Here is a 72089-nt window from a genome sequence, read left to right on the forward strand (position 1 = left end):
GTTTGATTAATATTTCAATAGAATATCGGAAACTAGGCAAATTATTTTTGTACTTCACATGGTAGAAGTATTTTGAAAGTAGCTAATAAAGTTTTAGAGACCACCTACTATTATGGATATAAAACTGTACTCTCAATTACCGGGACTAAAATGGGAAGTTATTGAGTATGGGAATAAACAGACTGATAAACAAATTAGATCTGAATGTAGACTGTGCATATATGAATAATTGGCATATCATAAAACTTATGTTCAAAGCTGTGGAAATATAATTAGCTATTCAATAAATTGTTTTAATTCAATTTGATATTCATGTGGAGAATATAATAAAATATTCATCTTACACTAATTATAATACATTTCAAATCTATGTTCAGTCTAAAGATGATATCCAAAATGATGATTGAGCTAGAATTAAGTATAGCAGCAGACATTTTATAAGCAGGTCAGATATTAAAGCTGAAACACCTCTGTCTGGCAAAAGATACTTTTACTGAAAGGACAAACATTGGAAAAAATACAAAATCATGACATCACATTCTTCACCTAGAAATTTAACATTAGCTTAAAAGATTGCTAATCATGTTGGTGAGGATGTATGGAAGAAATATAATATTAGACATTTAGTAAAAAAACCCTGTATATTAATATTTTTAAGAGACTTAGGAGAGAAAATCACAGAAATGTATCCTTCCTTAAAAGTGTAGGTACTTGATTAACCAGCTATCATTTAACTATACTAAAGAAGAATTAGACTTTTAACCTGGACCAACCTCTATGCAGTGATGATTGTCCCAGACATGCATAGGTTCTAGATATTTCATAGAAAAAGATGTCAGGCATATTTCTTCCTAGCCTTAAAATTGAAGCATATGATCCTTTATTTGGCAAATAGCTTAAAATATCTACTCAAGAGGTAATTTTACCAGAGAATAAACCCTCAAATTTACTTACAGCTTATACTAAAGCATGCTTGTTTTGGTTTGAATGTGTCCCCTCAAAATTTGCATGCTACCAGTATTATAATATTAAGGGGTAAGGCCTTGAAGAGGTGATTAGGATGTGAAGTCTCCTTGCTCATGAATGAAATTGAGGACTTTATAAAAGTTGCTTCACCCAATAATTGACTGGCTTGCCCTTCCTCTCTCTACCATATGAGAACACATCATTCCCTGAGATTTGTCATAACCCAAGGAGAAAGCTCTTACCAGACAACTGAGCCTGCCAGCACCTGGTTCTTGGATTTCCAACTTCCAGAAATGTAAGATAGTATGTTTCTATGCTTTATAAATTAACTAGTTGCAGGTATGTGATGCTCCATTCTTTGTTCCCATCCTTCCTGAGGATAAAAATCCAGTGAATCTCCTTATCAGTTCAGTCTACTGTGACTGATTTTTACCATAGGACTACTAAGACATGAAACCAAGCAATGCAGGAAATATTGGTGACTGGTGGGAATTCTCTGGATCAGGTCTTTTTTAGATATGTGTGAAAGAACTGATTGAATCAGCTTAATTCATTTTTTTAATTTAGAAATGAATCAATTAGATTGAAGAAAGTCATATTAACATCTATAAATTTTTAGAGCATGATATCCCCAGAGTACAAAAGAAAGCATAAATTATTTTTTTCTCTTTTCCTACTACCATATGAGTTGATTTCTCAAAGTGATTATTGAAGAAACCCAATATGAAATAAAAGGTATCCTGCGAATTTTGGAGAAGAAATTCCACAATGAGGTTTTCTCACCCGATGTGAAGTAGTCATTGAACTTTCACAACATTCAGAAAGACCTACATTATGAATTACTAAATCGATAAGAAATATTTCAAAAATAAAGAGTCTCATTATCAGCTCCACTTAGAGCTGGATTCAGGATTTTAACACTTCATATTTTTATAGTATCAGCTGTGGTTTCATTTCTTGTTTTCTTCTGAACAAAAGCATTTATGCCAGTACTCCCGTGCTATCAGCAACTGATGGACTAAATGGACGCAGTCACTCTGTCCATACCAGTGGGAGATAAGGTAGAGAACTGATTCTATTTATTGGCAAAAACAAAGTTGTTTTCGCATTAATGGTAGGTGTTTCCAAAAAATACCCTTTGCTTTTAACCTGCTCACCAATGGCTGGTTTGTTAATTTATCACTAGCCAAGGATAAAGAGAGACCTGGTAGAAATCTTATAAAGATAAAAACCTAATTCAATCTAATTCATATTTTTATTTAAGGAGCCAACATAGTTAATTGTGAAACTATGATTAAATAAAGGGAAATTATTGTTGATTTTATTGTATTAAAAACTGTAGACATATTTCAAAAGACTGTAGTTTGTTAACTTCTATATGGTAACATCACCACCTGAGCTTTGCCCAGATAATTAGTATCTTATTTATTGCAGATTATAAAATAGCCCAGAAGAGTCTTTCCTAAAAAAGCTAACAATAACTGTTCCCAAATGACTCGCTCACCAGTGAAGTGAATATATACAACATGTGAAAACATCCTTATGTTGTCATTTAAGATGTGCAGTTTTCAAAGGTCCATGTGAAATTATAAGATATTAGTTGTGAACCCAAATAATAAAAAAACGTTTTGAAAAATATCTCCCAGAGAAAAAGCTTAATTAAGGTGTATAATGCACATAAACATATATTACATGCCCTTTGAACATTAAATTGCTGCTGTTACTTTTTTAAAGTTGGTTAAATTGATACTATAGTGTATTTTATACATTATGATATATAAAACTGCTAAAGTAAATTTATTGATAAAATTAGAAATATCTTTCTGTTGTATTCAAAAATTATCGCATTTTATTGTGAGGGATAGATAAGCACAGAGTACTACAGAGAGCAGGAAAAAATTTAAAAACTCAAAATATTTTATTAGAAAAAATGGTTCTCATCTTTCATTTATATTGTTAATTGATGAAGATGAGTAAACAGAAATGTACAAATGAAAATTCTATTTTTTGTGTGTGAAATAAAACGTAAGTACATATATCAATAGGCATTATTGAGTTTAAAATGATTAAGAGAACATTTTAAAACAAAAAATAACATTTCCTGGAAGAAATAACAGTATAACACAAATTAGGCATTCACTTTTCTGGGAATAAAAAACTCTTTAATAACTTTTCTTATGATGGGCATATAAATCTTTAGGATAGCTCATTGGTTTAGAATTATTCATGAAAAAAAGTGTTCGGAGTAGCAGAGGGTTATCTCTTGGCTTCTTCTCACCTATAAACTATGACTCAGACTCTGGTATACTGAAAATATCCTTCTTGCTTAGGTAGCCCAGGATTAATGAATGGAAGTTCCACTGGGGCACAAAGGCCCACACCTGTAATCCCATGATGGGGGAGGCTGAGGCAGGAGGATCATAAGTTCAGAGCCAGCCTCAGTAATATCACAAGTCCTTAAGCAACTCAGCGGGATACTGTCTCTAAAAATATGTAAAAATGCGTTGGGGATGGGGCTCAGTGATTGAGCACCCCTGGCTTCAATCCACAGTACAAAAAAAATAAAATTCCAACATTAGACAAAAGAGATTTAAAAATCAATTTAGTCACTTATTGTTCTTGTGACTTTGGACACATAATGGGCTGTTTTGGGGTCTACATTTTTTTTAGCTGCAACGTGAATGATGGCGACAATAATATCTTTCTAAACATAAGTTTCAATTTTGTTTTCATTTTATTTAAAAAATAAACTAGAATAATTACATGAAATTACCTGGACTATGTTAGGTATCAGCACAGATTTTCTCAGCTTATTTAACAGAATAAATAATTTTTTTCCCAAAATAGCATTTGACCTCCCTGTTGTCTCCTATAGGAGTTTATGACTTAATGTCTATTTTGTCTGATGTAAGTAGCTCTCTTTTGGTAACCACTTGAATGGAATAAACATTCCTTCCTTTTCCTTTCAGCTTATGTGTGTCCTTAAATCTAAGGCGAGTCTTTTGTACACAGAATATGGTTAGGTTTTGTTCTTTTAATCCATTCAGCCTCTCTGTTCTTTGATATTAATAAATTTTTGTTTAAAATAATTATCAATAGGTTGTTTTCCCCTCAAATATTCTGTCATTTGATTACTGTAACTTTCCTCAATAAAACACACAAAATACACAGTTCTTAAGAATTATATTGGTTCATTCATTCATTAGCTTAAAAGTTATTGAGTGCTTGCTATGTGTGAATCACTATGCTAACCATTTTACAACAGAGAAAATCAGACATGGCCTTTGATTTCATGAAGATATTCAATTCAAGGAAAATAGACAAGAGCATAAATAAATATGATTTCAAATATTAAGATATTATTTTAAATCACATTATTTTAGATCAGAATACAGGATTCATTTTTCAGAAACAAAACTTCTGTGATATGACAAATTAAGTTTATATACAAAAGATAAGAAATGCTATTCAAGGGCATCTAAGTTGGTTCCATCGTTTATCTATTGTGAATTAAGCTGCTAAAAACATTGATGTGGCTGTGTCACTGCAGTATGCTGATTTAAAGTCCTTTGGATTATAAACTGAGGAATGGGAGAGCTGATTCAAATGGTGGTTCCATTCCAAGTTTTCTGAGGAATCTCCGTAATGCTTTCCAGAGTGGTTGCACCAATTTGCAGTCCTACCACCAATGTATGAGTGTAGCCTTTTCCCTACATCCTTGTCAGTACTTATTATTGCTTGTATTCTTGATACTTGCCATTCTGACTGGAGTGAGATAAAATCTTAGACTATTTTTGATTTGTATTTTTCTAATTGCTGGAGATTTTGAACATTTTTTCATGATTGTTGATCAGTTGTATTTTTTCTTCTATGAAGTGTCTGCTTAGTTCCTTAGCCCATTTATTGATTGAGTTATTTGTCTTTTTGGTGTTAAGGCTTTGAATTCTTTATATATCCTGGATATTAGTGCCTGAGGTGCCCGTGATAAAGATGACCTTCAACAGATGAATAGAAAAAGAAAAAATATATATATATGCAATGGAATATTACTCATCCTTAAAGAAGAATGAAGTTATGGCATTTGCAGTTAATTGGATGGAGCTAGGGAATATCATGCTAAGCAAAGTTAGCCAAAACCATAAAACCAAAAGCTGATTGTTTCCTCTGATAAGCAGATGCTGATCCATAATGGGAGGGGAGGTGAGGAAGAACAAAAGAACTTTGGATTGGGCAGAGGGGAGTGAAGGAAGGAGAGGGGTTTGGAGGTGGGAAGGACAGTGGAATGAGATGGATGTCATTAACCTATATCACCCTATCTACACATATGATTATACAACCAGCGTGACTCTGCTCCATGTACACTAGAGGAATAAAAGTTGTGTTCCATTTGTGTACAATGTGTCAAAATTCATTCTTCTGTCATGTACAACTAATTAGAACAAATAAGGAAAAATATATATATAAATATATATAAAATATTAAATTAAAAATGCAAAATAAAAGTTTTTTTCAAGGTACATTTAAAAAATATAAAATGAAATGATATGCAAATAGATAAAGGAAATTAGTTGGTGAGCAATAAGGGCAAATACCTTAACTTGAGATAAGATATTCATTCTAAGATATTTCAGAAAATCATTGCTTTGGAATATAATATTAGAAGAATATGATATAATAGGATTTTTTGTAAGGGTAGATCTTTACTATGCAGGGATTTGTATGCTATTCAAAGTTTGTATTTATTCTAAGTATAATAGGAAAAAAATAAAAACTTTAAACTGGTGTGTTTAATGTAATTTTCTTCATTAAGTCATTCCTTTATTACTATATGTCAACTGGTTTAAGAATGAAAAAATGGCAATGGAGTTACCTAGGTATCTAGGCATAATGGTGGCAGCTTAGGCTGGGTAGTGGCATTGAACCAGGAACAAGCAGATGAATTACAGATATCATTGGAAGGTAGAAAAGACAGGACTTGATAAATTTATTATAGGATCTGAGAGAAAGGAAGGAATCAAGACTGTCTTCTAGTAATCAATTATCCATTAGCTGTAATTTTGCAGAATAATGTTAACTTTCAATAGGATTAAATATACACACAGCCTTTTAAATATATTTAAAAATATAATATGGCATATCCACATAATTGCCAAATTACTGCTAGTAGTAATGCATGTCTTCTTTGAACTTGTATGGTATTGCCTGAGAAATCTAAAGAGAATAATAGTCTTTCTTTTACAAGTTTCTTATAAGATGAATGAAAGATATTCTTTTTACTCCCCACGAACCAAGTATTTCCATGTGTATTAAGAAAAAAATTAGTCTAGATTGGTTTTGGACTCTTTTTTTATTTTATTTTTTTTCCCTTTGTAAAAATGATGTCAGTTTCTGATCCTTGAAACCTTGTAGAATTTTGTACTAGTGCTAAGGAAACTGTGGTATCTGTTAAAAAGATTTGGTGGGTGCTTCAGATTAGGAGTGTTTTCCAGAGCAATTAAGGCATTTAACGTATTTCACTAGTTTTATAAACACAGTGTGCTCCTAAACACTTGAAAACTGTAAAGTTTAAAAAAAAAAAAAAGAATCAGGCAACATTTTAGAAAAGTGCATGCATCCACTTACAATCCCCTTGTCACTTGAATAGCACTCAATGTACTCAAAATTATAGCTATTAGAGAAGAAATTGTAAGTAAAATATAGGGAAGTGTATAAACTATGTTTATCACCAGCATAGCGCTAAGCACTACCTATGTCAGTATGATACCATAAGCAAAAGTCACACAAACAATGACACCTGTGTCTCATTTAGTACTTTTTTCACTTTTTGTGTCATGACTATGAATTTAATCTTTTTAATAAATGCATTACTTTAGCCTATGAGTACCTACTAAAGCATCTTTTAGTCCATATGATCAGAATTTTGTTGAATGAGCCCAATACCGCTTCTTGTTCTGGTGATACAAGATTGGTCAGATTGTACTGGTTGATATTTTTCTGAGCTCTCTTTTTGTAAAGTAGTAGTTTATACAGCTAGAAATTGCATTCTAATCTTCATTTTACCATCATCCGAGTTTCACAGAATTGGATAAATTCTCCTTTAACTTAGATAGGGAACCTTCCCTCTTTATCTAATATTTTCTTAATGCTGGTAAGAAAAATAAGGATAATATGGGTAAAAACAACATGTAAATATTAAAAGTTCTCAAACTCTTTTATGCAATATTTTTAATTCTCTTTCCCCTCAGTATTTCAGCAAAACTGTCAGAAAAGAATACAATCTTGTTGTTGATCTTCAATTTCATTATTTTTTATAAAAATATGTTTTATTTACTTATTGATTACACCCTAATAACTCTTAAGATTGGAAGGAAATCTATTAAAATTATAATAGCATGTTAAAAACATTATCCAAAACTTGGAGAAAGAGACAAAAGAAGGTTGCATGTGCTTTTTTTAAAGGATTGTTTTTTAAAAATTTATTCTAATTTTTTTCTTTTTAAATTTTTTAAAAAATTTTTTATCAATTTTTTAAAATTTTTATTAATTATACATTAGCTGAAATTTTGCGGAATAATGTTAACTTTTAATAGGATTAAATATACACACAGCCTTTTACATATATTTAAAAATATAATATGGCATATCCACATTTTTGTAGCAGGTGGATATTATCAGGAAAATGGCCTAAAGACAGGTTGCAGCGTAAAGAATAAATTGACCCTCATGTTATATAAATTGGAAAATTGGTTCTGCAATTCCAAGGAATTTACTGAAATTTGAGCAGTTAGTTTTTTTTTTTAAAGAGAGAGTGAGAGAGGAGAGAGAGAGAGAGTTTTTTTAATATTTATTTATTTTTTTTTAGTTCTCGGGGACACAACATCTTTGTTGGTATGTGGTGCTGAGGGTCGAACACGGGCCGCACACATGCCAGGCGAGCGTGCTACCGCTTGAGCCACATCCCCAGCCCTGAGCAGTTAGTTTTTAATAATAACCACACATAAAAATGTACATAATGCTAGGAAGCTAGCAAACTAGGGAATAATTCAATCTGTTTCTTCTACTGATCCTTGGATACCTTTTTTGTTTAGTTCTTTTAAATCAGGGTTCATACCAAACTAAGGACTTTTCTAGTTAGCAAATCCTATAAATAGAAAGATCCTCCATATTTTGCTTTGCAATGTATTCTCTGCAAGTAACCAGGTCTGGCATAAAAATAAACACTTTTTGCTAACTGATAGGTCCTAATCTGTAAATATAGATTTTTAAATTTTCTAGTACATTACTATAACCTGTGCAAAATATAGCATAGACAGTTGAAGTATCACTTTTACAATCCATTGCTATTTTCAGAATACTTTGCCTCATTGAAATCATACTGGTACATCATAGAACATACAGGTTTAGCAGAAATTCTTAGGCACTAGGAAACACTAGTTGTGAGAAGTTGTACATGCAGCTTAAGCTGTAAGCCTCAGATTTATTTATTTTTTTATTATTAAAGTGACGATAATTTTACTTCTATCATTATTCAAGTTAGGGATTAAATAAAGAAATTTGTCGTGAAAAATCAAAGTGCTTGGTACATTTGCCATTTGAATAAAATTGTCAAGGGCTTCTGAATCAGATTTTGCTGATAAGAAACTCTTTATGACTAATATGGTTAAAATAAAACTAAGCCTTATCTTCAATGTCCTCTAAAAACAATATTAGATCTTGTTTCCATAGGAATATTTGTGAGATTAAATTTTAATATCAACTCAAGAAATAATAGTGTTCATTTTTTGGAGGATCTGTTCTTGCTAGTTCTTAACAGTTCAATCTATATCACATAGGGAAGAAAATTAAAAATTCAATCTATGCTCTTATTCTGCCCTTACACTGCCAAACCTCAATCTTAAAACAATATTTTCCTTCACTATTGGGTATCATATGTATTCCTCTGACAAATTCAGTTATTATCTTATATTTGAAATTATCTTGGATTTTGCCCTTTGAAAATCTTATTACCTTGCAAACTACTTTGTCTTTATAATTTGCATCTTAACTCACAGTCTCATTCAACATCTCCCAGTGAATTGCTACATACCCAGAATCAGTGTCTTAGTCTGTAGTCTTGTCACCTCTTATTCTACTTTCAGACTGCTGACAGAGTGATCTTTCAAAAATGCAAATGTGATCATGTTGTCCACTGGCTTACAACATTCTGTGACTGCCCATGGCCTACAGAATGAAGGTCAAATCTTTTAGAACTCATTTCATGTCCTGAACTGTCACTCAAGTTGTGACTACATGAGAATTCAGCCTCTGTGTATAAAATTGATTAGTTACTGAATCTTCAAAATGTGGAGACTTTCCATCTCAATTCTACAGACTTCTTGATTTTCTAATTACATATTATTGCCTGTTCCTTTTAGCTTCATCAGTAACAGTTCTACAAATTTAAAATATATAGTCTTGATAACTTTCTTGGTATAATTCTTATGAATGTCCTAGAAATAAATAAAATAGCAGCATACTCCTTTAGGTGTTTAATGACAGTAATTTTCACAGGATAATGATAATATATTTAACTTTAATTTTCAATAAAATATCTCTCAACTGAGAAGCTATCTTAGAAAAAATATATGCATGTATAAATATATACTTATGCATATATAAACATGTGTGTGCTATTTCCTTAATCAAAGCCTGCATAATTTTTTTATTTGAAGTTAAATTTTCTTTCTTGAAGGAAAATATTTTTAAACTCTCATGTGCTTATATTACTATTCAAGTCCACATACATATATGTTGGGGACTAGGGAAGGATACTTACATCTCTCTTTGTATAAATGGTACTTGTACATCAGTCATCTTGTTTGTGGCCCTGTACTGAAGATTAAACTGGTATGATTTTTGCAGTAGGGACTAGCATATAAGAAATCCCTGTTAGAACTTCTTATTCAGACAGAATATTCTCCTTTTGTCCACAAGTTATATTATAACATTTTATTATTATTCTTGCTCTGGAAACTCACTGAGAATCTACAGATAACATATCTCTGCATTTAATCAGCAAGTACAAATAATATATAACCCATATGCCACCTCGTTTTTCTTGCAGTATTCTTATTTTGTGCTCCTAAAAGAATATGCTGTTTATGCCCTTGACTATCTCTTTAGCCTAGAACAGGTCCTGAAAAATAACAAATGCTCAATAAGTATATTTGAATGAATGAATGAATGAAGTTTCCTAAGCTCTGAATAAGATATACTTTGCCTACTGCTCATGTGCCTTTGAGAAATAACATGAGCCAGTAATCTTAGTTTCCCCATGAGATATTATTTTGCCTCTGATGATACAGTGTTCAACATTTAGTTAACTGTCTTACAAAGTTCTCTGGGATTCCTGAAAAAGTGCAAATTGTCAGTTACATTATTAAGCAACAGTACTTATATGGGAAATGAAAAAAATTCCCTGATTTATGAATTGCTTCTGGATTGCAAGAGGGAATCTACTTAGGCTTTCCCTAAGAATAGTGACATTGCAAGAACTCTGTTTGTGTGTATGAAGTTCTTTTGTAATGAACTCATTAGAAGCATTGAAATTTTGAGTCAGGGTAAATTTTAGACCCTGTGTCCTTGAACCTGAGCTATCAACTCAGGTTCATCAACTGCTTCAAGAAACTCTGACAAAGAAGAATGCCTAATGTGGGTCTGATTCAGATTGATGTTTCTGACCATTACTTTTCTGGATGTAATACCTATAATGGCTATGTATGCTAGGAAAATGTCCTCATGGAAATTGCAAATGCAAATATTTCATTGAAAACAAATTTCAAATTAATTTTGAAATAGTTACTATTTAAAATTTTAAAAATCAAATAGAAGGCTTAAAAATTTAAATGCTTTGCTAGAAATCATAAAATACATTTGAAGAAGCATTACAAATTATGTATTAAGTCTATCAATTTTTTTTTTTTTTGGTGGGTGCAGTACCGGCAATAGAACTCAGAGCCACATCCCACAGCCCCATCCTTTTTTTGTATATTTTTAGAGCCAGGGTCTCATTGAGTTGCTCGGGGCCTCGATAAGTTGCTGAGTCTGGCTTTGAACTCTCCATCCTCCTGTTTCAGGCTCCCAAGCCACTGAGAATATAGGTGTGTGCCACCATGTCTGGCTATTAAATATTTTGATGAAGCAGATATGAATATATTTTAATGTAAGTACCTACACATCCAGTTAGAAACAACCTAATTAACTTATTAAAGAGAGATACTGTTGTAGTATAATATTTGCTACTGTTTAATTAGTTAATTATCTAATTTAAATTTTCCTTTATTATAGAACTTGGGTGAAAATTAGTGTTTAATCCATTTTATAAGATTACTCTTAAATCAATGATATATTATACAAATCAATGGTATATTGTACATAAAGTGAGTTGTAAGTTTTATATCATTAAATAAAAATTGAAATGTAATCTTAAATTGCTAACAATGTTCAAATAAAAAAAAACTCTGGAAAGTATTTCTGCACTTCAATTAAATAGTGTGTTTACTTCACATGACATAGTCAATAAAAGAAAAATCATACTTGCATTTGTATAAGAAGTAAATAACTTTAATATATTTAATAACTGTCTTGAAAATGTTGGATTATTTTTGTTTAATTATTGACACATACTAATTGCACAAATTAATAGGTTTCACTTGGACATTTACTTAGATGAATATATCATGCCTTGATAATATCCACTTTCCTTCTGCCGTCTATGGTTGGTCCTCCTCTTTCTCTCCTCTCCCTGTAGTTCCCATTTTCTTCTCTAATAGTCATTCTTCTACTTTCATTTCTTTCTTCCCTTATATGGGAGAAAACATGTAATATCTGTCTTTTGTATCTGGCTTATTTTGTTTAACTTTGATGTCTTTCAGTTCTATCAATAATGGCAGAATTTCAATCTTCTTTACAGCCAGACAATACTCCACTATGTATATAAACCTAATTTTCTTCATCCACTGATCTGCTGATTCTCACCAAGGATGATTCCATATTTTAGGTATCGTGAATAGTGGTTCAATAGGCATGGGCTGCAATTATATCTTTTCATGATAATTTTTGTCTTTCACACATAGAAGAAGTATGCTTGGATCATATGGTAGTTCAATTTTTAGATTTTGGAGAAATGTATAATGTTTTCCATGATGGCTGTACTTGTATTTCTACATATAGTGTATAAGTTTTACTTTTTATCACATCCTTGACAGCATTTATTATTTTTGTTTTCTTATTTATTGCCAATTTGAATAGGGTAAAATTAAATCTTAGTGTAGTTTTGATTTGCATTTCCCTGATGGCTAAAGATATCAAGCATGTCTTTTATATATTTATTGGGCATTTTTACTTCTTCTTTTGAAAAGAATCTACTCAGATCATTTGTCCATTTTTATTGAATATTTTGTTCCTTTGGATTTTATTACTTGACTTATTCATATATTCTGTATATTAGTCCTCTGTCAGATAAATATCTGGCAAAATTTTTTTCCCATTCTGTAGGTTGTTTCTTCATTCTGTTGATTGTTTCCTTTTCTGTGCAGAAGCTTTGTAATTTAATGTACTCTCATTTGTCAATTTTTTCTTTTGTTCCTGTTCATGAAATCATTGCCTGTACTATTATATTGGAGTGTTTCATTTGTTTTCTTCTAGTAGTTATAGTGCTTCAGCTCTTTTATTAATTGATGATCTATTTTGAGTTGATTTTTTTAAAAGGTGAGAGACAGGGGTTTATTTTCAGTCTTCTAGAGGTACTTCCCTTATTCCAAGCACCATTTGTTGGGGAAACAGTTTTCTCCAATGTATGTTTTTGGCACCTTTGTCAAGAATCAGTTGTAGATGTATGGGTTTGTTTCCGGGGCCTCTATTTTGTTCCAATGGACTATGTGTCTGTACTTGATGACAACACTCTGCTGTTTTTATTACTATGACTATGTAGACTATTTTGAAATCAGGTATTGTGATAGCTACTGCATTACTCTTTTTGTTTAGGATTGCTTTAGCTATTTGGGTCTTTTGTGCTTTCATATGATTTTTAGGATTGTTTTCTAGTTTTGTGAAGAATGACATTGGTATTTTGGTGGGAATTTTATTGAATATGTTCACTTTGGATGAACAGCCATTTTACAATATTAACTCTCCTAATACAAAAAAAACTGTGAGATATAGAAGGGGTTTTCATTTTCTAGTATCATCTTCCATTATTTTCTTCAATGTTTTGTAATTTTCCTTATAAACATTTTTTAACTTATTTAGGTTTAACCTTTGATTTTTTTTGTTTGTTTGTTTTGTTTTGGTGCTATTGTAAGTGAAACTGCTTTCTTGATAACCGTGTCCATGAACTCATTATTGGTGTATAAAGAGGTACTAGATTTTTATGTTTTATCCTGCTACTTGGCTGAATTTGTTTATCAGTTCTAAGAGTTCATAGGTAGAGTCATAGACTTTTCTAAGAATTACATCATCACCAACAGGTACAATTTGACTTCCTCCTTACCTACTTCTGTCTCTTTTGTTTCTCTTGCCTCATTACTATTGCTAAGCTTGCTAGTAATATGTTGAATAAATGTGGTGAAAGTAAAAAAACATTGTCTTCTTCCTGATAGTAGAAAACAAAGTTTTTTTCAGTTTTTTTCCCATTAAATATGATGTTAGCTATGGGTTTTTCATATAAAACACATATTACATTGAGGTATGATCATTCTATACCATATTCATTCAAGACTTTATTATGAAGTAATAGTGAATTTTATAAAAGATTTTCTACAACTACTGAGATGATCATAAATAGGATTTTTATTCTTAATCATATTTATGTGTGGTTTTTCATTTATTGATTTGCATATATTAATCCATCCTTGCATCCTTGGAATGAAACCAAATAGATAATGGTATATGTTCTTTTTTATTTATTGTTGGATTGATCCACAAGAATTTGCTGAGGGTTTTTGCTTCTATGTTCAGTGCAGGTATTAATCTATAGTTTTCTTTTTATTGTTGTCTCATCAAGAAATGTATGTATCACTTCCATTTGGAAAGCAACATTCTAAATAAGTTTCAATATAAACACATTCTAATAAATAATATTTAAGATTTATAACTTTGTAATTAAAAATACATGAAGTTTTATTTAACTTATCACTGATAATTTATTTATGCATAAATATAAAATTTAAGGAAGGCAATAAATTATTCCATCTTTCTATCATGATCCATAAGAAAAATATAGCTAGTAAATAATATTTGATTGAAGAAGGTACATACTGAAAATAAAGGGAAAAATATAAGGGAAAGAAAATAAAAGACTATGTATAACTTTTAAACAAATAGAAAAAAGGTAATAAAATCTATAATTACAAAACAAGGCAGTAACAACAATGTTAAAATTATGAGGAGAGAGAAGGGTGAATAGGGAAAGGTTGATTAATGCGTATTATAACTTGTGTTCTAGTGTGCTATTGTAAGTGTGTTTATTGTACATAAAATAATCTGCTGTATATTTCAAAAAATTAGAAAAAAATCTGATAATTTTTACCACAAAGAAATTAAAAAACAATGTTTGAGGAGATAGATACATTAACCTGATTTATGTACTACACAATGTATACACATTGAAACATCATGGGTACCTAATAAATATATATAGTTTATATATTTTCACTTTTCAGCTAAAAATTTTAAACATTAAAAATTTATGTGAAGCAACACTCAAAAATCCTAACTATAAGTTGATAGATGTAAAGCAAATACATTCCTACATGTGCTTGGTCTAAATTTTACAATCAAAAGACAATTTCTTTTTTACATTTTATTGAAGAATATTTACACTGTATATGGTTACAATAGCTCATATTAATATCTTTTTTTAAGAGAGAGAGAGAGATAGAGAGAGAGAGAGAGAGAGAGAGAGAGAATTTTTTTTTAATATTTATTTTTTAGTTCTCGGCGGACACAACATCTTTGTTTGTATGTGGTGCTGAGGATCAAACCCGGGCTGCACGCATGCCAAGTGAGCGTGCTACCACTTGAGCTACATCCCCAGACCAATTAATATCTTAATAATAAGAATATGGGTTATGGGGCAAGGTGGCACATAACTATAATCCCAGTAACTCAGGAGGCTGAGGCAGGAGGATCACAAATTCTGTGGCTAGTCTCAGCAACTTACTGAGGCCCTAAGAAAATTACTGAGACCCTATTCCCAAATTAAAAATATACTGGGGATATAGCAAAGTGTCTTTGTGTTCAATCTCCTGTATCAAAAACAGTAATTCAGGAAGTCTAACAGTAATGAAATTAATTATAAATAAATATCACATACATGCATTTAAAAATATGAATTATCATAGTTTAAAAGTCACCTCAAACTGATATATTGTTCAATACTTTTAATAATATGTTCTCTAAAATAAATCCTGAGAAATAGATGAATTTACCATCATAGCACTGGTTAAACATCTCTTAATAATTTCTAGAACATAGAAAAAATTTCAGATATATTTCAGAAATATCACTAATAGACTAGCAGGATATCATTACTGTGTTATAGAATTATATTAAAAGTCACATTTTCAAGCATACAAAGAATGCTAAAAATAAAACAAAATAAAATGAAAAGACCTTTTTATATCCCTTTTAACATGAGTACATATTTTGGGATACTAGAGATTTCAAAATACAAATTTTGGGATATTAGAGATTTAAAAATAATGAATTATGTGAATTATTAAACAAAGAAAACTAGAAAATATTTTAATCAAATATTGAGAAAAACACAATAAATCAGTGGTTTCAACATATATGCAAATTCATTTATATATACAGGTATATAATATGATCACATATACAATTACATATATATATCATATATAGTTTTTATATATCAATCATAACTCAATAATGTGGTTTTACTTCAAGTTAAATATCAAAAGCAGTTGAAGATGTTTTTCAAGGAAAGGTAGCAGAATACAACAGTCACTAATATGGCAGTATGTAAAAATGTGATGTGTAACCGATGTGATTCTGCAATCTGTATTTGGGGTAAAAATGGGAGTTCATAACCCACTTGATTCTAATGTATGAAATATGATATGTCAAGAGATTTGTAATGTTGTGAACAACCAATAAAAAAAATAAAAACAAAAAACAAAAAAAAGAAATTTGTAGCCATAGTTGCATTACTACAAAAGGAAATGAAAAATCTAAAAATTAGTGAGATGAACTATTAAATGGGAAAAAAATTAACAAAACAGAAATATAATAATTCCCCAAATTTAAATACACTATATAAACATAAAAGCAGAAAACAAGGAAATATACAACATGCAAGAACATTTCCAAAGCTAAAGATAATTCTTTAGAATGTCAAAAATTTTCAAAAAGAGAATAAATCTATATTTAGTGAGACAAATCAAGAAAGTAATCTATGTCAACTATATAAATGAGAATATAAATGTGCCTGTGCACCAAAGCGAAAAGGTGCCAGATGTGTTGGTACATGCCTATAATGACAGTGGCTTTAGAGGCTGAGGCAGGAGGCTTGCATATTCAAGGCCAGCCTCAGCAACTAAGCAAGGCCCTAAGCAGCTTAGGAAGACCCTGTCTCAAAATATAAAGGGCTGGGAGTTTTGCTCAGTGATAGAGCACCAATGGATTCAACCTCTAGTATGAGAGAGAGAGAGAGAGAGAGAGAGAGAGAGAGAAAGTCATAAAATGAATCATATCAAAAATTTTATGGTTTAGACATAACAAAGTCATCAAAATATCAAAATATGTAATTTAATTATAAATAATTTCAAGAATTGGAAAAATAACCAACATTAAATTCTAACACTTAAGGAAATTATTTCACTTTTATAAAAGATTTTTGCAAAAAAATAAATAGTTCCCAATTTATTATATGATGCTAGAATTATGTTGACATTACAAAGTGAGAACATCATGAGAAGTTAAAGTTATAAATCAGTCCCATTCATTAGCGTAGGTATAATAAAATAATATAATGCTCAAATCAAAACTTATACCCCAAAATATTATATAATGAGAAAGCTGTGTTAATTCTAATAATCTAAATGTAGTGTAACATCAATAGATAATTGCTGTCTTTTAGCTCTACTATCACTAATAAAGATTTGATGTCAACCTGACTTTTACTTTTGTTGTTTTCTTACTGTGTGTGTTCCCAAGTAAAGTTCATAATAGATAATGCAGAAATGTTCAGAGATAAAATGGTCAGACTATGACCTAAACAGTGGATGAAACCATTTGATAGATTAAAATTTGAATAGAAAGTACTGGGTGATAACTGTAGGCAGGTAGAGCATATCTGGAGGAAGTTGGTCACTGGAGGGATTATATATCTTTTTAGCCCTTGAGGATTATATATCTTCTCCCTAGTTCCTTGCATTCTCTCTGTGTTTCCTGAATGCCATAAATTGAGAAGCTGTCTTCCACCATGTTCTCTGCCATGATGTTCTGCCTCACCTCAGGCCCAGAGCAATGGAGTTGGCTGACCATAAACTGAGACCTCTGAAACCATGGGCCTAAAATTAACTCTTATTCATCTAAATTTTTCTTGACAATTATTTTTATACTAGTAACATAAAGCTTATATATTTATTACATTTTTCTTCCCTGAAAATACTTGATTTGTTTCTTTTTATTTTCTTTGTCCTCATAGTCATCCCAATGCGTCTATGTCATTTACTTACTTTTACTTCACTTGTTCAACTGTCAGCCTACATTGTTGACTCCTGGATGCACATCTTTCCTCCAATGTGCTCTCCTGTATGAAACCCTCCTGTGACTTTCACACCATCTGGAGTAGTGTGCTTGGCCCATAAGACCTTTCAAACACTTTTCTAGGCTACTACTTAGGCCCATTTCCTACCATACTCCCTTGGATGATTCAGCTCCAGCACAACCCCTCATCACTACTCCCATCCTAGAGCTCTACTCTTGTTTTACTCCAACCCTTCCTCTTCTACCATCACCTTCGTCAGTGCCTATTTTTCTCATCATTCTCATGTCTATGCCATATTTTCCTCCAAGTTTTTATAAGTATCTAACATTACAGGACTATTATGTTTATATTTTAGTTTTCTATCTTTGATATAAGTTCCAGTACGGCAGATGATATTTTGTTGTTTATTTTTGTTTTCTCTTTTTTTCCTTTTAAAATGTGTGGTATTGGCCAGGTTAGAGATACACTCCTATAATTCCAGTGACTTGGGAGGTTGAGGCAGGAGGATCACAAGTTCAAAGTCAGTCTCAACATCTTACCAAGATCCTAAGCAAATCTGTGACACCCTGTCTCAAAAAAAAAAAAATTAAAAAAAATGGCTTCAGATGTAGCTCAGTGGCCCAGCACTCCTGAGTTCAATTATCTGTTCTAAAAAGACAATAAAATAAAATAAAATCCATGGTGGCAGAAATCATTGTTCAGCATTAAATGATATATATTTAATTTCTACTCCTTGCCAACTTCTGTGGTTTGTGATAATTGGAGAAACTTTCTTCAATTATTTGGGAATAATTTTCCCCTCCAATTGCTCTCTACTCTCTGTTTGAAATTATAATAGGGAATTTTAGTCAGCTTTCCATTACTATAAAAAATATCTAATGTAATCAACTTATGAAGAAAACAAAATTTTCTCAAATTTTCAGAAGTTCTGGTCCATTTTTGGATAGGCATGTTGCTTTTAGGTCTCTCTTGATGGGGAGGCACATCATGTTAGTTACATATGGAGAGCAAAACTATTTCCCTTATTGATGCAACTAAAAGAGAGAGAAAGAGACTGGGGTTTCACAATTTCCTTTGAGCACATGCCCCAAATGACTGAAAATCCCCAACATACTCCACTTTTTTTTAAGAGAGAGAGAGAGAGAGAGAGAGAGAGAGAGAGAGAGAGAGAATTTTAATATTTATTTTTTAGTTTTCGGCAGACACAACATCTTTGTATGTGGTGCTGAGGATCGAACCCCGGGCCACATGCATGCCAGGCGAGCCCACTACCGCTTGAGCCACATGCCCAGCCCACACTCCACTATTTAAAGGGTTCTCCACTTCCAAAATTTCCACCCTGGGCCCCAAACGTTTAACACATGGATCTTAGGGGACAGCCTAGATTCAAACTGCAGCACAGAAGGATGGCTTTTAAACCTGATCAACTCAAAATTAAGTTACCCTTTTTCATTTTCTATTCTGTGGCTTATCTGCTCATTTACTCTATTTTGTAATTCAGTGTTCAAATGTTAATCTCCACAATCTTCATTTAATTTTCTTTGACTTTATTTAAAGAGTAATAACTAAACAGAAAATCTTATAATAAAAATCAAGTCTTTCAATTCAAGACCAGTTTTATTTCCATATGTTTTAGTCAGCTTTTTCACTCCCAAGACTAAATGATCTGACCAGAACAATCTTAGAGGAGGGAAGGTTTATTTAGGAGATCAAGGTTTATTTAGGAGATCACGGTTTAAGAGGTCTCAGTCCATAATTAGCTGGCTCCATTCCTGGGAGACTCAAGGTGAGACAGGATATCGTACCAGAAGAGTGTGGCATAGGGAAGTAGCTCACATGATGATCCAAAAGCAGAGCGAGAGAGACTCCATTCTCCAGATAAGAAATATATACATCATAGCCTCACCACCAATGAACCACTTCCTCCAGCCACATCCCACCCATCTATAGTTACCACCTGGTTAGTCCCATAAGGTTATCAATTCACTGATTAGGTTAAGGGTCTCCTAACTCAATCATTTTTTCTCCAAACATCCTGCATTGTCTCACACATGAGATTTTGGGGGATACCTTACATCCAAAACATAACACCATAATTTTACAGATTTTTAATATTTACTGGGACAGATAAGTTATAGGAAAATTTTCCTTATATTATCACATTTCTTTTTCACTCAAAAGGAAAGCCAGTAATCAGTAGAGAGGTTGGTCTGTGTGTATAAGAAGAGATTTCAACAGTGACCCCTGCAATTATTCCTAAGAGAGCTAAATAGTTGAGTTCTAATGTACCCTTTACAAAAGGATTCCAAGACCGCCTTCATGAAGAGTTCCTGAAAGTAGGTGTGACACGATCTTCATTTTTTCCCCCAATTTCTTAGTTTATTATAATTTGGAGGTATTTAAGGACAGAAGTAAGGAAAACTTTCTAAATTACTCAAAACACTTGATTGTTGACATGTCCCAGACACATTTTCTGTGAAATCAATTCTTTTTTATTGGGATTCAACCCAGGGGTGCTCTATCTTTGAGGAAAATTCCTAGCTTTGGTTTTTCTTTTTTTAAATTTTGAAACAGGGTCTCACTAAGTGCTAAGTTGACCTCAAACTTGTGTTCCTCCTGCCTCAGTCTCTCAAGTATCTGCCCATGTACTACTGCACCCAACTCTGTAGATCAATTTTTATTGTCATTGAAAGTTGCATTATAAAATAATTTAAAAACCTATTAGTAGTTTGTGAATTCTTTCAGAAATAAGTCAAATAGATCAGCATGTACATTTACTTTTACCTATTTTTACCTTTGTGTCTGCAAGAAGCTAAAATTTTCTGCATAATTAAATACATTTTTCTTTTAGTCAGCTTCTTCACTGCTGTGACTAAAAGACTTGACAAGAACAATCTTAGAAATGGAAAAGTATTTGGGACTGACAGTGTCAGAGATTATAGTCCATAAACAGCCTGATCCATTCCTCGGGGCTTGATGTGAGGCAGAACATCATGGTGGAAGAGTGTGGAGGAGGGAAGAAGTTCAAGATGTCACATCAGGAGGCAGAGAACAGACTAAGCTCAGCTCGCCAAATATACACCCCAAAGGCACACTGCCAACAACCCACCTCCTCCAGCCACAACCAACCAGACTATAGTTACCACTCAATTAATCCCTTTCAGGAATTCAGTGATTTGGTTAAGACTCTCCTAACCCAATCATTTCATCTCTAAATCTTCTTGCATTGTCTCACACAAGAGCTTTTGGGGAACACCTCACATTCAAACCATAACAGTTTTCTGCATTGCAGTATGTTCCTTCAAAATTACACAAACTGATTCTAAGTACTCCATTCAATAATATTTTTCCAATTTTCTCCTACCTCTTGGACACTTAGAAATGTCAAATACCAGGAGAAAAATAACCACTAGAAAATATAATTGCAGAATAAAATAGACATTATTATTAGTGTATGTGTATATATATGACTGTATGACCAATATGATTCTACAACCTGTACACTCAGAAAAATGAGAAATTATACCCCATCTGATTCAAATGTATGATATGTCAAGATCATTGTACTGTCATGTGTAACTAATTAAAACATATAAAAAATAAAACAAAATAAAATCCAGCACAAAGAAAATATAATTTAGCACCTATGTGAATAAAAGTATATTAATTTTATTGAGTTATCCAATAACTATTTTTATGTATTTACTAACTGTTCAAGAAATTAGGTATTCAACTGCTAAGAAGAGCAGGTTCCTGTTCTAAAGAAATTGGTTACATAAAAGATGTGGCATGAAAGCAACTAATTACAATAAAACTTGATAAGTGTTCCTGAGGGTAGACACAGACTTGGGTAACCACCACATTAGAGCTACCCATCTAGTCTTAAAGAAATAATTAACAATGTCCATAAAGTAAAAAAGCAAAGACAAGCCAGGCCAGGTAATCTTAGCGACTAGGGAGGCTGACGCAGGAGGATCAAGAGTTCAAATCCAGCCTCCACAACAAGGCACTTAGCATCCCAGAGAGAGCCTGTCTGTAAATAAAATACAAAAAAGGGCTGAGGATGTGGCCTAGTGGTAAAGATAAAAATTGAAATAGAGAAGATTTTTTCCAAGCAAAAATAAATTTCAAGTGGAAGAGATTGTTATACACAAATGAAGGTTTATGAGAGAGGCTGTTTTATTTGTGTAACTACAAGTTGGTAAATGACCTAAGAAGTAGAACAGAAATTTAATGACAGATAAAGTTGAAGATACATGAACAGGCAACAAAAAATGAAGAATATCTTCATCATCTAATGATTCAAATCTCAAAAGCAATGCAAAGTCTTTAAGGATTTTCAGCTTTGGGGATCACACAATCCAAATTGAGACATTCCAAATCAATCCAGCTTGAGACAAAAAGAGACCAGATAAGAGGGTCTTGGCACAATTAAGGACACATGTGAATATGGACTAAAATAATTCGATCAAAATGACTGAAGAAACCACAGACAGATTTAAGCAGTTTAAATAAACAGAATGATGAAGACTTCACAAATAATCAACACTAAAGTTCAAGAATTTGGATAAAATTTTTTAGTATACTGCATCAGCTAGAGTCAGGTATAGATGACAGCAAAGCCTGAAACAGGTGTTAGAATTACTGTGCGGCGCATCAAAGAGGCAAGGTGGTACTTTTTTTTGACTAAGATGAGAACATGACAAAAAAGAACAAGTACAAAAGTGCAAAATATAGTTAATCACCCGAATGTCAGTCCTAAAGAAAGGCTACCATTCAGATGCCTGACATGACAGGAAGAGAGCCTTGTTTGTCAGAGTCTTATTGTTCCCATGAGACACTCTCAGGCAGTTACCAAAACCTATTGCAGTGGTTGGCCTTGAATTCTCCCTAATGGATGCCATTCAGTTACCATTCTCTGATCGTTCTGACAGAAAATTGAAGTCTGAAGAGACCTTGTTTGTTTGTCCTTTAATATCCAGGGGGAGCAGCACGCTTCATGTTCCATCTGTGAATCATCCTTATTTTAATCAGTATCTCTTACATAAGCTAAAAGAGAAATTGATTGAAGCTGTTACTTGCTGGCAAAGGGAAATTTTTTTTTATTTGCAAAAACCTCAGGAGAAAAATATGCCTTCTCTATGGGCACAAGCAGAGCAGTTACCTTCCACATATCTACATATTGTCTTATTGCTTGGAATAGTTCACTTGGAAAAGTGATGCAATTCAAATGTTACTTGGGGAAATTTGAAGTTATCCCTGCTCTGATTATAAAATGGCATAAATACCTCTCTCTGTGTCAGTGACGTGATGTCTTCTTTGCTACCTGATAAGCAAGAAGGTACTAAATCTCTATTTGTAATTGTTTAGTCTCTTTAGCCACACATGGATAATTTAGCATTCTGGAATCATGGGTAAGGTGAATTTTCATATTGGACAATAGATCTACCTTGACTTTTTATAACCAACTGAGCAAAGAATCAACCAGATGACACTTTTATAATAAATATTTTGTAATAAAAATGAAAACAAATGCCTTTTAGTTTTTGAATTTGAAATTAGGATATTGATCCACAATGTGACAAATCACTAGCCAGTTCTCTGTTATTAAAACCCAGAAGGAGAAGCACAGCACTGGAATAATGCAATAGCAAAGTAAGCAATGGAGTAAACCTTGTAAATTGCATGCAGGCTGCTGTCCACAAAAATCTGTTATGTAGAAGGAAAACACTACCTCTTCTATTTGCAGCAATTCAGCCTTAAGTGACCCAAACCAAAATTTGAGAAATCATGAAATGCGTTTCTAAGAGAACAAGGAAAGAATATCGCTACACAGGTCTCAAATGATTTGGGAATAGGGAGTTGAGAAGTGTTTGATTTTTCATGAGGCAGTTCACAATTTAAAAAACTCAATTTTTTTCTTTTTCATTTAGATTTTACTTGTTCAGGTTTCTATTATAATACTTGTCTACTGTTTAATTCTGAAGAATGACAATACCTATGGTCTCACTGTACCTAGAAAGCCTGTTAATAATTTTCTTTAAGAAATTAAAATTATTTCCAATACTGTCTGAAACAGCAGTGTTGTATAATATACAAGGAATGAGCTCTATATGTAATCATCTTATTATGAGTATGCCAGTTATTATCATAAATACACTGAGAAAGAAATAGGAAAGGAAGTAGAAATAATAAGTTCATTAAAGTTGTAATATACAAGAAAAGTATATAAAACAATTTTAATGAATTTCAATCACATTTCTTTTCTTTTGCAATATTAGTATCATAGTAGTGTCTACTATTTTTAAACAATCTCCTCCTTGGGAATATTTAGAGCAAGAATCTAAATGAAAAATCTAGATGAAGAATCTAGATGAAGAACCTGGTCTCTTGTCTAAGTTCTACAATGATTATAAAGTATATTTCTGTCATTTAGTTCCGTATCTACTTTCCTCATCTCATAAAGAAAAAGTTTCAATCAAATAAATACATAAATGTCTTCTAGCTCTTTATTTTCTATCCTCCAAAATATTCTTTGTTGCTTGCAGCAAATCAGCTTTCAGGGGCCATAGCAAGTTTTCAGAAATATAAAGCATGTTCCTAAATAGCAAAGGAAGAATATTATTGTACAGGACACAGTTTTTACTGGGAATAGAGGAATTTTTAAAAACTCCATTTTTGTGCTATGAGACTGTTTCAATGTAACATACCTAAATTGACATATAGAAAGTACCAAATAAGTGGTCAATGTGAGCTTGCAGCATTTGAAGGTACCTGAAGGATGAAATTCAAAAGGCTTAGTCTTTTCTGATAACTTCTGTATTCGTCTTAGGAGTTTGATTACTAGTTTAGTTCATTTGATGCATTTGTCTTCATGCCAGAAATGCATGCAATGCATTCATAACTTTTATCAGTAAAGAAAAGTAAACTATTTCAATTTCTTTTTTAATAATTGGAAAAAGCCAGGTGTTCTCTATTTTAAAAAATACATTTTTTAATCTTTAATTATTTTTATGTGATACTGAGGATCGAACCCAGTGGCTCACATGTATGAGGCGAGTGCTCTGCAACTGAGCCAAAACCCTACCCCTATTTCAATTTCTTATTACAACAATCAATATAAATTTATAATTTATAGAATAAAAAAGAATAAACTGGAACATAATAAGCTCAATCAAGTGATAACAAGATCCTCACTAGCCAACATATTCTAGGTATCAGCATCCATTGCAGTAGGCTTTTTCTGCTAGGCCTAAAAGATGGAGTCTTGCCCTGAATATATAATCCTGGAGCCCCAAAATTGAGGGGAACATCTCTAAAAATATTCTCAGTATATCATACAAGAAAGCTTTTTATTTTCTAGAATACTTTCACATAAATCTCAATTGCTGCTACTTATAAACTCCATCCTTTTCCTCCTCACTTTAACAAATGCTCTGCATGGGCTCCTGATCCCGTTGCTCTACTTGAATGAGTTAAATAGAATTAAAGATCCTCTGTGTTTCTCCTTTCCTTTGAGGGTCATAGCCTGCACTTTCTGATGTTTAATATCTAAAAAAAATTTATCTCATACATTTTGTGTAGTTTTTAAAATATTTACTGTGAAAGGATAAATCAGTGTCAGTTAATGTATGTTTGCCAGAGGTGAACACTGTGTTATAATATTTAACTATCTTTAAAGTTCAAATAAGACATTTATAATATTTTGATTTTCCATTGGATATATTTCTTTTTATTGTCATTTTCGAAGTGACTTTTATTATCCAGCTCTTCAGGATAAATTTTTATTTGTAGCAAGGCATTTTAGCATAATGTATTTGAGGACAATCATTATCACTAGATCATATTAACTTCCTCTGGATTTCTGAGGGACAAGACAGATGGCCTTAAATCAACTGAATTGCCATGTCTTTGAGTTGTGTCCTCTCATTCTAAAAGAAAATAATGAAAAACCACATAAGTTATTAATTCTTTTTTTTTTCAGAAGATATATGCTGACTACTATAATAACTGAATAGACTAATGTGAATAAGACAGAACTGGACTGTATTATCAATGAGCTAACATTCTAGTGAAAACAAAAGAAAGAAAATTCAAAAATGAGTTAACAAAATCACTGTATTTGGTTTGTTTGTTTTTTGTTTCTGTTTTTGTTTCTGATTTTGAGATGTAGTTTTGCTACAATTCACGCTGTCTTGAAATTCTGATCCTTATGTCTCAACCTCCCAAGTAGCTGGGATAAAAGTTAAGTGCCTCCACACATAGCCGAGGTCACCTTAAACTCATGAAACATGATTAAAACACATGAAAATTAAGAAGGATAATAAATGAGAATACTGGGGTCAATTGGTTCTGCTTCAGAGAGTGTCACCCAGAAGGCCTCATTTGACAAAGTGATATTTGAGCTGATGACTGAAAGATGAGAAGATCCCAGACATGAGAATATCAGACAAATGTGACTGCAAGTTAAAGACAGAGCAAGGAAAAAAAATCTGAGAAACAGCAAAAGCCATGAAGTTAGTCATTTCTGTAAGATCAAAGGAAAATACATCAATAAAATTATTTTGAAACATTCTGAATATTGGACTAATATAAAAATAATTATCACCCATTTTAGTTTTCTTTCCACATAATTAGTGAAAACAATATTAGCCCCAAATGCTAGACTTCAAGGTTTTTATAAAGTAATAAAAATGATAAACATTTATAGTTTTAGTTGTTGATACCTTTAAGGCTTCCCACTAATTTCTATGCCATATATAGAAAAAAAAGAATAAGCCATCTCTGGCTTAAATAAGGTCACATTATATTGCACTACTGGCAACATGTGAAACCACTCCAATCACAACATCTAGTGTTTTCAATTATTTTATTGATGATTATTTTAATATGATTGTAACTTTCTCCAAAATATTTTAAAACATTGAAGTCAGGGATAGAATTCTCTCTTTTCCCTCTGTGGAGATCATAAGCATTAATGGAGAACCTTAACAACATCAACAACTTAAACTATAAATGTACTATTTAATATTTTCTCATCATGAAGTTGGGGTCAGTGTTATATTTTTACAATGTTCAATCCTTATATTTATATCCTACTCCTGTATTTTTCCCTATTTCCTGTCAACTCATTTTTTGCTTATTATAAACTTAAATACTTTATTAAACTATTTGGGATTTCTACATAGAATTACAATTCATTTTACCCCTCTTTAAGGCCATATTCATTTCACATTCTTTTTCAAAATTTCAATTCAATGACTAAATAAATAAATAAATAATCAATTTTTCAAATTGAAGCATCTTGGAAAATCTATTCCAATTCTGTACAGATGTGGTTGTCCAGAGTTAGAATTTTTGAATCACAATTTTTTATTCACCTTTTAAAGTAGTAAACCATATAATGCCTAACATAATATATGGTTTTATTTAATGTTAATATGATAGTAGGGAGTATTGTCATCCAAAAATTTTATCTCCAGCTAAGCATTAAAAAAAACCTAAAGAGGATGCACTAAACCCTTAAAAATGTAGTTTTCCTAGGAACATTATCCATTTACCTTAGCAGTCTTGTGAAATTTTAACTTTAGTGAATTTCTTTTATATTTTTCGTATTTGTTCCTGCATTTCTTCTGTGAGATGTTAAACCTTAGGTTAGTATTTCGATAACACAATCAATAAATAACAAGTTTATACATCATTAGGAACTTTTTGACTTAAATCTCAAAATGTTATAGATCTGTACAAAGATTATTCTCATGTGTGAACATGTATACCCAGATTTTAAACAACTCTCAATAATTTGTCATAGTCTCCCAAATTACTTATGAACTTGTAAAATTTGATGATACATGTTTAAAACCCAAACATTTGAAAACTAGATCAGAATTCACTGCTCCATGTTGAAATTTAAAATATCTTCAGGCAGGGCTGTGGCCTCATGGTTGTTAGTGTGTTAAATAAGAGACAGGGTTGTGTGTGCTCCAAGAATTGCCTCATTGCTTGGGTAAATGTACCAGTTTGTGGTCTTGATCTCTGCAGTACTAATTGGTTTCTTAGTCAATTCATATACTATAAAAAAATCATAGATTTGAGTGATTTTTTACCATAAAAAAATCATTTCTTAGAATTGTGGAGGTTGAGAAGTCCAAAACAGAGGTATACAGATCCATGTCTTTCAGCTATTCTACTACCACTATATATACATAAAGAATAGTATTGGGCATACCAGGAAAAGAACAGTGATCAAAGTAGACTGGATTATTGCTTTTATAAACTGTTATGGAGATAAAAGAAAGACAGATATGCAGACAAACTCAATAAACTTATCAAATATGCTGATTAGAGAATTAAAGGCATTATGTGACAACATTGGAGGGAGCATTACTCAGAAAAGTGATATGAGGTTGGACAGAAGTACCTTCAAAAGAAGATCTAAAATTGTTGCAAAAATGCAGTGTGTGTGTGTATATGTGTGTGTATATATATATATATATATATATCTATACACACATATATATATATATAATACGTAATATACGTAATATGTAATATATATAATGAGGCATATACAATATATACTAGTATCTATATTCATAGAGTACACACACACACACACACATGCACACAAAAGAATATTATTCAGTTTTAAAAAAGAAGGAAATACTGTCCTTTGTGATAACATGGATGAATCTGGAAGATGTTAAGTAAGTCATACACAGAAATACTGAATGATTTTGCTTTATGTGTGAGTGAGAAACCTAAAGTAGAAGCAGAGAACAGAATGGTAGATACTAGGGTCTGGACTAGTGTAAAGGCGGGGATGTTGGTCAAAGGATACAAAATTTCAGTTAAGTAATAGAGCAGGATCAAGGGACTTATATTTATTATAATGGCTATTGTTAATAACTCTGCATTGTATTCTTCTTTTTTAAACTTATTTTTGGTTCTCGGGACTAAACTCAGGGATGCTTTACCACTGAGTTACATCCCCAGCACTCTTTATTTTTTTATTGTATTTTGAGATATGGTCTCACTAAATTTCACAGAGCCTATCTAAATTTTGTGAGGCTGGACTCAAACTTGTGATCCTCTTGCCTCAGCCTGCTGAGCCGCTGGGACTATAGGTGTGTACCATCATGTGTGGCTGTATTGTATTCTTCTAATTAAAAAAGAAAAAAAAAAGATCTGGGAAGGGAAAAGCTACAGGAAGAAATAAGAAAGCATTTTTGTTTCAAACAGAATACTGTTATATAAAAAATCTTAAGTAAAATCTAGTTTAGGTGGCATGTAATGCTTCTCAACAGCTGTGGACTTTCTAGTGATGTAAAAGTAAAATTTGCTTTGCAAAAGAGGTGCTGTCTCTAGAACAATGTAATTAATTTTCTAAGGAGTATTCAAAGACGGACAAGGCATAACTAAATGCTCATTCCCACTAAATCCAGTTAATAACTTTTAAAAGTATATGAGACCTATATTAATAGTATAAACACGTATGAGACCTTCAATAGTTTAGAATTTAATGTTATTAGGACACAATGAAGTTGTAACCAAAAATCCGTTATTCAAAACCCCAAATCTAGTCCTTTCTAAATAAAGATGGAATATTGATCTATTTTCCTATGGGACCAATGAATGGCTTAAATATAACCATATGTATAGTTAAATCCAGGGTATTATTGTATTTATTCTTTTCTTTTTTACTTTTTTAACTTTTCTGGCTCAATAGTTCATTTCAAATTGTAACATCTGCAAAGTGCATGTTTGTTTTGATGCTTCTCATGTGAGTATACCATGATAGCAATAAGATTAATAGTGAATATGTATTCTGCTTATCATAAAGCCATATTAAGTTGACAGCTGAGAAAAGGTGAATTAATTCATAACCATCAAATCAGGACAATGTTTCTTGTTGCAAAGCAATGGATATTTTATAGTAAGAAAGGTAATAAGAAAGTCAAAGAATATGAATTAGGTTAATTTATTTTAAAAATTTCAGGAAATGCAAATACAGAGTAAGTTTGCTGAAAATAGCTAAGATCCTTTAAACTTAGCCAAAGACTGGAAAGAATTGAGTTCAAATGTCTTAATCCCAGTTAAACCTCAAATTTATTGAGTGAACTCTAACACCCCATCACTATATGCAACATGAAGATAATAATTCTACAATACTTTCTGAAGTTGATTGCTCTGTAAAATAATTTTCCTACAAATATAAAGTAATAACATATTAAAACTGTTTACTTTAATAACCCATTATGGAATATTTAAATTCAAATAACTACTGAAGTATTGTACTTCTCAAAGTCACACAAGAAACAATGAAATGCTAACTAGTTAAGATATGACACAATTATTTTTTCTTACTTTAAATTCATTTTCTTATTTTATTTGTTTTTAAATTTTACTTATTTTTTATAACTTGTACAATTACATAGACATAGATTTTTGTCATATGATTTATCTTTACTTTTGTTCTGTAAGCACAATAAATTTTTCTTTCAATGTCAATTTATACATTTAATTCTTGAAGACATTTTAGTATAAAAATTTCATACATATGTATATAAAGGTAGACATAGAAATACAATGAATCTCAGTGTATCCTTCACTCAAAATCAAAAATTTCTGAAGTTGTTATTTATATAATTCATTTTTTCTTATTTCAAAGGATTATATAGTAAATTTAAGCCATGATATTATTTATTTATAGTTCAATATTTATGTTTTAATAGATATCCTAAAATACATCTTTAAGTACTCAATACATATACTCAAAAAATAATCATAATACCATTATCACAAATGAAATATGAATATGTGTCCAAGATAATCAGACTTCTAGTCAGTGTAGAAAGATACTTTCAGTGCTAATTAAATTTAAAAAGTAGCAAAATATTGTCCAACGGAGAGAAAATAGTTGTCTAAATAACTATCTTTAAGCTTACACACATGGAAGCAAGGGCATCTCTACCATAAATACTACTTAAATGAAATGTATTGCAGCTATATGATGGTTCCAGAGATAAACTCATGTGTCTCATAAAATGTCAAATATTATTTTGGTACCATAATTCTCTTTCTCTTCCCCACTTAATTTATGATGGGAATTTATGTAGATAATAATGTTTTTATAACAAATGAATAAGTTGGACCCTTTAAGGATACATTCATTGCTTAAGCATTTTTAAATAACATACTTCCCAATATTTGGTATCCACTTAGTAAAGTCTAGTCAAGTGATTCTCACATGAAAACAAAGTTACCAATATTTTGTCATTTCTCAAGACTAGAAGCTAAACATTAGTAGATATTTAGAGACTAAACATTAGTCTACTGATATATTCATATAGGGAATAATGATTCTGAAGTGATAAATGCAGTCAAGTGCCTTCTAGGATTGGTACAAATACAAAATTTTCACCTATTTGTCTACAAATTCTCTTTGAGCATGTCATCTCACAGGAGTCACTACAAATTTTTTTATCAATATTCCTTCGCAGATGCTGACTTCACAGATGCAATGTCATCACCCATTCCAACCTTCTCCTAGAGTACATTTCTACACTTCAGAGGCTAGATGCTAGAATGCTCATGATTCAGTTTATAGATATGCTTGAAGTTTTAACTTTCCAAAGTAACTGCAGGATATTTAAAAAACAGAAATATAATATTTGCAAGGTGGAAGCTGGCCTAACATCTGCTACTACAACTATTTCCTCTGGCAAGCGATTGACAGCATTTGTCTCCCTTTTCCCTTCCTTGATCCTGCTGAGCAACTGTATCAAAGGTCTTGGTGCCCATTCCCTGGCTTTAAGGGCATCAAGAGGCACAGTGCAGAATGTTAATTTTGCTGCTGCATATAGGGGCAGAAAAGTCATAACTCTGGACTAGCACAATAATTTAACCATTTCAGCACAAGGCTTCCTGCTAGTGGCAGGAGAAACGTATGGCTATGGTGATAACTTCTTAATTCTATATAGCCTTCTGGTCATTTTAGAGGCAGCCACAATCTTAGTAGCACAGAGTTTCAGTGAAACTTGGGTCATCTTTTCAGAAGATCAGTTTATAGTGTGGTTCTTCAGTCCTCCCCACTGTGCTTTACAAACTGTAAAGCCCTTAAAATAAATCACACTTTGCTTAAAATAATGGGAGTGGATTTTCTATTAATATATTTAACTGATACTTCTCTCATCATCACACTAACTCCTGAAAAACAGCATTCTACTGTTTCTGTGAAATTTGACAAGTTTTGATAGGCTAAGTGGAATCATGCAGTATTAATGTTTCTGTGAATAGCTCATTTAATGTAGCATAAAGTCAAGTTCATGCTTATGAACGTGTTTGTTGTGTATGGCAGAACTTCCTTCTTTTTAAAATATGAATAGTATTCTGTTGTGTATACATATTACATTTTCTTTATCTATTCATCTACTAAGGGACATTTAACTGGAGTTCACATCTTGGCAATTGTGAATAATCTTACAAATACTATAAGCTTTTTTTCATAGAATTTTCTTAGTAAAAAGCAAATCCTTGAGCCAGGCGTGGTGATGCATGCCTGTAATCCCAGTGGCTTGGGAGGCTTGAGGCAGGAGAATCACGAGTTCAAAGCCAGCCTCAACTCAGTGATACACTGTCTCGAAACAAATTACAAAAAGGGCTGAGGATGTGGGTCAGTGGTTGAGTGCCACTGAGTTCAAAACAAAAATTAAATCCTTGGGTAACTTATAATAACAGTAAATGTTGTATTTTCACATGGAAAGAAGCTTGAAATATGTTTATTATTGAGCTCTGATGTTACATTTCATTTATAATTCATCACTTAAAATAAATTTTATACTTACAGTATTTTGCTAAAATAGGAAAACTAGAAAATGGAACATATTTTATACTGTTGATTTAAATAATCTATAGTTTTTGAAAATGACAAAAAAAATTATCTGCAATATAAAAATACTAGTTATCTTTTTAAATTAAATAGAAAATGAATTATTTGCAACTTAGTATGTTGATAGCATTTCCATGGAAAGTTTATTTAACTACTGAAAATTAATACCATATCACAATATTAATCCATATTTAAAATAATATGAAACACCCATTATCTTTTTAACTTCAAATGCCTATTTTTAGTTTTGTATATTACTGTTCAATCTGAATGTATAAACTTGCTCAGTTAAAGGCATTTGAGCTCATATTGTTCATGCCTGTTTTGTTTTGATTACTTTTTCTTTGATAATACATGATTAAATATAACTGTTATAATATACTTTGAATTATCACAAAGTTTAATGTGTGACCAATGACATCTCATGTGTACAACAGTTTGATAAACTGTTCTGTTTTCTAGTTGTAAACTCAATTCTAAAAATGGACAACTGTGCAATTTTATGAGTTTTTATTTCTTTGTGTTGACTTGGGCTCTATTATTTTTTTTAACTTGAATTTCTGAGAATAGAATTCCTGGGTCAAACAATAAGGCTACCTACAGCCTTACATAAAGATGTACCAATTTAAACATTGCATGGCAATGTTTGGAGTTAGTATTCTCTTCTCTAATTTAGTGAACAAAGAAATGGACATAATCTTCTTTTTTTCACCTCTTAAAGTATGCCTTCTTTAGCCAAATACTGTATTCTAATATCTATAATTTTCTTAGAAGTATGATGGTGTTAGAATTTGCATTTAATTAGCATGATAGGACGGATTTAATAAAGCAGTATTCCCATTGTGTGATTGAAAATGTTTACCCTGTAAATGTACATGTTCTTTACAAAAATATGTAAGTCAATAGAGTGAAAAGCTAATGAAGAATGCCAAATTTAAATCTTGACCATGTGTGCCTAGAACAAAAATCCTGGGAAAATTGAGCATATGTTGAATAGGTCAGCATATTGAGAATGAAAGTACATATTGAAATTATTTCATGATCACTGGACAATATTTTACTTCTATGAAAACATGCAGGGAGCTTAGAAAGTTAAATTGTTTTAATGGGCAGAAAAAAAGAAAATGTTGTAATAATTCTTTATAAATGTTTATGAAAATAATTATCCTTCAAACATACTATTATATCTTATCCTATAAAAATCTATAAACATATTAAGAGGACAATAGAATTTTGAGCATTAAGCAGCATGAGGTTTATTAAGAATAGACATGCCACAGAAGCTTAATAGGTTCTTTTGATTCATTGTTAATTACAAAATCAGAGCATGCTGTGAATAGGTTCTACCTTCAATATTTGGATTCTAGTAAGTATTTTGGATCACTGTTGTTAAAGTATACTTTTCCATTGTTACTACTAATACAATATTGGTGTGCAGTATATTTGAAGACATATATTGTTATTAAGCTATTCTATTGAGACTGAGGTGGTTAACCAATCTTTTGTGATATGGGCCAGCAATTTGGTTAAGATAAAAATTAACACATTTTCAAGTCCATTGTAAGGTTTTCACCAATTAGATTATTGTATAACATCAATTTATATTCACCCAAATAATCTTTTTTAATTAAATTAATATGTGTGAAAATAATTTTTTAAAATAATTGAATTTGTTAATTAAAACAGGTAATATCTGAACAGGACTGTACATATAAGGAAAATAAATATACACATCACAGTGCCATAAATTACTAACTAATGGAGAAGGAAGACAGAATAAAAATATTTTTTGATATCATATTTACAGAAAAAATATTTTAAAAATAAATAAAATTTAAATATGATCCCAGCAAGTGAATATATGCTAATTTTGACAAGCAAGCTAAATCTTTTTTGGCTATATTTATAGTGTGGTTTGGGGGAAGTTTTTACTGTCATTCCAATGTTCTGCATATCATTGTTTTAAATTCTGTTTCTGAAGCAATAATACTGATAGAATTACAATAAAAAATCAGACTTGATAAGTTTATACATTATATTTACAATATGAAGTTGAAACATAAAATTCTTTAATTAAATAGAAAATAAACTCTACATCAAATTATTTCACCTCCTCAAAATTTTCCAGTGGTGTCCTCTACTTGGGCCACAACACTTTTAATATTTGGCCTCAGTTATTCTCTAAACTCATTTCATACCACTCTCCATATAGGAAGGCTATCTCCACTCTTGGTCCTCTGACTTGCAAATTCCTAAGTCTGTTGAGATGATTTTTCCTCTTAGGGTGTTTTCCTACGTTCTTCGGTTTCCAATCTTTCTTCACCCACTTGCATTTGTATCATTTCACCGAAGTCTCAGCTAATATGTTTCCTCCTTCCAAACCTCTTCCCTGGGCATCTATTCTATAATGCCTTCATTACCTGTCACTCTTTATACCCTTTAGTACATAGTAAGTTACCTTAATGAGTGCATAAATGAGTTTCAGTTCCTCAGCTGTAGAATGAATATGGTAGAAGAGGTGATTTCTGGAGTTCCTGTTATTCATCCCTTATTATAAAAATAAAATAGCTATTATTCACTGAGTATCCCTTACATGTAAACATTTTCATGTTTAACACAACAAACTTCCAAGTAATTTTTAATGCCTCCATTTATGAGTGAATAAACTAAGGATCAAATGTCTGACATACATGGATCTTAATGATAAATAAAATAATTGAAATTCAAATTCAGGTAAACTAATCTGCAAAGCTGATAAAGTATATGCTATCAAACAGTTTTTAAAAAGTCTTGTTTCAAAAGACTCATGCGGAAGCTGATATGTGAAAGGCTGCTGTAATGAAGTGAGGTTGTCTACAACGGCAATAGGAAGGGGAATGTGTAATGTCATCTGTGTAAGTTACTTCCTTCCTTCATCAGAGGAAACATCTAGAAACATCTCTGAAGACCAGTATGCTTAACACTACCCATCAAATATTGAACAGAAAATATTGATGATCAACTACTTCTCGTAGCCTTTACCTAGCTCATCACATGATTTGCTGAAAACAGTCCCAAAATGTAAGTACCTGGAAATAGATAGATAGATAGATAGATAGATAGATAGACAGACACATAGATGATAGATAGATTTTAAGTAGTATCCAAATAGCCAGGGTAGTAAAATATATACAAGGATTTAAAAACTCAATCATTTATAAAATTTATTTTAAAAATAATTGATTGTTCTATATAGTAATACACTACAAATAAAATTTAATAACCTTCCTAAATGTAATTAAAATCTAACTATAAAACCATATGTGGGGCTGGGGATGTGGCTCAAGCGGTAGCGCGCTCGCCTGGCATGCGTGCGGCCCGGGTTCGATCCTCAGCACCACATACCAACAAAGATGTTGTGTCCGCCGAGAACTAAAAAATAAATATTAAAAAAATTCTCTCTCTCTCTCTCTCCTCTCTCACTCTCTCTTTAAAAAAAAAACCATATGTGCAGCTATCAAGAGTACAAACAAGAATATGTGTTGGCGAGGATGTAGGGAAAAAGGTACACTCATACAATGCTGCAAATAGGTGGAGCCAATATGGGAAAGTAGTGTGGAGATTCCTTCTAAATCTGGGAATGGAATCACCATTTGAGCCAGCTATCCTACTCTTTGGTATAAACCCAAAGGACTTAAAAACAGCATACTACAGGGACACAGCTACATCAATATTTAAAGCAGCACAATTTACATTAGCTAAACTGTGGAACCTACCTAGATGCCCTTCAGTAGATGAATGAAAGGAAATATGGTATATAAACACAATGAAATATTAATCAGTATTAAAAGAGAATGAACTCATGGCACTTGCAGATAAATGGATGGAGTTGGAGAATATAATGCTAAGTAAAGTTAGCCAATCCCCCCAAAATCAAATGCCAAATGTTTGTCTTTGATTAAAGGATGCTGATTCATAATGGGGTTGGGGTAGGGGGCATGGAAGAATTAGATGAACTCTAGATAGGGCAAAGAGGAGGGAGGGGAAGGAAAGGGGCATGGAGGTAGGAAAGATGGTGGAATGAGATGGACATCATTACTCTAAGTAAATGTATGAAGACACAAATGGTGTGACTCTGTGTAGAGCAAGAGATATGAAAAATTGTGCTCTAGATGTATAATATGATTTCTAATACATTCTACTGTCATATATAACAAATTAAAACTAAAACAAAAAAGAAAAAGACTATATATGGAAAGACAGTCTTTTAGATAATGTTTGGGGAAAAAAGACAAAGGTGGGGATTTTTAAATAAACTGTAATCAAAAAAGCAGTAGTATGACTGTATTATTTAGCGAGAAAAATAAATAAATGAATCAGTAGAACAGAATCGAAAGACTAGAAACAGGTTTGAATGTGTATGGACAGTTGATTTCTGAGAATAGTATTACTTTAAAGCAGTAGCTTTCTTAATAAATTGTTCCAGGTGGTAGGATATAAAAATAATTATAACTATATTTCACCACAATATTCATAAAATGGATTCCAATGGATTGCATATATGAATACAAAGAGCAATGTAATAACACTTTGTTAAGTTTACATAATATCATATCATAATAGTGTCATAGTAGGAAACAATTTCTTAAAATTGTGGCAAAAGCACTAAACATAAATAAAACTTGATAAATTGTACCATGTTAAAGTTGAAAATCTGCATCAAAATCACCACATTGAAAAAAAAAAGCATTAAAGCAAAAAAAAAATAGCAAAAAAATATTATCTCTATTAACATATGAGAATATATACAATCCCTACGTACTTATAGGAGATTTAAATAAGAATTTATAAGTAAAGAATACTCAATGTCTAACAAATATATTTAAAATTAATGAATTAATAACTAATTTCAGAAAATGTAAATCAAGACATAATGAAATGAACTTCTACTGCCAGCCCCACTGAATTAAATTATAAGTGATCAATTGGAATAAAATAAATAAAAAAGAAAACCACAAAATAGATATTGATAGTTTTCTGATATTTGATAAGAAAAGACAAGCAAAAGATATGAGATTTATAATTTCCTAACTTCCTGACTTATATTTGATTTTGACTTGTAGTCCTATTTCTGATGTTTGAAATAAATGCTCAGCAGAGCACATTGTTCCTGAGGATATATAGAAATAGAACTTGTTAAGGGAAAGATGGATTTAATTTATGAAGTGGAACACTGCTTTGGTGGAAAGAGAAAAGTCACCAAATCTGCATAAAAGCCCCATATACATAAAGAATGAAACTTCATGAAGCTAATTACATAGAAATAAGGAAACTATAATTTGGAGAACTCCACTTAATATATAACCCTCAAAACATACATTGACAATGTTTAGCATCTAATCAAACTTAATACATATGCATAAAATAAAAAAAATGTGATGCATAATCAAAGGAAAAATAGGTCAAGAAAAACAGACAAAGATAGATATTATAAAAGTGGTAGAATTAGTCAAGAAGTCAAGTCAATTAGTCAAGAAGTTCTTTAAATGGCTGTTTTAAATATTATAAAGATATTCAAGAATTTTAAACAATACATGAACATAAAACAACAGAAGTATAAAATACATTTAATAAAGAAACAGAACTTCTATAGATGAAAATTGAGTGTTTGAAAATTTTATGTGACAGATGATTAGACACTGAAAAAGAAAGGATCACTGAATTTAAAGATACAGAAATGAAAATTACTAAAAATAAAAGATACAGAATAAAAAGAGAACAAAATCAATGAAAGAGCTTCAGTGGCCTTGAGATATAAATCCCAGCATATATGCAATAAGACTTAAAATATATATTTTTTAAAAAGGAGGAACACATTTAAATTTTGAACAAAAAATTGAAATTTTAAACATTTTATAAAAAGTCTGAATTCACTTACCTAAATATCTCAACCAATCTCAAGTGACATAAGTGCAAAGAGAACTGTATCAAGTCAATTTCAGTATATTTTTGCTAAAAATCAATTACATAGAGATTAGCTTTAATCAAGCCAGTAGTAGTATCAGGTGACAAGTAGTAGGTAGGATATGTACAGAAACAAAAATAAACAAAATCAATAACTGTATACTTCTTGAAAGACATAGTTAAAGCAGAAACTACAGACCAATTTAAAATATTAAGTTGAAAGAAGACAATTGTTATGATTTAGATATGTGGTGTCCCAAAATTTTGTGTGTTAGGCAATACAAGAATGTTCACAGGTGAAGCAATTAGCTGGGTAGTAACTACAGACAGGTAAGGTGTGGCTGGACAGAGTAAGTCACTGGGGACATGCTTTTGGTGGTTTATGTTTTGTCCTGGGTGAGTGAAGTTCTTTTAAAAATTTTTCTTGGGTGTCATGTTCTGAGATACTTTCCTTACTCACCCACTCCCTGACCAGAACAATGGAGTCACTGACCGTAAAGTGAACTTCTGAAACCATGAGCCAAAATAACCTTTTCCTCCTCCAAGTTGTTCTAGTCAAGTCTTTTACTTATAATGATGCAAAGCTGAATAAGATGACTATCTATCTAGAAACATAAACTCAACTAAGATGCATTTTTGGGTGAAGAATATGTTGTTTGTTTGATCATAGTAATACATTGAATGAGGGAATTGATATTTTTTTAGATGAATGAAATCTCAGACTTTTTTCTAGCACAAAGAAAATATCATGTGGAAATGTAGGTCTATACTAAAAACTGAAAAGTAATAGAAGATAATACATGATGAATAAAATACATTTTTCCTTTTAAAATTTTCACAAAAGTTAATTAGCTGTTTCAAGAAAGGATGAACATGTATTGTAATGTTTGTAATATATGTAGTAACAATTGGTAACTACAGGAGTGAGGGGGAAATAGACTGTGACTTACTATGAATATTCTGAGAAGAGGAATATATGATATTTGAAGTTATGTAAGATCATTTGACAGTAGATTAAAGATATCACTTTTGAATCATGGAACTATTTTTAAAAACATATCTAAAAATTTAGCTAAATGAGTAAATGACAGAGAAACATTTAAACACTGATCCAAAATGTCCTGAATTAATGTATTATCATCAAATTGTTTAGATTTTAGAATAAGAAATATATTTCAGGGATAAAAAGGAGTATTTCATTTGATAAATAAGCAACAGTTCATTAAGAAGAAACAGCAATCTTAAATATATGAAACTAATAATAAAGCCAAAATGAAGATACTGGCAATTTCAATATTCCTCTGTTAATCAAAGAAAAATGACAAATATGTAGTGAAATATAGATCTAAACTGGATCCAAATTACACAGTACATAAAAATAAAAACAAGGCACTTCAAGTGCAAATAGATCATTTAACACAATTAGTTTAAATGTCTCAATGCATTTTATTTTATTTTTATTGGTTGTTCAAAACATTACATAGTTCTTGATATATCATATTTCACACTTTGATTCAAGTGGGTTATGAACTCCCATTTTTACCCCGTATACAGATTGCAGAATCACATCAGTTACACTTCCACTGATTTACATATTGACATCTGTTGTATTCTGCTGCCTTTCCTATCCTCTACTATCCCCCCTCCTCTCAATGCATTTTAAATGCCTGAAATAATATGCGGATTATCTGTACAAAATAGAACGTAAATTAGATGTCCTCAAATACATAGAAACTTTTAAATCACATGTTAATAACATTTGTTTAAAATTTACGAAAGGAAATTAGAAAATATTTTGTAAGAAAAATATTTGAAAACAGAACATACTCAAACTTTAAAAAACAACTGTCAGAGCAGTGTTTAGAGTGAAAGTTATGGCTCAATACACAATACGAATAGAAACAAGAAGAAGGAAAAGAGCAACCAACTGCCATTACACAATTGTATAAAGATTGTAATTAAATTTTAAAAACTGAAAATACTAAATTTGCTGAGACTGTGGAGTTGTAGAATATTACATGTTTTGCTGGCATATAACTTAAATTGTACAATAAATTTTACAATTTGATTGGTTTTTATAATTAAAAAAACTATAGTTTCCATGAACAAACAAGTCTAATCCCTATGTAATTGTTCGGCAAAAATACAGCTTTATCCACACAAAACTGTACAGAAATCTTTATAGCACCTTTATTCATATAGAAAAAAATGATAAATGCAAGTGTTTGAAATGCCATAATTATATAAAAGGCAAATGAGCCCAACTAAGGAGAAAAATGCTCAGGAAGTTGAAAACAAGTCATGCATAGACCATAGAGAAAGAAAACTCACACACACACACACACACACACACACACACACACTAACACACACATAGAGCTTTGAGAATGGACAAAGTACAATTGTGAAATCTTACAGGAGATCAAGTAAGATAAAGGCTAGAAAGTGGTCTTTTGGTGCCGCAGTCTGGCTGGGCACAAGATAACCGAGCTGCCAGGAGGCACTTGCAGGTTCAAACAGGAACTCCTTTATTGCCGAAGTGCTGGCGGCCCTTCCAGGAGCACCACACACCAACCAGAACTCCCAGAACTTCCTCCGCCCTCCACCAGGCTCCAGCCTCTGAAAGAACTCAAAAGGAACTCAATGGGAACTCAACCGGGGCAGAGGCAGCAAGGAGCCGCCCTATTGCTGGACAGCAGGGGTCCATATGCAACTGAATACACAGCCTGTTTCAATCCAGCATCATCTTAATGGCTCACTGGAGTCACGTCTCAACCACTCCTTCTGGTAATATGCCAGGTGCCATTCGGCTGTGGCTCTCAACAATTTGGGTCTGCAGCTGCATGTCACCTCTAACCTAGGAAAGGGAAATTCTATTACAAGGGTCAGCACAAAGCCTATTAAAGATTTCAGAAAATGAACATTAGTAATGGCATTAAAGAAAGGCTATCATGATCCAGGTGACATTTACTCAGATTTCCCAAACTAGGGCAATGAGTCAGATGAGAAATATTACAGTACGAGAAATTTAAGAAATAAAGACAAGACACAGAAATAAATGAAAAGCGGGGTCCCGGTAGGATATCCAGCCCTGATAGAGACTGGATCTAACAAGAAAATTGAGTCTATGCATGTCACTAGTCCTCCATGGGCTGTGTGGATTGTGTTGTGCATAGCAGCCTCTTGAGGAGATAGGCCTGGCTCTGCCATATCCACTTCAGGGATTGAAGGCGTGATGCAGGTAGGCCTCCACTTCTTCCTCTGCCTAAGATCCCACACAGCACCTGAGATGGGTGTGTTGCACTGAGATGTCAATCAATCTATTGACCAGGAGAGGTCATCTCCATTATAAAAGAAAGGAACCTTGGCCTCAAGCTCCCTTTTCCAGAGCTCTTACCACTGTGGAAGCTGACTCTTAAGGTTGTAGACCCCTTCCTCCCTCCATTGGAAAAACTTATGTCTATGTCACGTGACTTTTTGCTGCTTTCTTAGCTTAATGTTGCAGCTCTATTAAACCCAGTTCATCTTGTCTATGCAGGTCATTGACATGATATGTGTTTTATTTAAGTGGGTAGGAACACCAGTGGGATTCAGACTGGAGGATTTCCTGAGGAAAGTAGTAAGAAAATGGCAAAGACAACTTGGTTGGGGTTTGGCAGGTTATGCTGACCTCCTCTACTTCTGGGCTGCTGCATTTGAACCTGGGGCGGTCTGAATCAATGGGCAGGGTATCAGCATAATCTGAGAATTTCACCAAGGGAGTTCTCAGAAAAGCAAACCCCTAGCCTTCTGATGGCTCAAACAAACCCATAATTCATTCAGGGCCCCCTACAAAAGGGTATATGACTTATTTCTTGGTGGAATCTGGAGTTGAGTTTATGGAAGATGAAGGCAGATATTTGTTTATGGCAAGTTTTTCTGTTTCAATTGAGATTTTAAAAAAGAGGGTTGAATTGCTGTCTTGTGTAAAAGGAGTGTTTTCCAATTACATATGGGAATGAATGAATATGAAAAATGGAAAGATTCTAAATCTTACTTTTACAATTCAATAATTTTTGTTCAACATTTTATGTAATAATCACATGAAAATAAAAGTTGTCACATTGAATTTTATAATCTGTTGCAGTCCGGCTGCAGCAAAATAACCGGGGGTGACTAGCAACTTGTGTACATTGATACAGCAGGAGTGGGAGCCGTTTATTATAGGACAGGAGGGGTATATATACATTCCACACAGCTTATCTAATTATCATTAACTAGATACAGCAGTCAACCAATAAGGAATCTCCACACTTAATGGCTCTCTGGTGTTACTTCACAAACCACTCCCTCTGGCAAAATGCCAGGCGCCATCCTGACTTGTTTACAGACTCCAACAATAGTCTGTAAGTATATTTCATAATATCTACCTTCTTAAAGTCATTGGAACTATGTTCCTGAAATTATAACCAAGTAATAACAACTCTAAGAAAGCATCCAGTCACTGTGCATCTCTGTCTTGAGACTGCAGTTTGTAGTAATGTATTTGTCTCCTTTCTTGTTAGTGAGCATTAATTTAGGCACAGATAAACTTCTAGGAAATTTAGAAAAAACAATCATTAAATGAATCAAGAAAATGTCATGATGTGTCTTATTCTGGCATGCATTTTTATCTTGTCAACAGGAAGACTGACAGACATAGTAGTTACACACTTCTCCTAAGGCAATGATCTGAATACCGATTGTGGATTTTTGACTGCAGATGTTAGAAGCAAACCATTCCTAACAGATGTATAATCTGATTATATATGCAATGCAATGATATTGTCAAAACCTATTAATCACTCTTTCAGGACACATTAGCAAAGCTTTAGTGACAGCTGTGAGGATTGGAATGTCTCAGCAGTTGCAGGTACTGTTGCTCATTCACACCACCCAATGGATCTTAAAGGGAAAAATAACTACATTAGGCAAGTGTGCAGCAATCTTAAAATTTTTGATGTTTAATTTTTCCCATCATTAGAGAAAAGAAATACATATTTTTTATTCCAGTAATGTCTATCCTATCTACATTTATTTGCTTCTTGCCCCTGAATTGCAGGGATTGCTTTCTGTCACGCTGGGACTAATTCAAAAATGCAGATGCAAAGCTGAACCTCTAGCACGCATATATTAGGATGCAGTCCCATGACTGATTGTTGGACAATATATGTTTACAGATGAATAATAGCAAAGCCTTGTTTATCATTGAGAATACTGACAAGTATTGATTTCTCAGCCATTGATGCATACATGTGCTACAATTTATTTTAGAAAGGATAGTGCCATGATTTTATGATCATCAACCCCTAGATCTCATTTTTGTCCTTGGTTCACCCTTACTTTTTGAGATTCCCAACACTGTTAATGATCTTCAGTGAAACTACACTAAAATAACTGTTTGCCAATATGTGATCCAAATGTTCTCACACTGAGTTATTCTGAGTTCCAGAATTTTTACACCATAGTTTATGCAAATGGATAAGCAAAATATAATTAAAATTCATTCTTTTTCCAATTCTCTTATAATCATTTAAAAAGTAAGATATTAGTTATGACCAAAATTTTCAAAGTGTGTTCTAATCAGGTCATATGAGTTAAAGAAATGTTGCAGTAGTCAAAACTGTCCTTCTGGGAAGAGGTACAAAAATGCAAATCAGTACTTAAACTACCCATTAAAGCTTGAATTGATCAATTGGTAATGTTAGAGAATAGAGGTAGCAGTAGGAGTATCCCTTCCAATTCTCTTGAAGTCAGGTAGCTCTTTTCCCAGAGATGTGTGTAACCAATTATTTATGCTGATTTGTAAATTTTTCCTAAACCATGATTTGGCTATGTTGATCTCCTATCAAAAGGGTTTATCTGATGATGAAATCTATAGTAAATATGAGTTCTTAAAATGACTCCCTTAGCTGTAGTGTCTGTTATATAACACCCACAACCTGCCGGTCAATACTTAATATCTTCGTTTTGTTTCTCCAGAACTGCTGATATTAGGAGAGGAAAGTTCTATTTCACAGATTCACATTCTTAATGATTATTTTGGAAAAATAGAGATTGTATTTCAATGGTAAATTTCTCTTAGAAATGTAAATTTCTTAAGACTGCAAATTTGATTTATGACAAATTGTTCATCTTATTCAAAGAAAAAGTTTAAAAGACATAAACAAAATATTCTGTGGTCACTTCAACAGAAATAGAAAAACAGTGGTTACTTTGAAGAATTTGAGAACAAATTTATCATTTCTTTTCTTTTTCTGAGTCAAAGTTATTAAAGTGAGAAATCTGGATCACTAAGCAGAAAGGTCAAGGAATAGCTGTTTTTAACACTTACATAATATTTTCTTATTTTTGGAAAACTTAACAAATTGTAATGTTTCTTGTCTTCATTCACAAATATTAATGCAGTAATACTAAAAAATCCTTACATGATGGAATGATTTTTTAATGTCAGTTACTATCACAAATATTAGATATCAAAACCTTTAGACAATAAAAATGTATGTAACTGATTTTCCTTCACTGTTTACTTTGCTTCAAATCCTTGTATGAAAAAGTTAGAATTTTTGTGAAAAATAACTTGTCCTGTATATATGTGGATTACTCCATGAAATTAAGTATGAAGTTTATTACAAAATAAGAAAATGACTAATTTAAGTAAAGTCTTTCTTGGAAAAATTTGCTAGCTTTCTTCTGAGGTACTTCAATATATGCAATTATAGGATTTTTCTTTTCTTCTAAAAAGTAAAGAAAGGATTACCTAAAGAATATTAATTATTAAAATACTATTATACAGATTTGACTGTTGAAAATCGATTTGACTGTTGAAAGAGTCACATATGCATTTTAAAGTTTAAGTAAAATTCATGAAAACAACCTATAAGACACAGGAAAATACATGAATCACTTGAATTCCTATAGGCACATACACTGAAATAATATTGCACAATTCAATTTAAGTAGAACTCGGGCCAACCACCATCATTGATTTTAATTCAGTGTTAAAAGGCATAATTAAATGGTAAGTAGAAATACCAGGGTTATTTTTCTGGGCAAGCACACTAGAACAAAGAAAAAATCTCTTTTCAGATTTTGCAAATCAGAAAAATATGATGGAGTATTAATGCCAAATTAAATTAAATTGATGCTTTTATCAAAAAAAGCATGCACATACTTTAAAATGTCAAATAACTCTTCAAAGCATAAATAAAAACAACATTTTCTGTTCCCAAATTCCCTGCTGTCAATTCTCTTTCTTTAGAAACTTCTACATTAAGCTGTTCTCACTTGTTAATTCTGGTACTTAATTCCTTATTCTAATTATGAATTACAATTTTCATTCTCATTTTTTTCTATTGTTTTGGGTACCATTTATTAATTTCCCAAAATAGAAGTTGATGACTTAAACTTGTTATAATACTCTCCTGCAAAAAGCCTGTTCCCAGTCTATCCTCACGATAACATAGACTCAGGCTCCCAATCCTCCCTCCTTTCATGTCACCCTTTTGGGTTATATAAACAGAAGGGAAATACTACATGTGTTGTATTATTTAAGTTGTGTTATGCTAGTTTTTAATAGGGTGCTCTTTCACTTTTTTTTCCTAAGAATTTTTGTTGCTCTTGAGTTACTAATTGCTACCAAAGTTAATATTATCTTCTTCCAGATTGACAGAATTGTGATCACTCTTGTGGTGATCTTGAACCCTAAAACTCCTCAACTATTTGATCATTACTTTACTTGCTTATATATAACTCTCCCAAAAGACTTACCTTGCCCTTTACTCTCTAAATTTAGATGGTTTTTGAATTTTCATCCTGGAAATTTCACAACAACATCTTAGGGATGCCACTTACAATTTGCTGCTTTGATTCATCTTCCCTGGATACCATATCTTCTACTTTCTTGTGATTCTTTCTCATTTAGAGCAGGCACATATGAGGACGTGATGTTTAGTTACAGATATTTATGTGTATTTATCTATCAAAACTTTATGTATACATTTTATAATACATATATATGTTCATTTATCTCATTTTTAAATTTAAATTGGTTGAATATATATTCAAAAGTGTGAATTATGTACCCTTCAAATTTTGGAGGAATTTTTCTATTTTCTATATTACCTTTAAAAAGTTCTCTGCTCATTAGATTTTTATTGCAATTTTTTTCTGGAAGCATTGATATCTTAATAAAGATACTTTTCTGAAATTACATCATATTATTCTTGGCTTCGTTTATGGGGTTGTATATAAATAAAATTTTAATTCTATGAACATATGTCCTTGAATGTTAAAAAATTTTTTAGTTTTATTTGAGAGTTTCCTCTCCCCCATTTTTAATGCTTATTAAAATGTTAGAGTTTCTGCACTGATCCTTTCATTAACATTTTAAATATTTCTTACCATATCATCTCTGTTTTTTTATCTTTTTGTTCAGCTGAGTAAATTGCTTTACCTTTTCCAAAAGCTCTTGTACTTTATTATGTTATTTAAGTTTTATTAATCTATTTTTAATATAAATTCTCAGGGTCTAAATTTTCTCTTTATGTATCATATTTTTTAAGGTTAATATATGTTTTAAAAAAAAGCATTGTTTTTTTTCTGCTTTATTGATCTTTTCTGTTAGAGTTTCTTCTTGGCTATGTATTCATTGATCAGCCAGTATTTTTATTTTAATTTTTGGGTATGGAGGATGATTGGTGTATGTGCTTTGGTCTTTGAACTGTTGGTTTGTACTAAGAAAATAATCCCAACTTTTCTTAAATGCAAAATGGGGGAAAACCTAGCTCTTAGCATTTTCTACTTTCAGAGGGAGGGAATAGTTGTGTTTTTACTTTTTGTGTGGAGATAGATATATGGTGCTTGAAAGGAGCCATACAAAAACGAATAATTTGATAAAAAATTAGTGGAATGGTACCCAGAGACAACAGGAAAATCACATAAATTCACAAAACAAGTACAAAAAGAGACTGGATCTATAGCAATTTCTATAGATAGTATATATACTGTGCCTGAATTTTATCCTATTCATGTAGAGGACCTAAAAAGCAGCAAATCTACTCTGATTATGAATATGAGATATGAGTTCACTCTTGTGTATGACAATGGCTAAGTTCAAAACTTAATTCAGGTTACCTAGGCTCTGACTCTACTTAGCTTAGCTACTACTGGCTGGGTGTTCTTTGACAAATTATAGACTCCTTCTCTCAGTATGTCTGCTTCCCATATATGTTCAGTGGTGATACCAATCATGCCAAATCCAAATAGCACATAGATATTATGTAAGGAAATACCTATAAAATGCTTAATCTGTGCTTATAAAAACTCACCTAAATGATTTCTATGATCATTCCAGAAGGCATTAGAAATATGTATAACTGAAAAGAAATGAATTCATATTTTGATTTAAAAAGTCTTAGAAATTATCTCTCAACTTATTTCTTAAAAATTTAGCATTTCTCTTTCTGAAAATAACTATTTTGTTTTATTTTTCACATGTGAACAATTATTGTTAATGATTTTAAAAACATTAGCTTACAATTCACGGTAAATAATTTTGCAGGATGTTTTGAAACACTGTGTTCACTAATATGAACAACAGAGTATTTTTCACTTATTTAAAAAATACTTTCTCTAACATAAAATATAATGTCTGTGTTTCTAAATATTGAATTATTTTCTCCACACCAATCTCTCTCATGTGTAGTGACTTAGAGGACTATCACCCATTGTCAACACAGTTTATCTGAGGTCATAAAAAAAGCTAAAAAAAAGTCCTTCACAATTGAGATTGTACTATTAAAATATCACAAAACCAGGGAAGAACCACAGAAGGATACTTCTGTTATCATTTTGCAGTGAGTTTCCTATTGTATATGACTTCACAGGCTATTAGAAAGCTTAACTCTGTTGACCTAGGCTGATCCAGGTCCCACCACCAACTGAGGACACCACTCTTTGTAAAGCTGAAGTCAGTGCAATACTACAGTGACACTCTGTGATGGACAATGGAAGCAGTACAGCATTTCTTTTGAAATGGAGGTTCAGCAGTGTATATGTTATGTTTCTACCAAAAGATACTTTTGACACCTCATCTACGGGATAGTTATCATTCTCAACAACCAATTCTCCTAAGACAAATTGTTCAACGCCTTATTACAGTTCTGACTCTAATTACCTAGCGTTCATGCCAAACCTCCCTGGCTAATTATCAATCCTCCTATACACAATCTCCTCCTTAGAAGCAATGTTTGCTAGAACAACTCACAGAATTCAAGAAAAAAAAATAGTTCACTTACTATTGTTAGCTACTTAAAAGGGTTATGATAAAGATGAGAAGATATATAAAATGTGATACTGAATACAGGGACTTCTATTCCATGAAGTTAGGATTCAATAATCCAGAAGCTCACTAAACCCCATCACCTAGAGTTTTTGGAAGTCCTATCATGTAGGAATTATTAATTAAATCATTGGCCATTGGTCATTAACCCAATTTTTAGCCACTTTCCATTCCCTGAGGATCTAGGGGTAAGCCCCAAAGTTTTAAACTTCTAAATATACCTTGGCCTTTGTGGGGACCAGCCCCCACCTTTAAGATATCCAGAGAATTCCATCCATCAGTCATCAGCATAGAAAATATATTGTATCATGCTGTAATCTCAGGGGCTTGGGAGGCTGAGGCAGGAGATTGTGAGTTCAAAGCCAGCCTCATTCAAAAGCGAGGTGCTAAGCAACACAGTAAGACCCTGTCTCTAAGTAAAATACAAATATAGGGCTGGGGATGTGGTCCAGTGGTCCAGTGGCCCTGAGTTCAATCTCCAGTGCAAAAAAAAAAAAAAGTCTGGGACTAAAATATAATATCCTATCATTGATGAAATTGCAAGGGTTCAGGAGTTCTGTTTTGGGAACTAGGAACAAAGACCAAATGTATATTTATTATTATATCATAATATCACATTATAACATGAAGATTTAGATAATGAGGATAATTCACTTTGTACTTAAGAGAAAAGGAACACCTCTTGCTTTAATGTTATGAATTTAAAGTGTTCCTTTTCTGGTAAAAAGCATTAGGCTGTGTCTCATATCAACAATCTGGAAGTTGTCCTAGTCAACATCCCATTTCTCATCACCCACAATTTCAATCAAGCCACAAATTCCAATTAATTGTATCACACATTTCTCAAATATATATAAATATCTCACTTGCATTAGCATTAACTGAAAATGTACAATTACTTTCTTTTCCCTAGGCAATAATAATCACTTAAAATTTGCTTTTGTTGCCCCTCTTTTTTTTTACAAAGACAAAAAAACTGAAGCCTTGTAAATAAGAAACTACACTCCTTTTTTGATTAAAACCATTTGTTGCATACCCATTATTTATTGGTTGGAATCTAAAACTCTAAAATCACAAGCCCCCAAATAATTAACTGCTATTTAATTTCACAGTTTTACTTCTTAACATTCTTGTTCTATGTTATCAAGTGTACTAGGTTTTATTTCCCACGAGTTTTTTTGCATTCTTTGTCTTTTCTCTGCTTAAAATGCTTTTCACACAACTTTTCTACTACCTAAGTCTTGTTCATTATTCAAGTCTAGGAAGAAAAATAATTTACTTAGAGGAACATTCCCTTGCTGGCCATAAAAATATCTGTTTCTCATTCTTATGTTTCTATTACACATGATATTTTTCCTTCCTAGTATATACATTCAAATTTCAAATTTAAATTTACATTTTCCTCTCTTGGAAGATTGTAATATGCTTGATATCAAGTCATCTATTTGTATTTTTCAACAGTAAAATTCATGGTAGATCCTCAAATATTATTAAATTACATGATTAAATAATCAAATTACCAGTACAGACAATAGGAAACTAAGGTAAAAATTATCAGCTGATCTAGAATATGTTTCTCTAAATATACAATTCTCTTCTCCTAGAATATATAAATATAAAAATAATTGGTTGTGGTTGTTGCTAAATCCACTTTCTCTTAGTTTGCCCAGATGAGTGGGAGAATATAAGAAAGTTTAAAAATACATTAATAAAAATTTCTAAAATAAAAATTTTTAAAGTAAAATATTCTTATAATTAAATACATACAGTTTTTTTCTAAAATGTCCTATTTATATATGTCCCATTTTCATCTATTTCCAAGTTGTAACCAATGAGAGCCCCCCCACAAAAAATATTTAATTTATGTTCATACCAAGAAACAAGTCAGGCACCAATAAATGTGTAGTATTCAGTTGAAGTCTCCTCTAATTGCAACATTAGTAATGGAGGATATTATAATGAGAATTACATGGTTTGTTTTCCAACTCGACAGAGAATAAATTATGGTCAACGAATTATAATTAGTACCAACTGCAAAAGTAGGTAGTTATCTCTAGTGCACACATATTATTTCTTAAGTTGAAAAAATAATTTTTGTCTCTGTTTAACAGTATACATTTTAATATTTTAGTTTTTATAATGTACAGATGTTTACTTAGGGGCACATTGCATTTAGGAAAACAGAAATCTTCAAAATAAAAAGTTGCATAAATATATGAATATGAGTGCTCTTAGGTGTACAATAATTTCCTCAGTATTTGATCAGTTAGAGCCATACTTTATAAAATCCCCATAGATCTTATAATCTTGATCATGATTTGTCAATATCAATGAACCACTCATTTAAGAGCTAACAAAGGAACTCTGCAAATATTCAAATGTAGGTTGCTCAGTATTCCATATTTATCTTCATTGAATTTATGTGAGTGCTTCATGCCAAAACTAGCAGAATGTGCTTTTATTCTCAAATTCTATATTTTGGGATAAATCAGAATGTGAGAAAGTATAATCCACAGGCCATTAAATAATGCATTATGGGAACATGGCCATGCTCATTCATTTTTGTGTTGCCTGCACTAGCTAGGCACAACAATAGTGTTGAGTAATGATGACAGAGAACTTATATATGCCAAAGCCTAACACATTTACTATCTGACTTTGAACAGAAAAATGTGCTAACCCTGGTATACATCATTGATCGTTTATGTTCCTTGAATACAGAAATATTAGTCTTAACTGATTTAGGATTTGCTGTTGAAACAATTAACACATTTTCCACAAAGGAAAACTTACATTTCTAGATTTGAAGAAACAAAACTATATAGATTTCTCATTATACTATATATTAATGGATCAAAAAGTATTAACTACAATCTTATATAAAGGTAAATTTCTAAATCTGATTTCTCATAGCTTTGAAGGCTGAAAGGTAATTTTAATATTTGAACAATGTTAAGCAGTGGTTTAGTGAATACAATTTCTCTTAAAATTGTATATATTTTCTATGTATCTAACTATAGTTTATTTCATCTTCAAAAAGTTACAAAATTAGTAGTTTTTGATAGTTGCTGTAATAGCTATAGGATAGTCCATACCTCAGACTTTTTTAAGATCCTGTTTTTATTTCCCTAGAAGCACTTTTATCAAGCTAAAATTACCCTTCATTCTTTGAGAGGTCTAAACACAGGTCTTATAACTGCACTATTGAATTGATCTTCAGTTTGCATTATTTTTAGTATCATTAGCCTCATTTGATATAAGAAATAGATTTATTTTGCCCAAGCAAATTCTGGTGTCTCTGTTCCCTTATAATTTGTTTCAAAACTTTCTGATTTTTATTACATGTATTTCTTCAAAAACAGGTAAAATTAATTAATATCTACTTTGGATACTTTGCTTAGATAACTCTTTCAAAATCCAAAAATTCTTTTTTAAAAAGTTGGGTTACCTAAGGCAACATTTTTGCCAGAATACCTCCAAAATACAAGGCAAGTGAACATTTTTTCACATTTCTTTGAAAGACATTTTTGTCATTAATTTTTATTATTTCTTGAACAATTTCTTATTTTTCTAGTCTCTTGTACAATTTCTTTTCTACTGCCACTACCCTCTCCCCCTAAGAAATCAATATATTAAGATTTCTGTTGTGGTAGTGTTCCACTTTTAGAAACAATTTCTCATCAGTGACCTATTGCTACAATAATGGTCATCATAAATCACCTCAAAAACTAATGATACAAACTGATGAACACTTATATGCCACAGTTTGGCTGGGCACAATTCAGGAGCCACTTGTCCAAAGAAACTAACTTTATTTTTAGAACTACAAACGCCAAACAAAACAACTCCTCAGGAAAAAACCCTCAGAGCCCAACTGCCACCACCGGCTTCCCACAAGCCTCTCACTCCCACACAAACCTCACCACCTCCCACAATCCTCCTGCTCTTGAGGCTGATTGGCTGGGTCGTGTGGGCGGAGCCAAAGAAGTCCCCCAATGAGCAGCTCCATGGAGGAGCCAATCAGCTAGATGTTGCTGGGGCCGCTGTGAGCCAATCATCAGCTGGCAGTCTGAAGGGCAGGGAAACAGCCCAATGAACATCACCGCAGAGGAGCCAATCAGCTAGATGTTGCTGGGGCTGCTGTGAGCCAATCATCAGCCAGCAGATGGAAGTTTGCTGGCAGCTGGAAGTTTGCTGGGGCCCCTTTGGCTGTGGCTCTCAACACTTATACACTCATGGAACTGTGATTCAGCATTTAAGATGTGTAGATCTTTTAAGCTTAATTTGCATTACTAACATTGATAGATTTTAGTACACTGGAATAATGTTGCTCCTGGGTTCCTGTGTCTCAACATCAGTATACTAACTTATTGCTGTGAACATAATGGTTCCAGACAAGAGTAAGAATGGAAATGCATGCTTTCTCAAATTTATACGTATATTGCATCTGCTGCCATCTTCTTTGTCAGGAATGTTACTTGGCTGAAGTCAGATTTAAAAAGCTAGAAGCTAGGCAATATACTTTGTCTCTTGGCAGTAGAAATTACAAAGTCATGTAACAGAACCTGTAGTCATAGGGCTATTAATTCAGTTGACATACCAGTCATCAACTTCAGTGGAAACCTGAATTCTATCTCCCAGGAAATTATTGCCCTTCAACAATGACACCATAAATACCCTGTCTTTCAGCAGTTACTTCCAGTAGAGTATAAGTCCCACTTGTCCAGTTTCCTTTCCAACTATCCTGTGGGCAGAAACCCTTACACAAATAGTCACTAAGTTTGATAGTAGAGGAACCAGAAACAATACTTGGATACATAAAAAAAATCACAAAACACATGTTATTCATAATACATTTAATCTTAGCACCTTTTTTTTTTATAGTTGACGACTTTGGTATCTCAGCCATATCATCTCATTGTGCTCTTTACCATATTACATTTTTTTCTATGTACTTTCCCTTCTGTTTAATCTGTGACTTTTAGAAAGGAGGCATGCCTTTTCATCTTAGAGTTTCTATTACTTAGTAGCTTGAAAGGTATATAAAACTTTGATTGAATGAATGAAGTGGCCATTTTGATTTTAACAAAGGGATGTTTGAAAAAAACAAATCTCTATAATTCAATCAAAACCCAGAAGAAATAGGGCTTTTATACAGATTGTTGGTTGGTTTGTGATGGAATCACTTAGTTTGGGTGCCCCACAGACCAGAATCTTAGACACACAACTTATGTACATTGTCTTATTAGATAACACAGTGCCATAACTGAAAGATAAGAAAAAATAAGAAGCAAAAGATGAGATGAATCTTAAAAAGATACTATCATAATGTCTTGTGAAAATAAGGTGACTCATGGTCTGTTCCATGGGATCATGACCCTGAGGTATTATATCTCACAACTGTCTCTGAGGACTCAAAAATAGTAAGTACTTATGCACTGGCTCCTATATCACATTTGCCAAAGTTTAGTTTCTTGAGTTTTTTTCTTTCCTGTCCTTTTAGGTTGATCTATGTTTGGACTCCACACACAGGGGATACCCTTATATGGGTAAGGACATAGAGCTTTGGGGACAACATCGGCAACATCACCCCAGCCTGGAGCGAGAGGTATGCCAAAGAGAAAGGAGGAAGATCATCAATCGATATGTCCTACAAGCTAGAGTTAGAGGCAGCTAAAGCCAGGATGATCAGAAATATATTTACATTAGGTTATGAGAAGAAAAAATGTTAAATTTCTCCAAATTTATCTCTGAATGAAGTCACTTATATTCATTATTTATTAGTTTTTTAATTCATCCAACACTCTGTGATTATCCACATTGTACTAGAAATTATACTGGATACCAGAAAGTTGTGCTGATTTGAAATATGTCAAAGACACTTAAATTTTACCTGAAGGAGAAATTGTTTTGAAGAGTGGTAACAAGACACATATAAGCAGTGTTGAGATATGTACACAAAGAAAATACAATGCATATTTTGTATGAAGAATGAGTGATTATGCCTGTTAAAATGAGTAACAATATAGGAGCAAAATTAACATTCTGAATAAACTGGACTCATTACAAAAGTTTCAGAAAGATGGAACCAAAGAAAATATCAGTGATTGAATCAGAAGTATCAAATATCGTATGGGCTTTGCATGATCAGGTGTCAAAACACAATGCCAAGAGAACAAAATCAAATTGTGTTTTATCCTTTTGCAATAAAACTTCTGGCAATAAAGCAATCACCAAAAATTTTAAGTAACAAACAATAAATAGGGCAAATATTGGATTTCTGCATTATATGGATACAGCATGCATTGAGAACAATTTTATAAGATAGATGCCTTATCAACAAAATTTGTTTTTAATTTATTTCTACTTGGCCTGGCCTATCACCAATTTTGATAACTACATTTATGTAACATTAATTTTGGAAGTAGAAAATTATCAAACCATCTTTATATTTGGAGAAGAGAGAAAGAAAACAGCTCTGTTATATAAATACAAAGAGAAAGAGCATCAAGACTTCAAATACTTTCTCTGCAGAATGCCAATGTTAAATAGCAGAGGGACCAAAATAGATTTGGTATACAGAGGGCACAGAATTCATCTAAATCATTCAGCTGACAGACTCTGAAGAGAAAACTGAAGTGGTAAAAATCAGCCTATATATTGTACCACTGAAATGGGGGGAAACGTGGTGTGGTTCTATTTCAAAGCATTTCTTACATTCCAAAATTTACTGTGTGTTTTATAGTGAACTTGACTCTTAGGTGTTTCTTTCAATTTATCACATACAAAATATTTCAGTAGGGCTTATAGATAAATAATCTGTCTATGTATACACACACATACACACACACACACACACATATAAATTAGATAAATGGGTTTGTATATATACTCATTTGTATGATTTCCTGATACTCCGCCTTTTTTTTCTCATTAAATATCTTGGTAGGATAATGAGGATAATGAGGATATAAGCAATGTATCTGCAAGCCAAGTTAAGTTTTTCCTTTTATATGTCTCTCTATGGTCAAATTGAGACACTTCTTTATGTGAAATGCATGCAGTGTTCCCAGTTCAATTTCAGTAAATGAGATCCTATCATGTGGCTACCACATACTACTTTAGTATAGTTTTATTTGACAGATGGTCACTGTTCAGGAACACATTTTTCCTCACTTGACAGTACCTAAGTGTCGAATTTCCTCTTATATGTTAGATTTAGCATTGGCAAGATTTTACACATATATGAAAAAATAAACAACACAAGAACAGCTTATCTTTTTGAGATTCAAAGAATAATATGTAAAAAGATTAAACATATATTAACACCCCATGTGAATGTAAATTTATTTGTATTGCTCTCTTGTGAAAAGTACAAGTTGCATTATATAAGATCTATTTCAGTTATTCAAAAAGTGGTGGCTGTTTATGACAATTTATATTGCAATGCAAAATGCAGCAATAATCCAAGTTGAAAACATAAATGTTATATCATGGTCTTTACAAAATAAAAAAATGCATTTTATAGGCATAAAGTCATCTAGAAATTCAAGATTTACAAATAAATATCACTATTTACTACTTGAACTTAGAGGACATATTTCATTCATAAGCACTTTCTTTGCTTCAAACACGAATATTTTCACTCCTGATTTTCTACTATCTTTAAACAAAACACCCTCTATATAACTGTAAAACTATATTTTTGTATATATATATATATATATATATATATATATATATATATATATCATAATAACCTTTACCAAATTTGCCTTACAACTGATCAGAGTATAAACATGCCCTAAATCTCTTCTCAATAGAAGAAATTTTTTTCCTCTACTTTTCAATTATTATACAAAGGAAATCTTCTTGTAATCTGCTCTTTGTTCTCCATGTAGTTAAGCAGGGTATTACGGATGGTTTCAGTATTGAGAATTTGAGCACACAAAAGATTGTCAGTTCAAAGGGTTTCAACTAATGACAGAGAAATTCCACTGGTTAGAAGCCAAAGTGTTATATCATTAACAAGACCTTCAGAATAAAGAGATATTTCATTTAAAAAATAAGGGGGGGGGCGCAGGTTTCTTTAACTCGAAAAATACTTAAAATGTTTAAAAATGATAAAAATTGATGACACATTATAAAGGGGAAGACTAGGAGAGTGTGTCTCTTTTAATTTATGCATTCATGCACCTCTCTTTCTAGAACTTTCCAAAAAAAAAATTAAAAAGTAAATGAGCAACAATGTCTTACAAATAATATTATACAATATCTAAAGTATTATAATTATAAAAAATAATAACCATAATCCAGTTCATAAAAGAGAGACATTTTTGTGTGGTGTAATACAAGCGTTATTCCCTCTACACCCTCAAAAGTCAACTTCCATGAACTTCTTAGATTGACTCAACAAGTTGGTAAATTTTTTCTTCAGAAATTTTTGCAAGGATCAAAGTGTCTTTATGTAAAACTATACCTACACCAATACAACTAATCCTCAGAAAATGTTCAATTTTCTAAGTAATGCATCTCGGTTTCTCCTAAAGTAAAATAAAATTTTAAAAAATAGTATACTACACCATGAAATATCTTGAATTTTCTCCATGTTCTTTAAAGTGTTAATTCCTTAGTTTTGATTTCTGAATGTATCTATGTCATTAATAAAAGCACATTCTACTCCATTATCTTTCAAATAATCTCCAAATTGTTTCCATGATTCCTGATTGCTTTCTGTTTAATCTCATTAACTCAAAATGCTTACTCCGACATCATCAAAATAAACAGTAGTTTTGTACTCTAGTTTAACCTTCAAAGGTTGAACATTATAAGGGGGAAGAGTAGGAGAGTGTGTCCTTTCAACCTTTCAAATATTTTTTAAGAAATATGAAATAGAATAACTAAATACATTTCCTGAATCTAAACAAATGTAATGTGCAAAAGAGCAACATACTTGCTACTGGGCCAAGTAAGAATAATAATATAGGCTTGGTTTTACTCCACCATTGGAAATACTTGAAATTATTGACAAAGTACATGAAAAGAGTGATTTTTAAGATAATGAACACCAAGCAACAAGGAACAATGATTACAAAAAGGATGTAAGTAAATAAATAAGAGGTGTGACCTATGATGACCCCAAATTAATACTGAGTGTATAGGCAATAACACAAGTAGGAGAAACTAGACAGAGTTTAGTAATTTTTTTTTTTGAGCTGAAGAGTCAAAGCTGAAGGTTTGAGAGAAAGTCAGAGAAACAGAGCACAAGTTCTGAGGGTCTTCCCAGGATCTCCTTTCAACATTCAGCTGAGTACTCTAGTTGCAGACTTACCTGTGGTTTCACTTTCTGCAGCTTTAAATAACCTCAGTTAACTGTAGCCTGAAAATACTGGATGACAAATTCCAGGAATAAATAGTTCATATATTTTTAGATAATTTTATAGCAGTGAATAGTTTGTTTCATTTTATTATTAGTTATTTTAAATCTCTGTATTAGTTGTTTTCATCAAATGTAACCAAAATACCTTAGAAGGAAAGCTTAGAGGAAGAAATGTGCATTTTGGACTCATGTTTTCAGAGGTTTAACCACAGTTGTTTCCATTACTTTGAGTCCAAGATGAGGCTGAACATCATGGCAGAAGAGTACATCAAAAGAAAGTCCCTCAGTTCATGGCACCAAGGAAGGAGTAAGAGATAGGCAACAGGGACAAAACATAAAGCCAGAATGCATGCTCCCAATTATCTGCTTCTTTCTGTCACACCCTACCTGCCTAGAGATGCCACCAAATATAGTAGTTCTTTCAAATTATTAATCTATCAAGTGGAACAATCCACCCATTGGATTATAACTCTCATAATCTAATCATTTCACCTCTGAACATTCCTGCATTGTCTGACACATGAACTTACAGGGGAAACCTTATATCCAAACCATAAAATTCTACCTTGGGCCCCTAAAACCTCAAGTCCATCTCACAATTCAAAATGTGTCTAGTCCACCTCCAAGAGTTCCCATATCTTAACAGTACCAACACTGCCCAAAAGTTTAAGTCCAAAGTCTCCTCTGAGACTCAAGGCAAAATTCTGGCTATGAGTCCTTGTATAGATCAAAAGCAAGTTACTCATGGCTAATACATAATGGAACAGAGTGAATATTTCCATTCAAAAAGGGAATAATAAGGGCATAAAAAGAATGGTACCAAATCATGACTGAAACCTAGCTTAATAAACAAGTCCTGGAGCTCCATACCTGGTATCTGATGCACCTGGTGGTGAAAGTGACATTCAAAGGGGCTTGTGCAGTTTTGTTCTTATGGTCTTGCCCATTGCAGCCCACATGGCCTCTCTTTTAACTTGTCTATGCTCAATCCCTGTAGCTTTTCTCTACAGATGTTACTGGCATCTCTTAATCCCTGGGGTCTCTGTTCTAACTTTAGCTTTACCTCCACAGCTTTATCCATTTCCCTTTATGGGTGGCATGCAAGAATTCCTACACTGCTACACTTTGCCTGACTTCCCCAGTACTGCTTTGAAATATCAGAGAAACCCTCCCTGACCCCCTAACTCCAGCATCTTGATTTCCTGCAGAACAGCACTATATGGATGATGCCAATGTCTGCTTCCAGCTTAAGCAGAAGCTATTGCCCCCTGGAAGAGTGCTTTAGTGGCCTATGAATGCCTAGGTGGCTAGGCACTAGAGAATAAAACACAAATCATAAAGAAACAACTTCCTAGGCACCCCTGGAGGAGCAGGGTGTCCCTATGTCTCTTCAATAAGTTTTATATGCTTCAGTCTGCAATGGCCATCATCATGTTAATTTCTGACATGTCTTCAAACCTCATTCCTATTGTCTCTGTGCAAAATACTTAGCTTCTCATAGTGGCTGTCGCATCTTTAACAACTACATGCTTCTTGGATTCAGTTTTATACATACTTTCCTGCAAAAACTGAAAGTGTTTTAAATCTTTCTTCCCTGCTTTGTGTTACTGATTCCCATAATAAACCTGGCTAAAATCTGCAAGAACTACCATGGATGTTGTGCTGTCTTGAAATTTCCACTTCCAGATTAATTAGTCCATTACCTTTAAATGCAGCATCACAAAAATGCTCAGAACATGGAAAAAATGTAAAGTTCTTTTTCCTCCTAAATGTAAAGCTCTTTCCCTCATAAACCTATGGACATAGTCTTTACTATCTGCATTCCTATTGCCACTTTGATCTCCTGAGCTCCCACCAGAAGTCTCCCATTAAGCTCTGATTACAACATTGGAGAACTTCTCCATCTTGCATCTCCAAACTTTTCCAACAAACCAATTCCAAAGGTTTCTGAACCACATGGTAAGTTTAGTCATAACAATGACCTCACTTCTTCAACCAATTACTTTTTAGCAAACTTTTAGTCACTGTGGCCAAAAACATGGCAAGATCAACTTAGAAAAGAAAAAAAAAATACTTTTGCGCTCATGAGTTCAGAGGTTCCATCAATATTCCACCAGCTTCACACAGTACAGTTACCCTTACAAATTATTAATCCATTAAATGACTTAAGTCACTGCTTAATTTATAGTTTTACAGTCTAATTATTTCACTGAACATTCCTGCATTTTCCTGTATATAAACTTTTGGTGTACACCTATTATCCATACCATAATAATATCTTACTATGTCTAGCTTAAACTGGTGCAGCCAATTTGGAAAGCAGTATGGAGATTCCTGGGAAAGCTGGGAATGGAAGCACCATTTGACCCAGCTATTGCCCTTCTCGGACTATTTCCTGAAGACCTTAAAAGAGCACACTACAGGGATACTGCCACATCGATGTTCATAGCAGCACAATTCACAATTGCTAGACTGTGGAATCAACCCAGATGCCCTTCAATAGATGAATGGATAAAAAAATGTGGCATTTATACACCATGGAGTATTATGCAGCACTAAAAAATGACAAAATCACGGAATTTGCAGGGAAATGGATGGCACTAGAGCAGATTATGCTTAGTGAAGCTAGCCAATCCCTAAAAAACAAATAACAAATGTCTTCTTTGATATAATGAGAGCAACTAAGAACAGAACAGGGAGGAAGAGCAGGAAGAAAAGATTAACATTAAACAGAGACATGAGGTGGGAGGGAAAGGGAGAAAAAAAGGGAAATCACATGGAAATGGAGGGAGACCCTCATTGTTATACAAAATTACATGTAAGAGGTTATGAGGGGAATGGGATAACAAACATGGAGGGAAATGAATTACAGTAGATGGGGTAGAGAGAGAAGATGGGAGGGGAGGGGAGGAGGGATAGTAGAGGATAGGAAAGGTAGCAGAATACAACAGTCACTAATATGGCAGTATGTAAAAATGTGATGTGTAACCGATGTGATTCTGCAATCTGTATTTGGGGTAAAAATGGGAGTTCATAACCCACCTGATTCTAATGTATGAAATATGATATGTCAAGAGCTTTGTAATGTTGTGAACAACCAATAAAAAAATTGTAATAAACATATATGTATAGTACATATGGGTTTAGTTCTATTTATGATTTTAAGCATCTTGGAACATTTTGGAATAATCCATCCATTGAGAAGAGTGTACTAATTCTATTGGACATGTGGCCCAGTGGTAAGCACATGTTTAGCATGAGTGAGAGCCTGATTTTGAGGCCCTCAGAATTACACACAAACAAACACACACACAATACACACAAATACACACATACAAAGAAGACTATACTCATCAGAGCTTGTGTTTGAGGAAATTAACTGTAACTGCTAAAAGACTCATTCAAAATAATGAGAGGAAGCAATGTCCCAAATTTACATAAGTCTGGTAATATTTTCTAATCTCCTTCTTCAGAATGAAAAATCCTATAATTCATGGATTACCAGGTAGGATCCATATGAGGATTATTTCTTCGGTAGTGACAACAATTAGTCTAAGACTAAGTGGGTTTTGATTCCACTAAATAAAAATTACTGAATCTGCATGTGAGAGAGGATATAAGCCCACAAATTAAAGACATCAACTAATTGAAACCTACCCAGAACTATCAGCAGATAGAATTGGTAGACAACAAGATCAACACAGTTGTTACAAATCCATTACATACATTCAAGAAGGTAGATGAGACATTGAACATGTTAAGCAAAGACATGACAGATATTAAAAGCCTCTATAGATGAAACTGCATAACCTAAACTTTTTTTTTAAAGGCACTGGATGGGAGTAAACACATGATAGTCATCATAGGGCGAAATCAAGTTTGAAGAGAAAGAAAAATTCTCCAAAGGAAAAAAAAAGTCCTGGAAAAGAAAAACAGGTGTTAGTATGTCATGAGAAACATTAAATATTCCCAAACAAAAAAAAACTGAAAAATAAATTAATTAAATTTTTAAAAATTCTATAGTTTGAGATATTAGGTATGATAAAAAATTGCAAACTTGTTGAAAAATGTTCAATATAGAATTCTAAGTGTTAAATAAATCCCCAGTTCAAAAGAAAAATCTGCACAAGACAGATCACAATAAAATTACTTAAAACCAATGATGAAAATAAAATATTTAAAATGAGCCAGGGAAAAAAAGGCATACATATTCAGGAATGAAGAGACTAACAACAGCAGGCTTCTCCTCAAAGTCCAGGTCAAGAAATAATACTGAAAGAAAAAATAAAACCAGATGCCAGGGCGCATTGGCCACAGCTGTAACCCCAGGGGCTTGGGAAGCTGAGACAGAAGAATCATGAATTCAAAGCCAGCCTCAGCAACTGTGTGGCACTATGCAACTCAGTGAGATGCTGTGTCTAAAAAGGTACAAAATAGGGCTCAGGGTGTGTCTCAGTGGTCCAGTGCCCCTGAGTTCAATACCTTGTATCCCCCCAAAAATAAAAATAAATAAAATTAAACAAGATTATTTAGATTGTAAATCCATAAAAAATTTTACAAAATCAAAGTGAAATAAAGACATCATCATCTCTTGCAGACTCTTATTACAAGAAAGGTAGAAGGAAGTTTTTCATGCAGGGCGAAGTGATGATGTCAGTGATGAGAATTAATGAGGGCCAAGTTCTTTCTCCCCAGATGTTGAAGATTGAACACCTGAGAAAGGCCAAGGCAAGTGTAGAAAGCAAGTTTGATTTAAAGGATAGAACAGAGATAGACTTTGCGACAGAGAAGGGCCCCAGAGCTGGGTGTCCAACAAAGTGGGGGTGTCCTGCCTCTTTTATACATTTTAGGTTTCCTTTGTTCTCATGCCCTCCTTCGTCTCTTACCTCACCTATATAACTAGTCACCAAAAGGTAAGCCAAAAGGTGAAAAAGAAGCCTTCCAGGAGTGTCTCTTGAATCAACCCCCATCTTTTTGACCTAATCATTCATTACCTATTGACTGCCTTTTTGTCTGCCCCCCACCTGCCTCAGTAATACCAGCTAGAAATGGGAATCTATGCATTGCAGCAAACGGAGACATTTTAGGAGTGGTTGATATATAAAATCTTTGATCATTAATATGATTTTACATGAATATACATATGAAAAAGTTTGTAGAATTGTGCACATAATGAACATGTCCATTTATATATCATTAGGGTTTTAATAATGAAAAGGAGCAAAGACATGTCAATTATCTTAAAGATATTTAAAAAGGAAAAAATTATAATGTGCCAAAAATTGTTGTAGACACACTAAACCATAGTAGGAAACCATAGTAACCACTCTAAATACATAATACATGATGAGGGAGATACTCAGACCAAATATAAAAAACCACCATGTGGGAAACCACATCTCATTTCCTCTCTTGGAAGCAGCCCATTCCACACACCTCAGATTGTTACTACCATTTCATTAAATAAATTCTTTGTGCTTCTATTTAGGAAAAAAAAACGATATCTAAGGAAGAAATTTATTTTCTTTACTATTTTCTTCCATTTGGGCATGCCAAGGAAAGAAAAGTACATATTAAAGATTAACTGCAAGCAAATAACCTATCATTTAAGATACCTTTCCAAGTTTGATACCTACCAGGATATCCTTGTATAATATACAAAGAGTACTTTAATTTCCTCTTATTCTTATGAGTGTATAAATTTTAGTTGTTCTTCATTCTAAGAAAAGGAAATGTCATAGATATAAAGAAAAAGACACAGAAATCATGTAAATATCACAAGAGTAAGTGAATGCAAATATTTCATATGTCTATAGTGTTTAGGATCAAGGTTAATGTATGAAAATATTCCTTGGTGGAAGTTTATATGTCAATTTACTCTTAGAAATGCATTTTTATATGAAAATTTATTTCACTTTAAAATCATCTGTGTTTGAAAAATTCAGCTTTCTGTCTGTTTTTGTTTAGGTAATAATACACTAGAGAATGGCTCCCTAGTTAGTGCTAGAGCAAAACAAAAAACTCACATCACTAAGTACTACACATCTTTATATGCATATGGTGATGTAATATGTGATTTGGGGTTGAAAACATGAGAAATGAACAGAGGAGTGATAATATAAGGCAGTCTAAAAATTTAGGCCTGTGCTGATCTGGATTATCTAATAATATTCACTAGAATATAGAAATGGCCATATATTAATAATATATTCTATGTGCAATGCTTCATGAATATTTTTACTTTATATCTCTGGGGAGACTTTCATTGACAGTGAAATCAAGAATTACTCCTTGATAACCATCTAAATATTCAATGTACTCTCTATCAAAATCTCAATGTTTTTTTTTTTGAATGAATAGAAAATGTATTCTGAAATTTTTATGAAATCTCAAGGGATCTTGAATAGAAAAGAAGAAAAAGAAGAAGGAAAAGGAGAAGAAAGAAATAAAAAGAATAAAGATGAATTATATCTTACTTTCTGATTTCAAACCTGGTTACAAAACTACATTAATCAAAACAGTGCAACTCTGACATAAATTTAGGTGTATAAAACAATGGAATAACAGAGAGATCCCAGAAATAAAATTTTGCATATATGTTCAAATCATTTAAACAAGATTATGATGATTCAACAGGGAAAGTAGAGTTGTTTTTTTGTTTGTTTGTTGTTTTTTTCTTTTAATAGATTGTGTTGACAAAACGTAATATCCATGAGAAGAATAGAGTTGGGTAGCTAGTGTTGTTGCTCATGTGCTTAGTATGCATGAGGCCTTGGGCTCAAGGCCCTGGGTTCAATCCCTAGGTTTCAAATAAATAAATAAATAAATAAAAATAGAAAGAATCAGTTTGGTCTTTATTCCATGTAAAGAATTAAATTCCAATGGATCAAAACCCTAAAGGTGGGCTGGGGATGTGGCTCAAGCGGTAGCGCGCTCGACTGGCATGCGTGCGGCCCGGGTTCGATCCTCAGCACCACATACCTACAAAGATGTTGTGTCTGCCGAGAACTAAAAAATAAATATTAAAAATTCTCTCTCTCTCTCTCCCCCCCACCTCACTCTCTCTTTAAAAAAAAAAAAACCTAAAGGTAAGACTAAAATTATAAAATTCACAAGAAGACAAAGGAAATGTCTTTATAATCTTGGAATTAAAAAGAATGTCTTAGATATAATGTCCAAACCACAGGCAACCAAAGGAAGAACAGATATATTGACCACATCAAAATTTCAAACTTCTGGGCATCAAAATGTAAAGTGTAAAATGAATCCCCAGAAAGACATAAAATATTTGCAAATCATATATCCAATAAAGGATTTATATTCAGGATATATAGGGAATGCCTGAAATTCAAAAACATAAAAATAACTCAATTCAAAATGAGTAAGGGAATTTAACAAATATTCTCCCAAAGGAAAAATTATATATGGAAAATATATATATGAAATCTATGCAATTAAAAAATAAATAGGTATTTAAAGCTATGAGTTTCTATCTTCTACAAAAATGACTGTATTAATCATAGCCTTACCCATTACTAAGGTTTCTGTCTTCACTTAGATGAAAATATTTTAATAGAATCTATCATTTAGAGCTATGACCTATTCTGGCATATGTTCCAATGAAATATACATAGGCACACAAACACACAAAAATATACACACACATAAATACCTATGTGCATAGACACAATGTATATTACATGAAATGTACATTAAAATAAATTTGCTGGGCACTGTGGTGCACACCTGTAATCTCATCGGATTGGGAGGCTGAGACAGGAGAATCACAAATTCAAAGCCAGCCTCAACAAAGACAAGGTGCTAAGCAACTCAGTGAGACCCTATCTCTAAATAAAATACAAAAGAGGGCTGGGATGTGGCTCAGTGATAGAGTGCAGCTGAGTTTAATCCCTAGTATCCAAATAAAATAAATAGATAGGTAGATAGATAGACAGATGATAGATAGATAGATAGATAGATAGATAGATAGATAGATAAATTTAACAGGGCAGTTTGCTGAATCATTATTTATAAAAGAGCTAATTTTAAGGAATTATTTAGCAGTTTGGTTTTGTAAAAGAATATATACCATTCCCTTTTATATAACCTTAATATTTATTAAGTAAGTATTATAAGCCAGGCATTCTGCAATGAGAAATATATGCATCATTTTATTTGATTATAAGTTATCTGTATTATCCTAATTTTGTTTGGATTTGGAAATGGATGGTTGGAGAAGTTAAATAACTTTCCAATGTTTATACAACATAAAAGAAAGAAAATAAGAATTCAAACACATGTTTTTCTTGTGACCATTACCATCAATGAGTATATTGACTTAAATCATTATTTTTCTCATTGATTAGTTAAAGCACTCTGAATAGGTGAAAGGTGCATCTAGAAAGTAGACTCAGAAGGATAACAGAGCAACAAATAAGAATTGAGTGAAAGAAATTTGAAAATTCAACAATTATCCCAAATCTATGCTTCAAATGGCATGTGTAGCTTTCCTGAACCACTATTGGTTATCATATCATACTGTTCTATTTGAAGAGGAAGATTGCATTTAAAATGGATCATCATTAAAATACAAAACATTGTTACAATATGGCAAACTATGACATCTCTAGGCCACAAATATGAAGAAAATGAGATATTCAGGACAAATGTGCTCTTCATTGTTTTAGGGTCTCTGTCCTTGTGTTCCTTCCTATGTATCAATCATGATTTCCCAGTGATAGTTCTGATTCACATTTAATATTATGATGTCAATGAATAGTTTTCTTCATCTTCTTTTGATTCTATATTTATCTGTTTTCTTACAGAAGTTTTTTTTTTTCTTATAACATCATTTACACGTTTGCTTCCTTACTTTACCCACAATATTATGAACATAGTTGCAAAATGACAGTAGTATTAACAAAATAATACACAGTCTAAGTAAATTTTCTGTTTAAGTTGCTGTATGATTTTCATTATACTTATAGTAAATATTACTAGTAGAGTTAGTTTAATTTGATTTGAACTTTTTCAATGCTTTTCTTTTTTGTTTCTTTTATTTTTATAACATGAAATGAATTTCAAAAAAATTTAGGAATCATCTTTAATAAATAATAGGAATCAACAGGCTAAAATCATCTATTTCCATGGTACTCAAAGTGTGGCCCAGCATCAGCCACATCCAGGAGATAGGTAGAAATGCAGAATCTTGGCCACATTCAAGACCTATGAATGTTTTAAAAATCTTATTGCCCGCATTATTCACCAGATCAATTATCTCAGAATTCCCATGATGTGGGAATTCTGCACATACAGATGAGTTGATAATTGCTTATACAGGTCCTCTTACTTCCAGCAAGAATCTCTGCCCCTCTTATAAAGCAGTTAAAAACTCTGGTCCCATAAAATAGAAGTACTTTCTGGACACTGTACAATTTTTACATCTTTCTAATCATTTCTTATTGCATTTAAATGAAATGGATATAAAAATCCTCCTCTCCTGGAGAATAAAAACTCAATATCTATAGTACATAAGTGAGGGAGTTTTAATTTATTCTTGTAAGTTAATGTTCAAGCTTATGTTGTTACTGTGCTATTATATTACTAAATATAATTTATTTAATTATATTTTCCATAACTGTATCCAGCAATGATATTTCATTTTAAGCCTTAGGAAAATCAGTGACATAAAAGCCAAGAATTGAATATAAAAATTGAGACTCAGAAGGCTTGTTTGTTTTTAGTTTGTTAATAACCTGCCCTAACTCTTACAACTAATATTGCCAGAGATGCTTACCAAAACCAAATCCATGATACTCCAAAAACCCCAAACTTTGCAGACTATGGTACTGCTTTCTATTACATTAAATGTAAATGATCTGAATGTAGCTATGCAAAGAAATACATTGGCAAAATTGATTATAAAAACTCAGTCAACTATATGCTATTTCAAAAAAACTTACTCCAACTATAGTGATAAAAGAAAAGGGTGAAAAAATTATATCATGCAAATGTTAATCAAAAGAATGGAAGTGTGTGTATATATGGTTCAGATATAGTAGTTTTCAAAGACAAGGAAATTATCTGAGACATGTAGGAACACTATGTAATAATAAAATTTTCAATTCAGTCAGATAATATAGCAATTCTAAATGTTTATGTCAGCCAACAAGCAACAGAGCTGCATAATATCTACAACATATACTGATAAAATCAAAAGGAGAACTAGAAAAATCCAGACCTATATGTAGTTCTCTCTCAACAATGCATAGAAAAACTTTACAGAAAATCAACAAAGATATAGAAGACACCATTAAGTTACATAATGTAAATGACATTTACAGAAAACCTCCATGCAAGAACAGGGGAATATGTATATTTTTGAGCATCCATGAGACACACATTTCTGAAATGACAAACTAATAAAAATGGAAAACAGACTAGTGAATGTTCCTGATACAAGGGTAAGGCAATGATTGCACAACATAAGGAAACCTGTTTTTTAATATCATGTTCATCCAAAGTGTATCATAGTTAATCTCCTATGATGATGCACTATAATTTTGCAAGTTTTTATTGCTGAAGGAAACAGGGTAAAGAATAGATGAAATCTCAACTATTATTTCTTATAACTGCACTTTTAAATCAACTTTTAAAAACAGGTTACAAAAAGTATGAATGAAATATTTAGGTAATGGAAGTTTATTAAATAGTGCTTTTTATTCTAGAATGATTTATAAAAATAGAGGTAGAAGTTTGAAGGAATAGACATATTTGCTTTGACTTCTACATTGTGTTGGATGTTAAGGAGAATATAACCTTGAATTAAATTTTATTTGATCCATTTCTAATGAAATATGCTTAAGTAAACAACTTGAGAATTTACCATTAAAGCAGTGCTTTTATTCTCACTTTTGAAATTACCTTCAAGTTAGGAGCTTGGCTAAGAACAAATACCCAGGGATGAATCATCAATCATCTTCTAACTTAGATAAATTGGTTAAAATCAGAGAAAAAACGTCTTAAATTTCAGCTTTAGGAATACATTCTTCCAAGTATAATGCTGAATAATTTTCAAGCTTACTCTTTAAGAAGGTTTGATTTGCACCTAAAAGCTTTGAAAAGCCCATCTTGATCATTACATGTTCACTGTGTTTAGTATAATTGTCCTAGAAACATTTTCTTTTCTCTTCATTTGAGCAGTATGTGCTGCCTGTATCTTTCAGCACTCTCAAGAGCTGCATTCCCATAAAAGTACTGAGCTCTGAATTTGGAATTCAGGTACATAACTGGGCACAAAGACAATGAACTGGAATATCTGTATCAGTCATACAGTGAGGTCTTCCACAGTGCAAACACTTAGCTAGCTGTCAGGTTAAGTAAGTGCCTCAAGCATGTGACTAAATTTGGATATGATCACCTTCAATTTTTGTTACAAATGGTGCCAATAATAGCACCCCATCAAGTATTTTATATAGTAAAGCCTATCTGACTGATTTCTTTGGCTCTAATTCCTCACCTTTCTTACCCCATCCTCTACCTACATATCCATCTCTACTGAAATTAGCACAATCACCCCAATCCAATTTAAAATGACAACTGCCACCAAAGAAACAAATAGCTACTAAGGATGTTCCAAAGAGTGAAACTGAATTCAACGTGCTGTGTGCTTTCATCTACTGCAAAAATTTATAGATATTCATATTTCCAAAATTAAAATTTTCTATTGTTCACATGTCCAAGAGATTTTAATTTGTCCCTAAAAAGGAAAGTACATTAACATTTTGTGAATGCTTTTCCTGATTGCATAGCTCTCTTTTTTTTCTCCCTCTGTCCATTTTAAGGGATCAAACTGCAAACCTTAATCATGAAAAACAAAACAAAACAAAAAACAAATAGTGCTTTCTGTGCTGGAACTGCAATCTCTCAGCATATTTTTCCCCTAAGTGACTTGAATTTTGTGCCAAATCCTAGATAATTGACAGATTTATGCATGTGCATAGTGGCTGGCTTGGTGCCGTTTCTCTCCTGCAAGGAAGTGCTTCTAAAATGTCTTAAGGCTCAGCCAGAAGCTTTAGCACATTTTTTTTGAGCAGGAAGTTGGACTCATTGTAGTCCTAAAAGAATCCTGCTGGTGAATGAAGTCATAACACTATGGAAGTGAGGCCACTGCAGGTTAAAAAAGAATAAAAGTGTCATTGCTTTGTGTCTGGCAAGCCGTAGGTCATAAATGCATTGCTAAAAAACAAAGAAATAAAGAATTCAACACACAGCAAGAAAAGATATAAACCTGATACTTCTATAAACTCTTCTGATTCAGTTCACTTGCTTTCTGGATCTCATAGAAAAGTTAAACTAATGTTTTTACTCTATTTTACCTAAGTAAAAGAAAAGATGGTGGAGTGAACTAAGTGAGTAATATCTTGCCAGCCTTACGTTAAAAAAATAAAATAAAGATCTAATGGTAGCAATCTTGTATTTAACATTCATTGTTCAAATGAGGCAGATTCACTTTGATCTTTTTCCTACACTCCATTTCAAGATCAATACCTTGAATAAACATACCAGAGGACTTAGCCTTCAATCTTTACTAGGATAACCACATTTATTTTAATAATGATTTGACTCAAGTATTTGCATAATTTATATACATTGTTTTATTTTACTTAAAATATTTTACTTATTTTACTTACACTATAAGTTTTTTGACTACCTATAATATGAGCAATATTTCATGCTCTTAAAAGAACAAATGGAGAATTTTGATTCTATATCAATGGGCATTCTTGAGTTCTAAATTTGATTATCAGAGGAATTAATCCTAACAATTGGAATATTTTCTTAAGTATTTCTTACATGCTAAATGATATTGTACATCTTAATAAGATTCAAAACACCTAAGGGATATTTTCAGATTTTTAGAAAGGTCACTAATCCTGACATATAGAATAGCTAAATTTGTCGCAAATTTTATATTCCAGAAGAGTAGGAGAGATTCAGAAGAAAAGAAAGATTAAGTGTTCAGGAAAGAAACATTAAATTTAAATATGGATTTATGAAGTTTTTCCCCACTGGGTAATTGCTAACGTAAATAGAAAAAAAGAGTAAGACATTGACACTGTCATTATAAAGCTTACAATCTAATAGAAGAGATTGAAAATGAGATAACTTTGAAGTAAGTTTGCTTGAAAGTAAATTCACTGGTAAGTAAAATGCTGTATAATTTCAATTCATATCATAATATGGTAGTTCAAGAAGGGAGAAGAAAATTTTGGCTATGGTAGTATTAGAGTAACCTGTTATATCAGATACTGAAACATGGTAGAAGGAAGTCATTGAAGGAAATGACATTACGATCAGTGGGATTATATGAATTGAGATGTGGAGGGGTGTTTCAAGCATACATAGAATTACAAGTCAAATTTAGCTAGAGAATCAGTTAAATTTATTGTGAAGTGGTGAGGGGGAAAAAGTGCAGGGATTTACTTGGGTCATATTAGAGAATTGCTTAAATTCCTGGCAAAGGATCCAGGAGGTTGACTGATGGAAACATTTTTGTCATCCAGATCTCATAAAGCTATATGGAAAATTATTTCACAACTATACTATGCTGAGATAATACAACTGGAAAAAAAGTGTACTGTTTGAAACTATCACATGAAAGTGCTGAATTTATTTTACATTTTACAATTCCAACTTAATGAATTCAAGTTTACAAATTCAGAAAACAGTGCTTTATAACTTTTGAAATTTGAGGGAAAAGTGTGACATTTTTTAC

The sequence above is a fragment of the Spermophilus citellus genome, assembly GCF_964194105.1.
Source record: "Spermophilus citellus genome assembly, contig: SCAFFOLD_113, whole genome shotgun sequence".
In the NCBI taxonomy this organism is placed as follows: Eukaryota; Metazoa; Chordata; class Mammalia; order Rodentia; family Sciuridae; genus Spermophilus; species Spermophilus citellus.